This window comes from Lucilia sericata, unplaced genomic scaffold (genome assembly GCF_015586225.1).
Source record: "Lucilia sericata isolate MDLA Ls3-8-SP2 unplaced genomic scaffold, ASM1558622v1 Contig001956F_arrow, whole genome shotgun sequence".
Lineage (NCBI taxonomy): Eukaryota > Metazoa > Arthropoda > Insecta > Diptera > Calliphoridae > Lucilia > Lucilia sericata.
The window spans coordinates 8798-80571 of NW_023995830.1; the positions used below are offsets into that span (position 1 = coordinate 8798).

The 71774-nt window shown below is 31.2% G+C and overlaps 1 protein-coding gene across 1 annotated transcript; it reads right to left on the reverse strand.

Annotated features, from left to right (window-relative positions):
- Positions 1-18679: 18679 nt before the first annotated feature.
- On the reverse strand, positions 18680-58937 carry LOC119613066 (glutamate receptor 3.3-like; the record flags this gene model as incomplete). The annotated part of the gene is made up of 2 exons (XM_037969003.1): positions 18680-19210; positions 58749-58937. Coding segments are annotated over 2 exons (647 nt in total), but the record flags the coding sequence as incomplete, so codon positions are not given.
- Between the last annotated feature and the right edge of the window lie 12837 nt (positions 58938-71774).

Genomic DNA, 71774 nt, shown 5'->3' on the forward strand with positions numbered 1-71774 from the left:
ATTTTGCTTTTATTTATTGATAAGTGCATTTCATCGGTGGTTAAGTGTATACGTACAGAGAAAAAATTATTTATTAAAATTTGAATATTAAATTAAAAAAAATCTAAGAAAAATTAAGTATAAAAAAATTGGAAAGAATTTAATTTGAAAGAAAGTTAATTGGAAAAAAAGATTAATTTCAAGAAGAAAAAAAATACAACAAAAAAGAAAAGTGAAATAGCCGAAAAGAATTGTGCTAAACAGAAAGAGGTTGAGCAACACCCTACGAATATCCACATCTTTGTCCAAAGAGGTTTCTCATCATCACGGTCCGACGAAATTGTAAGTAAAACCATTAAATTTGTGGTTTAAATTTTTAGCTATCTAAATTTACACAAAACCCAGTGAAATCATATTGTCCAAATCTAAAGTCTGTCGGTACGTGCAGTCCCAGTGTAGGGTGTTCTTTGTTAAATTTGATTTTTTCCCGCGTGTTTTTCATTTTCTCTTTTTCAGTCTCTTATGCATGATTTCTTTATGTACATATGTATGCTTTAATTTACTTTCTCCTTTTCAGCTCTTCCCCTTAAATATAAATATATTTGTTAAAATATATTTCCCTATAAGTACTTTCCTTGTAGTTACTCATTGTTTGCAATTTTGATCTTTTTTACACTCTCTTTGTTTGCACCAAAAATATAAAATTCTCTTAATATTTGCAAAAACCACCCTATTTGTATAAGGATACCCAGCGGTAAATGAAACAAAGTACTTAGTTAATATTCGATGACATCAGTATGACGTTCTAAGCGAGCAATCTAAGTACTTAGAGTGCAATATATGCGTAATCCAACATATCATGCACTTTAATTATAACATAGATTACGATTTAAGCAGAGAGTTATCTGCCTTTTTCATGTTTTTTTTTTTTTTGTTTTTATTTCTTTATAAAAAACTTAACTAAAGTACCGTTTTATTTTTCTTTTGTATACTACATACATGAAAAGAAGAATATTTTTGTTTCAGTTTAAAGTTGATCTTTTGTAAGTGACGTTGTGTTTCGTTAAAAAATTATTTTATTGTAAAAATTTAAAATAATTGTGGTGATCTAAATGGCAGAAACGGACTTAAAAATTGGGGTAAATTTACTTCATATATTCTTGTTTTAATACTGACAATTTCCTCTTGATTATTTACAGGATCTCTAAAGGAAGATGACCGAAAGTTTCAAAAGAAAATTAAGATTCATTTCATTTATCTTCGTTAAAATTGTTTAATTATATTTTTATTGAATTAACTATAATACATGTTTATTATTTGATGATAATTTTTAAATAAACTTGCATAATTTTAAAAGAAATATAAAAAGTATATATTTTTTCTATAACAAATGCAAATAGGATTGTAATCTACATACATTACATTCTTATTTGCAGGCGTTTATAGGCGTCTTATTAACTTCGCTTAGAACTCCACACATTATGTAAGTGAAATTTTAATTTGTCTTAATGACATTGTGGCTTACATTCTAAGATAGAGCACATCGATGAGGCATCCTAGGACACTTTTATGTTAAATCTAAGTGGAAGAATAAGTGAAAGCATCACCACTGACTGCCACGAAATATCACTTAGATAAGCGAGTACATAATGTGTATTTTTACCGCTGGGATACTCTTATCAAAGTATTTCCCCTTACGCACAAAATACTCTTTGTCCATTTCTCCTTCTTGTGTCGCACTCTGTATTTACATCACATCTCCTACTAATTAAACTCTTGCAATGAGTTGCATTTCTCTTTTTAGCAGGTCTTTACTCTGTATTTGCAACGTTTGGTGTATTAGTGCTGATCTCTTGCGTACATGCTAAAACAAGAGAATAAAACATATTGTTATTTGTATTTTTTTTCCATTTTTTCCAAATTTTTAATTGGAAGGAGAGACGCATTGTTGTAATACGGGTAATTGCATAGCTGCGTCTATGCTATAATTTGGTCAAAATTTGTTTTAAAGGAAAAAAATATTTTTTTTATGAATTATAATTTATATTTTTTAGGGTGAGTTGTTTCTAATACACAAACATCTACAGTTATTTGAGATCGAAGATTTTAAATTTCAAATATTGTAAAGCGGGTTTTAAGAATATTTGATAATACTTACCATTTGGTACTCAACTATTATTTCTTTTCATTCCTATTCAAGAATCTACCTATTGTATATTTTTGTTTTCGATTTGTTTATCGTAAAGATTTATATACAATAAATATCATATATTATTTGTTAACCTTTTTTTCTTCTTTCATAAGTTACCAAAATTTCATAATTTTTTAATTGCAGAAATTTCAAAAAGTTTTTCATGTTTAATGAGGAAACAGACCTATTATTATATACAACTTCCAGTGTAATTCGTACCTTTCCCATTAATAAAAGGGTCAATGAACTTTTGGTAACTTATATACTTTAAACAGCTGATTGATTTCAATAGTACATTGCTTATTTTCTTCAGAGAATTAAATGTATGCATTCATATTTTCCCAATTTTTCTTAATTACTCGTATGATTAATAGTTTTTAACGTTTTCTTTGATTATTTGGTTACTGATCTCTATTTGATTCGAAACTTATTCAGAGTTTTCAGTACCTTTGGAATTCGTTACAGCATTTTAGGTTATTTGAGGAACGATTTTATATAATTTCCTGCTACTTATCATTAAAATTTATTTAATTTGAATTCTACAGTCAAATTCGATTCAATTTAGACGATTTCATTTTTCCCTCTGAAAGTCAACTTGATATTCGAATCCGTTGTTCTAAAGTTTACAACTTTTTTCCTTATCTTTTTTTTTTCGTTTCAACATTTCGAAAAAAGCAAGTAAAATCAGGATGTCGTTAGATAATTTCATCCGTTTGGCAGACAGTATTGTCGAGTTTGAAGCTGACCTGAACGATAATCGATATCCAGTGAATTCCCTTCATGCACTTGAAGTCCATAGATATGAACTCAAGTCGAGTTGGATACATGTGAAGGCAGCCTATGACAAGTTCGTTGCAGAAGTAGAAAAGGAAGAGGATACTGAAGATCCAGTGGATCTCGAATCCTTTAAACAGAAATACAAAAGTACTTATACTACTTACTGCAACTGCTTGATAAGACTGTCTGAACTTTCCGATGCGCTTCGTCATTCTTCACCTCCAGTCGTCGTTCCTTCGGTGTCCGACCCTATCGCTGCTTCAGGTTCCTCCCAGGCTACTCCAATGCCGACAATTGGTCATAGTATCCATCTTCCGCCCATTGAAATTGAAACCTTCGGTGGCGATTACGCTTCGTGGCCTACGTTTCGCGATCTGTTTTCCGCTGTCATTTCAAACTCCAGCGCTAGTAATGTGGAAAAGCTGTTCTACCTTACACAGAAAACTAAAGGGGAGGCTCGGGAAATTGTTAAGAAAAGCCCACTAACCCACCAAGGTTTCGATTTAGCATGGAGAGATTTATGCTTACGGTATGAGAATCGTAGGATCCTTGTAAATGGTCAGTTAAGGGTTCTTTTCAATTTACAGATCATTTCTTCCGAGTCAGGTAAAGCCTTAAAACAGATTCAGCGCGATATCAACTCCAGCATTTCTGCTCTGAAACTCTATGATATCGACGTAAAAGGATGGGATCCGATATTTGTTTTCATTTGTACAAGTCGCCTTCCTGAAATTACATTGACCTTGTGGGAGCAACAACTTAAAGATAAAACGGCTATACCCCAGTGGTCCGAATTAGATTCTTTCCTAACCAATCGACACAGAACTTTAGAATCCGTGTCCGAAATTCGAAATTCCGCCAGTTCCAAGGGAAATGATTCTAAGCCCAAATTTCATTCTAATTCGGCTACGGGGAAAAAGTTGAATAGTTTCCAAACTAAAGTTTCTGCTCCAAAATGTCAACTATGACCTAAGGACTTTCATCCTATACGTAAATGCCCAAAATTCTTAGCTATGAATCACAATCAAAGATTGAGCGAGATCAAAAAGGAAGGTCTTTGCTTGAATTGCTTTTCCAAGACACATAGCATCCGAAACTGTACTAGCAAACACAAATGTTTTACATGTAACAAAAACCACAATTCTCTACTTCATAAAGATTCAGAAAGTATTCCTATTCCTAGTTCGAGCTCTAATAAGACATCTAATTTGAATCCCAATTCTATTCCTTTTATTCAAACAAGCTTTAGTAATATACAGTCCACAAATGTAACAAATTCCGATGTAATTCAAGCTTGTTTCGCTACTAACTGCAAGGGTGTTTTGTTAGGTACAGCTATGGTGCGTATTTGTCATTTGGGTCAGAGATTTACCGCTCGTGCGTTAATAGATTCGGGGTCCGAAGGGACATTTATCTCCGAACGGTTATGTAACCAATTGGAGCTTCCTTTTGAGCGCACCGAAGCGCAGATCTCGGGTTTGAATAACTCGATTTCCGCGAATGTCCAACGCCAATGCCACCTTGTCCTCGGTACTGATCTGGATAGGTACATCGAGATCCCGGTAACAGCTCTCGTAGTTCCTCAACTTTCATCAAATCTTCCTTCTCAAACCATCCCTCGTGAAACACTTTCCCATCTTCCAGATATTCGACTTGCCGATCCGAAATTTAATTCTAGCTCCAAGATAGACATCTTAATTGGGGGTGATATTTTCCCGTTAATTATTGGTTCGGGTATTCGGCATAAAGTTTGTGATTCTCTAATTGCTCAAGAAACAGCTTTCGGTTGGATCCTCACCGGCCCTGTGTCCCAAAACCTTCGTCCAAAATTCGATATCGTTTCTCATTTCTGTGAAATTTCACTAGATAAGGAAATTTCACTTTTTGGGAGGTGGAGAATCTTCCAAAGAAGAACTTTATGTCTCCATCAGACCGTGCGTGTGAGGATCTATTTGTTCGTACTACTACAAGAAACTCTGAAGGTAGATACGTAGTAGCGTTACCTTTCAAAGACAGTGTTTCAAGTTGTCCAAATATAGGTAATTCTAGGTCTAGTGCAATGGCACAATTTCTCCGAAACGAGGCAAAGTTGAATCGAACTCCGGACCTAAAAGTAGAATATGATAATGTTGTTCGAGAGTACGAAATACTGGGTCACATGACTAAAGTTTGCTCTCCAATTACTCCTGAAAGTACTCCAAATCCAAAATTTTACTATCTACCACATCATGCTGTAATTAAGCCTGATAGTGTAACTACGAAGGTCCGAGGTGTTTCCAATGCCTCCTCTCCTTCATCCAATGGACTTAGCTTAAATTCTTTGTTACATGTTGGTCCAATTTTGCAAAATGACCTAACGGTTCTAATCCTTAAATGGAGGTTCTACAAATATGTCTTTAATGCCGATATCCAAAAGATGTATAGACAGATTTCGGTCGATCCTAAGTACACTCCATATCAGCGAATCGTATTCCGCGATAACCCGAACAGTCCAATCTGTGACTACGAATTAAAAACGGTCACGTTCGGGGTTAATTGTGCGCCATATTTGGCCATTCGTACTCTCCTGCAATTAGCTGACGACGTACAAGGACTTTATCCGATAGCTAGTTCTATTCTGAGAAACTCAATGTATGTCGATGATGTTTTGGCCGGTGCTCATTCTGAGAACGATTCCATAAGAGCAAGAAATGAGCTAATTCAAGCACTTAAATCAGCTGGTTTCGATCTAAGAAAATGGACTTCCAATTCCCAGAGCATATTAGCAGATATTCCTTCTGACTTCCTTCTCCATGAAATCTTCTTAAAATTTGAAGATTATAGCTCGGCAAAAACTTTAGGCATTCGGTGGAATGCTTGCCTAGATGAGTTTTTCTTTATTGCGAGCCAATTCCAGGAGTCATCCAATTTTACGAAGAGAGAAATTTTGTCGAAAATTGCGAAACTTTTCGGTCCCGCTGGCTGGCTAGCTCCGTGTATTGTCCAAGCGAAGATCATCATGCAAAAAATTTGGATTGATGGCACTGGTTGGTATGAAACCCTAGCTCCAGATACCCTTAATCAGTGGAAAGCATTCGAAGACAATTATCCCACAATCAATGCCATACGGATTCCTCGATGGATTGATTATGTTCCGAAAGCTGAAGTCCAGTTCCATGGATTTTGTGATGCCTCGGAAAAGGCATAGGCTGCTGCATTATATGTTCGAGTGTCGACTCCTAACTCTAGTAGTACCTACTTAATATCGTCCAAAACAAAAGTAGCTCCCATTAACTCTGTCTATTCCGAGACTTGAACTTTGCGGAGCCCTTTTGCTTGCTGAAATGATAGACAGTCTGTTGCCCAGTTTGGATGTGGATAGGTACGATATATTCTGTTGGACGGATTCCACAATTGTGCTTTCTTGGCTAGCTAAAGCACCGTGTAACTGGCTTATCTTTGTCGCGAACAGAGTTTCCAAGATAACACAAATTGTTCCCTTTTCCAAATGGGGTTATGTGGCTTCTGAAGCAAATCCGGCGGATTTAGCAAGTAGAGGTCTTTGTCCACAAGAGGTAAATCAAAATGATCTTTGGTGATTTGGCCCATCTTGGCTTAAAGAGCCTACATCTAAATGGCCAAACTTCAAAATGTCTAATCTTCCAGCTACCGATCTTGAGGTCAAACCTATTCGTGTCCATTTCTCCTATTTCTCCAACTTCGAAGATTTGCTAGAAAGATTTTCCTCCTTTTCCAAGGCAATGCGCGTAATGGTATATGTCTACCGATTCTTTTATCGAACTCATCCGAGATTCCGTTACAACTTCTATCGAGAAACAACATTACTTTCTAGCTCCGAAATAGTTTCCGTTCGCGATCGACTCATTTCCGTTTGTCAAAAATTCGCCTATCCTAGTGAGTACAAAGCTCTCTCATCCGGAGAAGAGATTTCTAAATCCAGCAAGCTTCTGTACATTAATCCTTTTCTCGATCCAGAAGGCTTAATACGATCCTGTGGCAGACTTGAGTTATCCCCAGACCTATCCTATAACGAAAAGTATCCGATTATTATTCCGTGCAACTCCCAATACGCAAGACTCTTAGTCCGATTTATCCATGATATCAGCATGTATGGTGGAAATCAGCTAGTTCTACGTCACCTACGTATGCAATACTGGATTCCAAAAGCCAAAAATCTCATCAAGACGACCATAAATCACTGCAAGCCATATTTACTTTACAAGAAAAGATGTCAGAAACAGATTATGGCCGCCCTACCTACAGAACGTAGCGAAATTTCGCGGCCATTTACCCGTACTGGCTTGGACTTTGCCGGTCCTTTTGATGTGAAAAGTTATTCCGGTCGTGGTTGTAGAATGACTACTAAAGCGATCCACTTAGAGGCGACATCTGCATTCCTAGCAGCTTTTAGTCGATTCGTTTCGCGTTGTGGATGTCCTTTGCACTTGTATTCTGACAATGGTGCTAACTTCGTTGGTGCTTCTAAAAACCTAGCCAAGGAATTTCTCCAAACGTGTTACCAAAGAGTGCAAGCAAACTATGCTCATCAGAACATCATGGCATTTCATTCCAGCTGGCGCTCCTCACATGGGTGGTTTATGGGAGGCTGGTGTAAAAAGCTTTAAAGCCCATTTCCGCAAAACTACTGGATGTTTAAAATATACACATGGGGAACTCTCGACACTTCTATCCAAGATTGAATCCTGTCTGAACTCTAGACCAATTTCTCCGATGTCCACTGATCCTACGGATCTTTGTGCATTAACTCCTGGCCATTTCCTTATTGGGACTCCCATCCTGGCTCCTGTTGATCCCCAGATGAATGACTCCGCGATTTCCATAGTAAACAGGTGGCAGAGGTTAAAGCTAATCCATCAGAAGTTCTGTCTCCGATGGAAAAACGAATATCTAAAGGAACTCCAAAAGCGAGTAAAATGGCAAAGGCCAGAACCTAATCTCCAAGAAGGCTCACTGGTCGTTATAAAAGATGAGAATCTCCCACCGAACTCGTGGCGACTAGGTCGAGTTACGAAAGTATATCAAGGTTCGGATCATCGTGTACGGGTCGCTGATATATTGACACAACGCGGCGTCATAACTCGTCCCGTCGTAAAGCTCATACTTCTGTTTGCACAGTCTTAACCTTTTCGGTTTTTCATTTCGTTTTAAATTCACTTTTCTTTCTAACTAACTTCTTTTACAGGTCAAAATGCCAAAAATACAATCCAGCTCATCGTCTAAAATATTTCCATGTAGAATCTGTAAACGTCCGCACCCCCTACGAACATGCCGAAAATTCCTGGCAATGAATATGAGCGATCGGCTCCATGCAGTCCGAAAACATAAATACTGCTCCAACTGCCTAGCACATGACCATTCCCAAGGCAGATGTCTTTCCAGGCACGGATGCAAACATTGCCACAAACTTCATCATACTTTGCTGCATGTCAATCCGCGATTGGCCAAAGACCTATTGTCCACTCGTTCGAGATCACGATCTCCTTCTCCTCCACGGGCTTCTTCCTCCAGGGCAAGCAAAACCTCGTCCTCCAGGACTCCTAAAGAGTCATCGCTGCCGTCTACCTCTAAAGCTGCTTCCCTCACCTCGAATCTTCGTCAGAACACTCTGGTCCTTTTGCCGACTGTCGTTGTGAAAGTTGGATCCACAACTTCACATGCACGGAGTCTTCTAGACTCGGGGTCGACAGTTAGCCGAGTTGCAAAGAAATTTGTCGACAAGCTGAACTTGACTGCATACTCTTTGCATGATGAGACCGTTTGCCCGATCATATTGAAGTCCCGTTTCGATTCGTCCTCAAAAATTGAAGGAAATTTTCGCGTAGATAATCGAATTACAATTCATACTCCCTCCGAATCTCTTCCTGAATCGTACAAGAAAAATTTCCGTGACTTATTCCTTGCTGATTCAAAGTTTTATGAGTCGGCACCTATCGACATAATTATAGGCGCCGACTTGTATCCAAAGGTTATTCGGGAGGGTGTATTTTCCCGAACAGGTTTTCCAACTGCCCAAAGCTCCATGTTTGGTTGGACTATCTATGGGCCATGTTCGTTGTAAATAATTAAAAACACTTTTGAGAAGAAATGCACTTTAGAAAAGCAAGATGCAAAACGTACTCATAGAACTTAATTGAATTGTTCCTTAAAATATAAGAAAAAATATATTCCTTGAATTACTACTTGAATTAAATATCATAAATTAAGTTTATTAATCCAATTATTTGATTTATCATTCCAGAAGCAGTATCTTGACAACATCAATTTGACTTTCCGTTTTTTTAGGGTTCTTCATTTCTTTATAATTGCATATCCTGCAAGGCGGGCGGCAATGTTAATGCCAAAAACCTTAACTAACTTTTTGGGTTCTCCCTAATAGTTTTATTACATATAAAAGCTAATTGTTTTATGATAGCTAGTTATTGCAATGACTATCTATATCTTTTTCATTTTTTTCGCCTAAACCCAAATGTCAAATTGGTGAAGTGTCTAAGCTGCTGTTTCCGGTTTTACAAAACTAAATTTTCTTTCTTATATCACTAGCAGCCGACTGAAAAGGTATTCCTTACATCCATTTATCCCAATAAAGAATTTCCTATTATTATCCAAAATCCTAATACTTGGTTTTGTTTATTTCTTTTTTTTTCTGCATTTGCCATTTTGTTGTTTATATTGAGTAAACAAATTATATTAAGAATTTGTTTATTTGGCTCTGATTCCCACTCCTTGATTCCCCACGTCAACAGGTAAAACGAAACAATAGATATCAGAAGTGCGATTGCAAAAAAAGCAGTCATGAAGTTCAAAGAACTAAATATGTAAGTTGGAATTACCGACAGCAGTAATAAGGCAGAGTTACAAAAGAGGCTGATAGATGAATTCAAGCGTCGTGACATCGGTATTTACGAATACTAGTACAAAGAAGAAACTGAGATATTTACTTTACAACATGGACTTAAGCACAACGTTTCTTCTAGAGCCACAGATGAGAAACTTATAGAAACGTCTAAGGTTATAAACATCGGAGTGAATGGCATAGACAGAAAAGTGGCCGATTTAGAAACAAATATTGACAAAAAGTTTTCCGATTTAGAAATAAACATTGATTAAAAGGTGTCCGATTAAAGAACACAGATTAATAATCTGCAATGTCAAGAAGGAGCTGCACGAATTATTCCAGAAATCTCTAGAAGAATAAAGGCGCCTAGTTTTGATGGCACTACACCATTTATTGTGGGCAGCTATAGAGCTGATTCTGGCCTTAATAGAAAGTGCTGCTGTTGTTCTTGAGTGAGTAACAGAAACAATTATTATAACATAATGGAAGCACTACAACGTAAGTACGGTTTGAACATAAAAAGGAAATAAACCGATTGGAATTACGTGGTATAGTGCAGAAGGCTAATGAGACACTACAAATCTTTGCATACAGCTTACTTGTCACAGGAGCATCGCAATATATTGTAATACCTGATTAAGTAAAGAAAAAAATTGAAAGACTATACGGGCTAAGTCTACGCACCGCTCCTGGAGAGTGGCAGCCTCTCCATGGTTAACTCTTTCACGAATACGGGACACCGGTGTCCCACAATTATTTTCAATATTTCTCGATTTAGAGCGCACAGTGGGGCAGAATCGAAATTTTTTGGAAATAAATCTGGCATTTCTAAACGACTGATCCGATCGGGATAAAATTTGGCGTGAGCGTAGCCAAGGAGTATTCGAGTTTAAGTTTTGAAGATGAACCACGCAGACGCCCCAGGGACGGCGCTGTGGCTCAAAGTAGGGTACCTACGACATGTAAAATTTTTAAACTCGTGCCATTTTTTGTTTTTCATTCAAATACAAAGATTAGACAACATAATTTCCAATAATATACAAAAAATTTCAGATCAATATCATTTACAGTTCCAAAAATATACGTTTTTTAATTTAAAAATTCAAAAAATTTTAGATTTTTGCCGTTTTTTTGCCAAAAATGTGTCTTAACTCTTTTATTAATAAAATAAAATTTTCTTTAAGAACATATAACAATTTTATAGTTTTCTAAAAGGTATCTTTACGCAGAACGCTTTGGCGTAAAAACTTGTCCTATTTTTTGAAAATGTTGCCACTGCGTCCTTCCGAATATGATCTATTTTTTATCAGAAAACTGAAAGCAGTTTTGGAAACCTCAATATGTTTTATATTTACTCCAAAAGTATTTTCCCAGCCCTGAAAGAAATGTGGACCCTATGGGCAAAAATGTAAAAAATCCCATTTTTGGGATTTTCATTCCTATTTTTGGGAATTGCGGGATGCCCTTTGACCTTTTCAATTTTTTTTTTGCATTTTCTTATTTGAAATGACAAATTTAACAAGCGTTGAAAATTTCATTGAGTTTTGTTCATAAATAAAGATTTTGTCTTATATTACATATTTGTTAAATTTCTAAAACTATGATTTATATCAAAATTTTAATAGGGTCGTAGATAGCTACAACAATTTAGTCCATATTTATCCCTTAATATCATTTTTTAGTTAGATATGGAAATTCTCGACCCTTTACAAAAATTTCAAGCCAATATCTCAATTACATTCAAAAATATGTTCATTTAAACCTGTGTCCTTTAATTTCATCTTTTTCATATTTTAGTATTAAGTATGACAGGACATACATTTGGTGTTGAATAAAATATTTGGACAATTTTTAAAAATTATTTAGTTAATTATTTTATTAAAGATTATAATATTGTATAGACAATAAAAAATTATAATTTTATTATGAGCCACGCACAACAACACCTAAATCACCCCACACAAACCACCTTTCCCGCCCACCGAAATATAAAACACAATTTAATACAATATCATCAGTTAGTATAATAGCTTTTTTTATTTGAACTGTTTATCTTAAACATAATACAATTAATTCTTACAACCTACTTATATAGTTAATTCCTAACACTACTTATTTTCTATAAAATAATCTGTCATATCGGTATACATATCCAGAAGGTAATATAAGTCCTTTAAATCTTCCTTGTTTTGAGATGATAGAGTTTCATAACAAATCCATCTTTTTCGCATAGTTGAAAGAACAGGATCAGAAGATAAAAGTAAACTATTAAAAATATCTTCATTCTGTGATTGCCTGGAGCATTTTCTTGAGCTGAATAGTTGAACATGCTTAAAATCTCGATTCCTCGCTTCCTGGGCTTCTTCTGTTAACTCTCCAAGTGGAAGAATATTCGATTCAATTATTATTTGACCATGACACAATACTTTGTGTACTGTTGGTGTTAGTTCCCTCCATGGATACAGAGATACAAGTAATTTAGAAATTTCAGATGTATATTCCCCAAATCGATTTCCATTAATTTTATGTTTACTATTCAGTGCCATTAAAATAGTGTTAACTCTTCGAAGCAACTCCTTGTCGATTCCAGTTATTTTTGAAGTAATTTCAAAATCACGAAAAAACCTTCTCGCCGTATTACCGTCATTTGTACTACCGCAACTTGGAAGTGGTTTGTCGATGTTTAATCCCATCTGAAATTTAAATTCTTCTTGGATTCTGCTTTTTTCCGCAGCTCTCAGTTCTTTCAATTCTTCATTATTTTTTGTTGATTTAGTAAGATTCTCTGGCACACTTCTATATTTGAGGTCGTATGCTATATGTAAAAAGTAATCCAAAAATCGTATTCTGGCATGAAGTATTGAAATTCCGAAAGACAGGACTTCTTCATTAATACTTCTGCTTTTGTTTATATTTGAGAATTGCGACTTTTTCTCATTACATATTGAGCATCTCCAGAAGGAAGAAGTTTCTGTTATGGCATTGCTGACCTTTCCATCAATCATTGTTAAGCTTAGCTGAAATGATACGTTAATAGAGAATTCATTTATTTTTATGCAAATGGGCTCCAGTGCATTTATTTCATCTTTTAAATATTCCACTGAATCTTTTGTTGTTTTCTTTGACTCCTTTATATATTCAAAACCAATGGGTCTACAAAAATTTTTTGAATTCGGAGCTGTATTGATCCATATATCTTCAAATGAATTTCCGATGCTTGACGATGATGGATTAAGGGAATATGAACGAATTCGTAATGGCACTAATGATGACATAAATACACTTTTGTAGTCTGCTAATGTCCGACTTCCACAAGCTTGTTTGTATTCTGGAAGTGCTGATAAACCGTCACATCCCCACTTACACATTAAGACAACATCACAGTTATGAATTTTCCTTAGTTGGTCTTCTGAAAAGTCTGACACAATTCTTGATGCTGTGTTTTCGAGCAAAGATGATATATCAATACAAGCTTCCACATCATTAACAGCAATAGGTGATGGTAGGATAGTTTGTTTTTTTTTTTTCCTGGATCGCCTTGTATGATGGTAATATATTGTGTCCTTTTTCATGCAGAGCTTTCCTTAATATTTGGTACTTATTTCGACTGAGACCCAGTTCCAACATAAGCGCTATTGCTTCCTCTTCAGTAAAATTTGATTGTGATGTTGGAGTTGGTATACTTTCCATAATTCGCTTAAGTCGTTTTGGTGATGCATTAGGAAGAATAGTTGCAATATGTACGGCATCCATAGGTTGGTTTTCCTTTTTCAGCATTTCGTTAAATGTATCAGCAATTTCCTCATTTGAGATTGAAAAAAGTTTTTGTGTGACCCTCTTTTTTTTACCTTGAACATAAGTCTTCGTATGACTTGCAAGGCGTTCCTGTTGATGTGTTGTAAGTTGAGATTTCCGTAGTAGTTTCCATCCAACTACAAAATTTTAATCGAAATTTCTTTTGATTTCCATCCACAGACTTACTTTTTACATCAAAAAGTTTTAAAAAGTTTTCAATTTTTGATATGCCTGTTTTGTCTACTTTTCTACTATATGTAGTTTTTATATAATTTGAAATGTCTTCAATTCTTTCTGGCCCTTTTGAAGATACACTCCATAAAACGGAACACATCTCTTCGTACTTTAATGTAATCTTCATTGTAGATTTATCAAATATGGTACTTAAAATCTGAGAAGTTTACTTATATACCAATTCTTGTCATTTCCGATACAGGTATTTCAAAGTAAAAAATTACGAATTGTCTACCTATTAACTTTTAGGACTATATTACTATAACCTGTAATTCAGTCATTGATATTTCTTATTAGTGAATGAATCGAAATTATCATTACGTGTATATTTTTACCTACATGATCATAAACGAAACAGGATGAAATGATCTGTCGAAAAAATTTAGGTAAAAAATAGTTATAAATTTCTGAAAATTTAAGCATAATAGGACCTTTCAATTATAAGGATAAGCAAACAAATAGAAAATAGGTAAATATAAGATTTAAATATGTTCTGTCATATTTAATACTAAAATGTGAAATTAAAGGATACAGGTTTAAATGAACATATTTTTGAATGTAATTGAGATATTGGCTTGAAAATTTTTGTAAAGAATCGAGAATTTCCATATCTAACTAAAAAAAGATATTAAGGGATAAATATGGACTAAATTGTTGTAGCTATCTGCGACCCTATTAAAATTTTGATATAAATCATAGTTTTAGAAATTAAACAAATATGTAATATATGACAAAATCTTTATTTGTGAACAAAACTCAATGAAATTTTCAACGCTTGTTAAATTTGTCATTACAAATAAGAAAAATTGAAAATTGAAAAGGTCAAAGGGCATCCCGCAATTCCCAAAAATAGGAATGAAAATCCCAAAAATGGGATTTTTTACTTTTTTGCCCATAGGGTCCACATTTCTTTCAGGGCTGGGAAAATACTTTTGGAGTAAATATAAAACATATTGAGGTTTCCAAAACTGCTTTCAGTTTTCTGATCCCAGCTTTGGGATTTTAGAACATGTCGCCCAAAGTTGAAGTTTTGATAAAAAATAGGTCATATCCGGAAGGACGCAGTGGCAACATTTTCAAAAAATAGGACAAGTTTTTTACGCCAAAGCGTTCTGCGTAAAGATACCTTTTAGAAAACTATAAAATTGTTATATGTTCGTAAAGAAAATTTTATTTTATTAATAAAAGAATTAAGACACATTTTTGGCAAAAGAAACGGCAAAAATCTAAAATTTTTTGAATTTTTAAATTAAAAAACGTATCTTTTTGGATCTGTAAATGATATTGATCTGAAATTTTTGTATATTATTGGAAATTTTGTTGTCTAACTAACAAGAAAAAATTGAGTCTATTTGGTCCAAAATTACGCCCGGTATTCAAAAAAAGGCGGACCAAGGTATGGTAAATTTTGTATTACTAAATTTTTAAATGCCTATAACTCGGATATTATAAGAGATAAGTAGTATGTCCAAGCATGTTTTTTCAAGATCTCGTCGAAATCTTAAAATGTCTTCAATTCTTTCTGGCCCTTTTGAAGATACACTCCATAAAACGGAACACAACTCTTCGTACTTTAATGTAATCCTCATTGTAGATTTATTAAATATGGTACTTAAAATCTAAGAAGTTTACTTATATACCAATTCTTGTCATTTCCGATACAGGTATTCCAAAGTAAAAAATTACGAATTGTCTACCTATTAACATTTAGGACTATATTACTATAACCTGTAATTCAGTCATTGATATTTCTTATTAGTGAATGAATCGAAATTATCATTACCTGTATATTTTTACCTACATGATCATAAACGAAACAGAGCGAAATGATCTGTCGAAAAAATTTAGGTAAAAAATAGTTATAAATTTTTTAAAATTTAAGCATAATAGGACCTTTCAATTATAAGGATAAGCAAACAAATAGAAAATAGGTAAATATAAGATTTAAATATGTTCTGTCATACTTAATACTAAAATATGAAAAAGATGAAATTAAAGGACACAGGTTTAAATGAACATATTTTTGAATGTAATTGAGATATTGGCTTTAAATTTTTTGTAAAGAATCGAGAATTTCCATATCTAACTAAAAAATGATATTAAGGGATAAATATGGACTAAATTGTTGTAGCTATCTGCGACCCTATTAAAATTTTGATATAAATCATAGTTTTAGAAATTAAACAAATATATAATATATGACAAAATCTTTATTTATGAACAAAACTCAATGAAATTTTCAACGCTTGTTAAATTTGTCATTTCAAATAAGAAAATGCAAAAAAAAGGGCATCCCGCAATTCCCAAAAATAGGAATGAAAATCCCAAAAATGGGATTTTTTACTTTTTTGCCCATAGGGTCCACATTTCTTTCAGGGCTGGGAAAATACTTTTTGAGTAAATAGAAAACATATTGAGGTTTCCAAAACTGCTTTCAGTTTTCTGATCCCAGCTTTGGGATTTTAGAACATGTCGCCCCAAGTTGAAGTTTTGATAAAAAATAGGTCATATTCGGAAGGATGCAGTGGCAACATTTTCAAAAAATAGGACAAGTTTTTTACGCCAAAGCGTTCTGCGTAAAGATACCTTTTAGAAAACTATAAAATTGTTATATGTTCGTAAAGAAAATTTTATTTTATTAATAAAAGAGTTAAGACACATTTTTGGCAAAAAACGACAAAAATCTAAAATTTTTTGAATTTTTAAATTAAAAAACGTATATTTTTGGATCTGTAAATGATATTGATCTGAAATTTTTTGTATATTATTGGAAATTTTGTTGTCTAGCTAACAAGAGTCCATTTGGTCCAAAATTACGCCCGGTATTAAAAAAAAGGCGGACCAAGGTATGGTAAATTTTGTATCACTAAATTTTTAAATGCCTATAACTCGGATATTATAAGAGATAAGTAGTATGTCCAAGCATGTTTTTTCAAGATCTCGTCGAATGCTTTCACAAAATAAAAAAATCTTTGTATTTGGGTGAAAAACAAAAAAATGGCACGAGTTTAAAAATTTTACATGTCGTAGGTACCCTACTTTGAGCCGCCACAGCGCCGTCCCTGGGGCATCTGCAGGGTTCATCTTCAAAACTTAAACTCGAATACTCCTTGGCTACGCTCACGCCAAATTTTATACCGATCGGATCAGCCGTTTAGAAATGCCAGATTTATTTCCAAAAAATTTCCATTCTGCCCAACTGTGCACTGTGGAGCGTAACTTTGATTTTACAGCTACAGTAAACGGTTATTTCCAAAGAAAATCAAGTTATTTTTTAGAATTTGGTGTCACTACATGCTATAAAGGATAATATCCTGCGATATCCTTCGAAAACACTTTTTCCATTTTTCATAAAAAATGTTCAATATACGTCAAAATAAAGCTGAAGAGATATCCATAAAAAGTCCAGCGGTATATTTTTATGCGTGAAAGAGTTAAGTAAATGCCAAACATATGCGTATATAATGTATTTGTTGTTGTCGATATCGTTTACCAGCTAGTCATTGGTGCAGACTTTATGATTAAACATGATATTAAATTACTTATGGAACCAAATGTAATGATTTGGCGAAATGTTGAAACACCTTTTGATGTCGGATATGTTAGCAAGGCACAATGAATAAAGTTAGTTGCTCTTGAACATCAAAAATTGCCTCCATTGTCAGAAGTTTTAGTGTGGGACTGTCTGGAGGTAGATTGTAAGGACAACAGTGTAAGGGTATTGGAACGAGCAGAAATAATAGGTGATCTTATAACAGATAAAGCCCTCGCCAAACCCTGTACATACAAAATAGTTCACGTAAGAGTACTTAACTTGTCTAGCTATGATAAAGCCACCAAGCCAAATTCCGGACTAGGTGAATGTTCTTCAGCAGAGAAAATGCACTTTGGACTCTGTAATGCTCTAGCAACATTCGAGCGTTTAATGGACTTCATAAGAAGTCATGCTTGGTGTACCATGACGACGTAATTGTCATGGGTAAGACTTTCGATGAACACCTGAAGAACCTAAAAGAAGTTTAGGTTCGACTTCAAATTAATGTAAAGAAGTGTGCATTATTTCAGAAGGGATTTGAATATTTGGGGAAGCTGATGGAATATCAACAGATGAGGATAAAATAATTGCTGTAAAGGACTGGCCTCGCCCGAAAATTCTCTACATTTGTACATACTACAAACGATTTGTTTGTAGTATGTACAAACGTAGGCTGCAAGCCTACATTAGTTGCCTTGAAAACATAGAAAACATGAGAATACCTATTTCCACAAATATCAATTAATATAAAAGTACTGAGGGACCTCGATTTTCCGTGATGGTCAGGACCGGTTGTTGCATGCTGTATAATCGATTTTCCCGGTTAATTGAGTGCCAATTTTGGATAGTTTTTTAATAGATATTTTTATTAATTAATAAATGAATATGTACATATTTATATAAAAACGAAATAATTCAAGGATTTTATATTCATACATGATTCGAAATACAAAAAAATAATTTTGTCAGAAAACCGTAAACAGTAGATAATGATTTCATGTTATGCAATTTCTAAAAAAAAATCATGTAATGTGGTTTGTCTCTTATTTTCCAATTTTGTATTTTCATTTTAAGGGAATTCCTCTTTTCGATTTATTCTAATTGTTCATGTTTGTTAAAAAAGACTAGAATTTTGCTTATAATCACGGATAATAGAGGTATATACGGTGTAACGATGCAGAAAAATTTAAGTCAATCGAGGAAAAAAAAAATTATTTTTCCATCCCGGATAATTGATGCTGCCGGATAATCGAATCACGGATAATCAAGGTCCTACTGTACCTGGTGGCTTTAGCTCAGCCGAATATATCACTCTAATTTGTTTGTCTCATAGGTTTTTATTTGCTTTTTACGTGAGAAAATATTACAATGAAAATGTAAAATTATTATTTTAAAGTTGTTTTTATTGTTTGCTTAGTTCTTCTTTTATTAATGCTGTTGATTGTTGTTGTTGCTTCTGTAGTTGCAATAATATCATTACGTGTCACTGACTTAAACAAATGGCATTGTGAACAACGCCGTTTTAGAGCTGGTCTCTGACGTCTATCCATACAACGCAGGGCATAATGAAACTCATCAAACATTTCAATCCATAGTGAACGCTGATGTTGCACAGGCTGCGTGATATATTGGTGGGACTGATAATGGTATTCCTGATGTGAAGTGACTTTAATATTATGCTCTACATCAACGTATTGTTGAGATTTTTGTAGATCATCATCGGGTGGTCGAGACAGAAATTCGGCCAGCTCTTTTTGTTGAAATTTGTAATGTTGCCAAAACTCAAACATTGCAACGCAAATAGCAAATCCAATGCCAACAATTAAAACTACAAAAACTCCACCTGTATAAACAAAATGCAATTACATATGTATGTACATATATTATTATATTATACATAAGGAGAATTTCAATGCAAGTGACCCAACTCAAAAATTCGATTTTGATGAAATTTGCACCAAGGTCTATTGGATAGTAGGCCAGACACAAATTTTCAGCTCTATCGGTCAGGAACTGCCGGACTTAGAAGGGGTCAAAGTTGGACATTTTGGTCATACAGGGTTTTATTCAAATGAGTGTTGAGGGTTTTATTCAAATGAGTGTTGAGGGTTTTATTCAAATGAGTGTTTTCACCTATTGGTCCTAGCAAAAAGGAGTTCAGATATTCAGATATTTCTTCATTGTTTCCAAAAAAAAATTTATTTTTTTTCTAAATGAGCCCTTTTTTATACCCTCCACAAATAACTTTGTCATTCCGTGTGTAACACCAAGAATTATTCATCTGAGACCAATCAAAGTATATACATATATTCATGATTCCTATGAAATTCTGAGTCGATTTAGCTATGTCCGTCTGTCTGTGTAAAACACTCTCACGTTAAAACGAAGCAATGGAAATTCACGAAATTCACCCAAAACATTTATTATTATCCGGTACAGTTTAGTTCAGAGATATGAGTAAAAATTTTACACAACCTCTAAAAAATCTTGCTTTTTCAACTACATATTTTGAATTTTTTACAAAAACTATTGCAGATAAATGAATAAATTTTGGCAGATATATGGTTTTATATACAAGGATCAACTATGTGGAAAATAGGACCATAATTTCTTATAGGACCCATAAAGTATGTTTAAAAGTGAGTTATCAAGTTGTATTATTTTACAAAAAAAGCAAACTGAGATTGAACTTAGAATCTTAACCACTTACAACTTGTTTCATTGTTTGTTAACTGATAATTTTTACATAAAAATAAAAATATTTGTTGCTAACGCGCGATAAAAATAATGCGCACGTTGAGAAAAAGTAACTGTTTAATTTTTTATACAATTCAGCAAGATCAGTTTTGGTAAAAGGTATCTAGTAACTGATTTTTTTGCACACACAGAAAAAAATACTATTTTTGTATGAAAATCTTAAGTTATTGAAAAATTAACTAAGGCAGTGGTGTTGTGGGATGAACAATGGAATGAGAAGCGGAATGTAATTGGTTCAAATCTTGGTCGAGTCATAATTTTTGTCATAAATAAATACACTTTTTAAGAAATTAAAAATTAATTGTAGATCATTTATAAGTACTTTGATTTCTTAAAGGAAATATTTCGCATCTTATCAAAATTCGATTATTATAGCCTCTACTACCATCAGCAGAGCAGGTTTGTTATACTGTATGTAACAGAAATATCAGACCACAAATTAAATAAAGTACATAAATATATTCGCTGCAAAGTATACCTAATTGAAATTAATTTAGATAATATAAATTTTCATTAAAATAACGTTTCAGTCCTCTTACAATTTGTACCTCAGGAACCCGATTAAATTGTCATTTGTAAAAAGTTGCAACAGGTAATATAAAAATCGAAAAAAAATAAATATATTAATTTTAAGTGATTATTGGTGAATAAATAGTGTTTAAATTTATAGAATAAACTAGCTGCGCGTACCCGGCGTTGCCCGGGTTTCTTCTAAAATAAAGAGAATATTATTCTGTCTGTAATGACTATACTTTTTTTAATAGAGTTCAAAATTTAGCTTATAACGATAAAATAGTTATTATATTTTTCTGCATTTTGTTTAATACTTAAAGTCATTTTCTGGACAAAAATGATCCTTAAAAATTTACAAATTGAAAATAAGCTTTAATTAGGAAATTTTGACTAATTTGTAGAAACATTAAGGAAAGTTTTTTTGAGAAATTATTTTTTTTTTTTATTTTTATTTATTTATTTATTTATTCAAAAACAATGGCCGTAAGCCGATAGGGCCTAATTGGCTAGTCTACAATTAAATATACTTATAATACAAAAATATAATTGGTACATTATTTAGTAGAAAAATTTTCTTATCTTTAATAGTTAGACTTGAAGTTTTGCACACACTGATTAGGATTCTATAAATTGGTGAAAATAAAGATAATATTATTAGCCTAAAAATGACAGTAAAACATAATAGAAGCGAAATGCAATAAGGTTATATAAAAGATTTTTTTTGCAACAAATGAGTTATACCAATTAAATATTTTATAAAAACTTAGGGGAAATGGCTGTACAATATATGTACATTTACATAGTGGAATATCATTAAAAATAGGCTCAGGGTTAGTTATGAATTCGACAAAAAAATATTTTTAAATGCATATAATGAATGTGAAAATTTACGTTCCTGGTAAGGAATAACTCGTCATAACTCTCGTCATAAATAATGAAACATGTGCTGGACATATTAAAGAATGTGTTCTATTTGAAATAGCAAAGTTAAATTTATTCTGCAAATAGTCAGGTTTACCATATTTTATAGTTTTAAAAAAGAAAATCATTTTTCTCAACTGAACATATCGAAAGAAACTACAACCAAGTAAATCAACGTAATATTGAGAAACATGATCACTAATCCGAAGTCCATAAATATAACGTACTACACTATTAAAGGATCTTTTTAATCTGTCAATGTTGGAGTTTGAAGTACATGAGTAAACTTCAATACCATAAATTAATAACGGTAAACACAATGATAAAGCAACACGACGTTTTATTGAAGAGGGCAAGTAAAAACCAATATTATATAACTTTCTCAATGTCCAAGATATTCGTGAAATTACTGAATTTATATGAAAACTAAATGTTAGCTTATCATCCAAAATAATACCAAGTGTTTTATAATGAGGAACAATTTCTAATACTTCGTTATTCAGTACCCCGTTTCTGTAACTTTTAGTGAGAAGTTCTCACATCGAGAAGTGTGAAACAAAAAATTCCATCGTTTCTCGATTTGGAAGTAAAAAGTGTTTCTGTAACTTAAAGTGAGAAGAGGCAACACGAATTACGTTTTTATTGGATATTTCCAATAAAACAGCTGTCAAAAACATAAAAATAAAAAGAAGAAAACAAAAATTGCCAGACAAATTTATAAACAATGATTAAATTAACAAAAAATATAGGAATTAAATAAAATGTGTTCAAAAAATTATCCCAATAAATTCTCCCCTAGCCAATTCTAAGTTTATTCCCACATACTTTTTCTGCTTTTGCTTCTGTATATCGAAAATTCCTCCAACTTTCTAAAAATTAGTGGACAATATTAATTTTAATGTTAATTAATTATAAAAATATCATTACTTTTTCATTATTTTATAGAATTTATGTTTAAATTAAACTTTTTTTCCTTAAAATTTTACTTTCCGCACCGTTTTAAAATGTGAGTTTTTTTGACAGTTCATGTGAGAAACTTCTCACAAAATTTTCTTACAGAAACACTTTTACTCACAAATTTCCAATAACTTACGTCAAAAAACTTAAATGACAGATAGTTCTCACAAAAAGAAATTACAGAAACACTTGCATGTGAGAAATGATATTTTGTTCCAATTCACATTGTTTTTTCTTCAATTTCACTGTTTCATGCGAGAAATTTCTCGATGCGAGAGTTACAGAAACGAGGCACAGAATAATGTTTAAAGAAATAGATTGTTTAGAAAATACCATTACCTTGCATTTCATAGCATTTAGTTGTAAGAAGTTACGTTTTGACCAATCAACTAAAAGATCAAGTTCAGAATTAATATGCGCCTCAGAATTTTGTAGAGATAATAAGTCAAACGTTGATAAAAGCTGTATATCATCAGCATAGGTATAACATTTCAAGAAATATAATTCATGATAAATGTCATTTATATATAACAAAAATAATAATGGCCCTAACATTGACCCTTGTGGCACACCTCGGTAAATTGGAATCCTACTAGAAACTTCATGTTCTATTTGAACAAATTGACTGCGACCATGTAAGAAAGAGTAAATGAGTTTACAGGCACTTGAACTATAACCAAATGTATGTGAGAGCTTATGAATCAACAATGAATGATTAATCGAGTCGAATGCCTTACAATAATCCAAAAAAATTAAAATACTAACCAAATCCTTGTCGAAGTTTTCCCTAATAGTTTCCGTGATTTCTAGAAGTGTGCCAGTAGTACTAAATCCTTTCCTAAAACCTGATTGATGTGGATGAATCAAACTACAACTATTTAGATGATGTAACATTTGTTCCCTAATAATTAGTTCCAAAACTTTTGAACAGACTGACAAAATACTGATAGGACGATAATCCGAACAATTCCTAGGAATCTTAACATTCGGAATCGGTACAATCCTACCAACCTTCCAAATTTTAGGAACTACCGATGTTGTCAACACCCTGTTAATAATAAATGTTAAATGTTTTAAAATAGGCAGTATTATGAATTTAAGAAATTTAATATGAATTTGATCATTGTTTCTCAAAAATACATCCATTTATACAAAAGTATGTTCAAACATATTATTTTTATTCATTAGCTTTTATACATTCACACTAAAGTTTTGACTAAATTTAGACACCATTTATTAAGTCCGAAGAAATAAAGGTCAAATATCGTTAGATGTACAAAGCAGATACCCAAATAATTTTACTTATTAAAATATCCACGTCTTCCTCTAATTAAACAAAATTTCAGAATTTGTAAATGGAGGGTTTTTTTATATACTCCACCACCATCAGTGGTGATAGATGGTATATATAACTTTGTCATTCCTTGTGTAACACCAAGAAATATTCATCTGAGACCCAACTAAGAATATTTATTCTTGATCCTTATGAAATTCTGAGTCGATTTATGTCCGTTTGTCCGTCTGTCTGTCTGTGTAAAACACGCTCACGCTAAAACGAAAGAATAAAAATTCCAAAAATCACATAAACACACATATTTCATTGACAAATAAGGCTTTTGTGATAAAATTCGAGCTGAATATATTTTGTGTACACACAAATAATTCTACCAAATTTATTTTCGGATCGGTCCATTATTAGTCATAGCTCCCATATAAGGCCCACTTCCGGAAATCACTTAAACGCACATATTTAATTGTCAAATAAAGGTATCTTGAATAAATTCGACACAAATATGTTTCGTCTATATAGGAATAACTCCACGAAATTTCTTTTCGGATAAGACCTTAATTGGTCATTGCTCCCATATAATAAAAAGTAGCTTGCTGGTGGAGGGTATTTAAGATTCGGCATAGCCGAATATAGCACTCTAACTTGTTAACTTCTGAGGTTAAACGCCAAATATATATATATATATATATATATATATATATATATATATCTATATATATTTGTCGTAGGATAGGATCGGCTTATCTATTATAGGTTGTGAAGATGCAATGTGTCGTACTGTTCATTATAACAGATTTCATGAAAATCGGATCAGTAGATTTTTGTATGCCTGAACGTAAATTTGGTTTAATAATTGTTTTACAAAAAGTTGGTGTAAAATGGGCGTGACGTCCGATCCTGATCCTGAAATCAGACCTATCAGTATACCAAATTTCATGTTAATCGGTTCAGTAGTTTTCTGTTAAAAAACTCTATATGATATTGATTGAATGCTACGCACATTTTAATGTTCACTTTTTGAATAACAGCTATTAAACCAAATTTCTAGGCTATATATAAAAAACATGAACCTATTTTCAAGAAATTTGGCAACATACAGTGTATTTTCGGAATCAACTTTTGGATCTGGATTTTATGCTTCATGAAATTTTCCATGACAATAGTTCTATCGTGGAAGGTTGGGTTAGTTTGAGCAAGATCCGAATAAATACACCTATAGCGCTAATTTCGGGCCTGTTGTGATCTTAATGAAATGTACTTTTTGTTACATTTATAATGCTAAAGATCATGATATAGTACATATAAAAATTATTACTTTGTTAAATTTTTAATCAAAAATTTATTTTTATATGAAAACTCTAAAATGTTTGTAACTAACTTTACGATTAGGTAAAATTAAAATCTGTATTCAATTTAATTTATTATCAAAAATCGATTTTCATCTAAAGCGTTTCCCACCGGAAAACTGTTTTTATTTTAAAAACTGTAATTTGCTGTATATTCTCAGAAAATAACTAAAAACTTAAAAATTCACTTTAAATAACTATCAATTTGAGAAAACAATAAAGATACGTAATCACTCACATTTTCCATACAAATCGAGTTTTATATCAAAAATATAAAATTTAAATTTATGGTTAATCGAGACAACAATAAAAATCTATGATCAGGTAAATATGCCATCAAAAAATTATCTTTATATAAATTTGGTTGCAATTTTTTAAATGCAGCACAAATCTAAAAAAACCATGAAGATGTGAATTTGACTATTAGAGTGTCCCGAAAGACAGCACTTTTGCAAATCTTCTATAGGTAGACCTCTCAAACGATGCATAGAAGGCATTGTTCATATAAAATTTGGATAAATTGATCTTTCGATATCTTTTTATACTTTTAGAAAATTATGCACGAAAAATTCTGCACAACTTTTTCTGTATGTAGCGCCGTATTTATTCCAAGCTTTTCAAATTAAATAATGATTTTGAATAACTCCAGCACATATTTTCCAATTACAAATTCTGAAATTAAAGCCTTTTGCCTCTATACACCAGGGCCACTACAATTCAAAGTAGAGTGTGACCGAAAAATAAAACAACTAATTTGAAAGTGTCCTTAGTTGCCTACCAGTGATTGAGAATGATGATTTCAGTTTAATTTCTCAAAAAAAGTTTCCTAAATGTTTCTACAAATTAGTCAAAATTTCCTAATTAAAGCTCATTTTCAATTTGTAAATTTTTAAGGGTCATTTTTGTCCAGAAAATGACTTTAAGTATTAAACAAAATGCAGAAAAATATAATGACTATTTTATCGTTATAAGCTAAATTTTGACATCTATTAAAAAAAGTATAGTCATTACAGACAGAATAATATTCTCTTTATTTTAGAAGAAACCCGGGCAACGCCGGGTACTCGCAGCTAGTAGCCTATAGTTCTTTCCAAGCTTATACCTATCTGTATGCAAAATTTCAAGCTAATCGGTTTAGTAGTTTTTGCATATTGTGATTGCAAAATTGGTGTTATAATAGTTTCACAAAAAGTGGGCGTATAAGGGGCATGGCATCCTATCAAGATCTTATATAGCCTATTGTTTCTTTTGGGGTTAGACCTATAAAATATATAGAGATATACTTTTAAGTTACTTCCGGATGATAGTTAGAAGAGTGCATCTATTTTGCTTAAACAAAAAACCACGACTGTTGAATTTTTTTCATCTGGAAGTATACGTGTTAGTGACTTCTGAATGAGAGTGGGGTGAGAACACACATTTTACAATAACAAAATACATTGTTTCCTAATTTGTATCTTCTTGATTTGTATGTTTATGTCACTTCTGGAAGACAGTTTGAACAGTGTTCACATTAATGTTGTATTTTATTCATCTGGAAGTGTGGATTGTAATCACTTCTGTACGATTGTCATTGGAGGGTATCCAATGAAAAATCTTTTTCAGATCACAATTGGATCCTCTTCGATATTATACTACAAAACTCGACGGAAAAAATGGTCTATAGGAACCCAAGAAGAACCGATTGGTTCAAGTATAAAGGGATCCTTAGACATAAGCTCAGGAAAATTCCCGTGGTTGATGATTCAATCACTGGGCTTGAAAAGATGGAAGAAAACTTTAGCAAAATCTTAGGTAAGGCTTTCGAAGTCTCCTGCCCAATCACAAAGGCAAAGAAAAGCTTCCCTCCATGGTGGAATTCGGAGCTATCTAAGCTACGTAAGGAAACACGTAGGGCCTTTAACACATGCTACAACAATAAATCGTGGCAGCCATTCCGCGACAAACTAAAAGTTTATAAGAAAGCTATAGCACTCGCAAAAAGAACCTCATGGAGAAGTTTCTGCGAATCTATAGATAACACAAAGGATTCTGCTAGACTTAGCAAAATTCTTGCTAAAGGCCAATCTAATCCAACCTATATTAAGAGGAAGGACGACACTTGGTCAGAATCCTCGGCAAAATCTCTTGACATCCTACTGAATACTCACTTCCCTGGCTGCAAAGATGCTGTCAAGGAAATCTTCACTGACAGTAGAACTCTAACGGGAATCAATAAAAATATCATCTCTTATGATAGAATCTCATGGGCGATTGATAGTTTTTTCCCTTTCAAATAACCAGGGCCTGATGACATTTTGCCAAAGATGTTACAAAGTGCAAAAGAATATATCATCCCCTGGCTTCATAGAATATACACGCTCAGCCTCTCTCTCAACCATGTTCCGGTAAACTGGAGAAAGGTTAAGGTCGTTTTTATTCCCAAAGCTGGCAAAATGAGTCATGAAAATGCGAAGGACTTTCGTCCAATTAGTCTTTCATCTTTTCAACTCAAAACGCTGGAAAGACTCATCGACTCACATATTAGGCAACGGCTAGAGAACTCATCACGGCTTTCAACCAGTCAACATGCCTACCTTAAAGGACGATCTACTGAGACAGCTCTACATGAGGTTGTAAGAGTTATAGAAAGATCCCTCGAATTCAAACAATACACTATGGGAGCCTTCTTAGACATAGAAGGTGCCTTCAATAACGTAAATACTTCTGCAATTCAACAAGCTCTCGCTAATCTGGATGTTGAAGAATATATCAGCAACTGGTTGGTAACTATGTTGAAATCTAGAATAATTACTGCAAGTCTTGGTAATAGCGTTAAGTCCAAACAAGTTGAACGAGGCACACCTCAGGGCGGTGTAATCTCTCCACTACTTTGGCTTATCGTTGTTAATACGATTCTTACGGAACTGGACAACAGAGGGATAAAGGTCGTTGCTTATGCGGACGACGTTGTGATACTGGTATCAGGAATGTTCCCAGACGTGATTAGCGATATTATGTCTGGTGCTCTGGTGCTACTCAGTAACTGGGCCACAGACAGTGGTGTAGGAGTAAATCCAAGCAAGACAGAACTGGTACTATTCACAACAAAGAGCAAGATTCCAAGCTTCAACCTGCCACGGTTAAAAAACCGCGAAATCCCCTTATCAAACAATGCCAAATATCTAGGAACTATTCTAGACTCCAAATTATCATGGAAACTCAACATCCAGCACAGAGTCAAGAAGGCAACGGTCGCCTACTATACCTGTCGTAAGATGTTTGGAATAAAATGGGGACTTAGTCCCAACATAGTTAAATGGATGTACACAGCTATAGTACGTCCTATTCTTACATACGGATCTCTTGTATGGTGGACTTCAACTAAGAAGAAGTTTGTTGTGGATCAACTATACAAAGTTCAGAGATCAGCATGCATTGGGATAACAGGTGCTATAAGAACTAGTCCTTCAGAAGCTCTGAACACTATATTGCACATCCTACCCATAGATCTGCACATAATGACCATATCTGCTTGTAGCGCAGTAAGGCTTAACTCATCCGGAAGTTGGAGATCAAGAACATATGGACACGCTAAGATTTTAAGCTTGTTACCTCCAATCTTGAACCAACCATCCGACTATATTACCCCACACACGGACTTTGATAGAGTCTTCAAAGTCAGAGTTCCTTCCAGGAGCGAGTGGTGTAGAGGTAATCTACTGAGCGATTATACCACCAGAATCTTTACAGATGGTTCTAAAATGAACTGCGGCGTTGGTTCTGGTGTCTTCTGTGAAGAAGCTGGGGTAAGTATATCCCACCGTCTTCCCAACAACTGTAGTGTCTTTCAGGCTGAAATTTTTGCGATAATGTCAGCCTGTAGGGTATTACATGACCTCAATATTCGCGGCAACATAGGAATCTTTGTCGATAGTCAAGCGGCACTTCTCTCACTAAACTCTTATACTACTACTTCCTTATTAGTTAGACAATGCAAGAAGGATCTGTCAATGCTGGGTCGGGTCCCTGCGCATAGGGACTACTACGGTAATGAACAGGCAGATGAGCTTGCAAAAACGGGATCTGCTCTTGATATCTCCGACGCCGTTCCAGTAGCAACTCCGTTAAGTTATATCAAGAGCAATATCCTCAGATTCTTTCTTCAAAAAGCTGAAAATAGGTGGAATAACCTAGACACATGTAAAGGGGCCAAGCTATTGTGGCCCTCCTTCAATGAGAAACGCACAAGACACCTTATAAACCGAAGTAGGCGGGACATATCGAGGCTGATAGCAGTAATAACAGGACACTGGGTAATAGGCAGACACGCAAGTCGACTTGGGCTCCCTTTCAATGATCACTGTCGCAGTTGCAAAGACAGGGAAAAGGAAGAAACGGTCTTCCATCTCCTCTGTGAATGCCCTGCTCTGGCCGTAAAGAGAAACCGCTTCCTTGGCAATTACTTCATATCTAACCTTGGCGAGATATCTGTCTTTAGGCTTAATGATATCCTCAGATTTCTCACAGCTACGGGCTGGATCTAATACTACAAATTCAACATCTGACGAGTGGAGTGGTCCGGTCAAAACGGAGTCTCTTTGATTCTACTTGACAGTTCGCGTGTAGTGAACTACCACGTAAACCAACCAACCAACCAACTAACAAAAACAAAATACATTGATTTCTAGTTTTCGCCGTCTGGAAGTATACTTTTAGGTTACTTCCTGATGATAGTAAGAAGAGTACAAAAACAAAAAAATATAAACACTCCATTTTTAGCGTGAACGCGAAAAAAAAAAATAAAAAAAAATAATGCAGAAATTTTGCAAAGTTCAGTGATGTTTTGTGTTTTGTCCAGTCATGTTCAGTTTTAATTATTCATTGTAAAACTTAAATGAGTTATTGAAAATTATTCATAGAAAAATAGTGTAATTAATATATTGTGAATGTTAAGTAATAAAACACAATATGACAGTGTTGTGTTAAAAGTCAACTGTTAATAAATATATAAAAAGGTTTTGTTAATTTGTGAAGTTTATTTAATATATACCAAAAAGTAATTATCTTCAAGGATTATATAAATAAAATTAAAAAGAAAGTTGTCATATTTTACATTAAAATACTATTTTAGGAACAAGTTAACAACTCTAAACGGCTTCCATTTCCATTATTTTTAAACGAAGCCTAATATGTTTAATTAAAAATTATTTTATATTAAATTTCGTCTCTCTCTTAATTGGTTTAGGAGTTATAAGCATTTAAAGACTTTTTCAAGTTGTACCTTTCGGCTTTCATTTGATGAATATTGCATTTTTAACCTATTTAGATTTATTTGAGTTAAATCTTAACTTTCAATATTTTTTAAACTATTTGCGCGTTTAGGTCCTGTTTCTAGATTACGTATGATCACTTTGAGCTAAAATTTTATTTGTATTTCAGTATCGTAACAAAAAACGCTAGCTGGAATCATTATATTATAACACTACTGTTATACCTACTTTATTTTTTGACTTGGGTCACTTGACACGAAATTGCCCATATAAGATATTTAATATTAAAATCAAATATTTTTAAAACCACTTTTTTAAATACAATTTTATTAATTTTCATATAGCTTTGGATTTAATTATTCTAATTATAGGCCTTTACTAATATTCTTAAGTTTTTGAAAGTGTATAACTCCTTAATTAGAAGAGAGCAAACAAAAAATAGTATTGCAGTAGTAGTGTCAAAAGCAATATCCCGTTTAGGGTCGTTAAGGTGTTTCTATCGTTAGTGACTGTAAATAATTTTGAAAATAATCCATGACTTAGTAATTTCAGATCTTTATAGACGGTTTAATTCCAAGTTATTTAAAAAATGTTCATGAAAGGTAATGTTTAATTAATTTTTAATTATTTTATTTTTTTTTTAGAAAGCAGTAGCTAATATTGTACCCCCTATTTAAATACTTCTAACCGAATTAAAATATAAACAAGTTAGAGTGCTATATTCGGCTATGCCGAATCTTAAATACCCTCCACCAGCAAGCTACTTTTTATTAAAACCCATTTAACTATCTAATCTTTTGAAAACTTGGCAAAATTTTTGTTTCCGTATTGAGGGTATTAACATTTATGCATATGTCAAACTAATTTTAATTAGGTACAGAAATATTTATATTAATAGGGCAGTTCAAAAACATTTTAACAGAATGATTTATCTGTACTCAGAACATACTCATTTTGAATTTCATTTTTTATGAGAACTAAGACAACTTATGGACCGATCCGGAAAAAAATTCCGTAGAATATATATATATAAATACAAAATACTCATTTGTGTCGAATTTTATCCCGATAACTTTGATTTTCAATGTGCATTTGAGTAATTTTCGGAAATGGTCCTTACATGGGAGTTGTGACCGATTATCGACCGACAAGATAAGTTATTCGATGCAGAATTCTAATATGTATAGGAGCTATGACCTTACAGAAATCAAGATATCTTTATTTGATAATGAAATATGTGCGTTTAAGTGATTTTCTTGAAGTGGACCTTATATAGAAGATATTACCATATATGGACCAATCCGGAAAAAATTTGGTAGAATGATTTATATGCTCACAAAACATATTCAAGTTTATTCCGATAGCTTTATTATTCAAAGAAATATATGCGTTTAAGTGATTTTCGTAAGTGGACCCTCTATGGGAGCCTATCCTGAAAAAATTTCGTAGAGTGATTCATATAAAGACAAAACATATTTGTGTGGAATTTTACCAAGGTAACTTTATTTGACAATGAAATATGTGCCTTTAAGTGATTTTTAGAAGTGGGACTTATATCGGAGCTATGACCAATAATGGACCGATCCAGGAAAAAAGTGGTAGAATGATTTATATGTACACAAAACATATTTGTGTCGAATTTTACTCTTATAGCTTTAAAATTTAATGAAATATATGCGTTTAAGTGATTTTCGGAAGTGGACCTTATATTGGAGCTATGACCAATTAGAATGTTAGAATGATTTGTATGTAAATAGAACATATTTGTGTCGAATTTTATCCCGATAGCTTTATAATTCAATGAAATATATGCGTTTAAGTGATTTTCGGAAGTGGACCTTATATGGGAGCTATGACCAATTATGGGCCTATCCGAAAAAAATTTCGTAGGGTAATTCATATTTCGACTACACATATTTGTGTCGAATTTTATCAAGATACCTTTATTTGACAGTGAAATATGAGCTTTTAAATGATTTTCGGAAGTGGGCCTTATATGGGAGCTATGACCAATAATGGACCGATCCGTAAAAAATTTGGTAGAATGATTGGTATGTATATGAAACATATTTAACTCGAATTTTATCACAATAGCTTTATTCATCAATGAAATATGTGCGTTGGGAGCTATGACCAATTTTGGACCGACTGAGATCTACGTTAATGGTATGATTTCTGTTCATATTATATTTGCATGTACAAAATTTTGTGTTGATACCGATATATTTGAGGGAGTTATTAGCGATAAACTAATTTCCGGGAATATATACGTTTGTATGGGGGCTATGGGAAATATTGGATCGATTGTAAAGATTTTGAACACAATTGATCACTGCCCCGAAAAAATAATGTGTGACAAAATTCATCGAAATATCTTTGGTAGTTTCTGAGAAAACTTCAAAACAATTAGAAAAAAAAAAACGTAATTTTTTTCGAGGTAGTCTGAAATTTTTACTCATAACTTTTTACGTTGTGAACTGATTTTCCTGATTTTCAATACCGAACTGCTTAGAATAACAATAAATGTTTTGGGTGAATTTGGTTTGCTTAGTTTTAACGTGCGCGTGTTTTACACAGACAGACAGCCGGACATAGCTAAATCGATTCAGAATTTCATAAGGATCCAGAATATATATACTTTGTTGGGTCTTAGAAGAATATTTCTTGGTGTTACACACGGAACGACAAACTTATATATACCCTCTATCACCACTGATGGTGGTGGAGGGTATAAAAAGGGATCTGGTAATGTATATATGTCTTAATTCATCACGCGGTTCCATTAAAAATGTCGATTATTTGCAGAAAATGTAAAAAATGGATCTGAACGTTTAAATTTCGGTGGTAAATGTATTGATCATAAGAGAATCCTATTTTTATTGCTTCCTAAAGTATAAAATGTAATTTCAATAAATACAAAAGTATGTTATTCAATATTAATTATAACATTATTTTTGTTTATTTCGTTGAAGGATTAATGCGTTCCAAAATATAACTCTTACAATTTGATGAATTGATCATACCATTTATGAAGAACTACAAAAATATTTTAGAGTCCAACGTTTTAGAATTTTTGTAAGTATACCAGTCAACAGTTGGAATATTAATACAGATTTCCTGAAAATTATCTTATTATAAGGTAATAATTCTAAATTTTTGATACATATGTACATTAGACCGACACACTCTGTATGGAAAGCAAAAACGTATTTTTGTTACCCCTCTCAAAATTTACCTTACTTCGTTTTATGATGATTCCCAAAATATTTTAAGTCTAGCGATGACCGTTCGTGAGCTGACCCAAATTAAATTTTTGTTTGTTTTGAAAGCAAATATTCAATACGGGGTATTGTTTAAAAGGTATTTTAAAGCCGCGTCCAATGATGTAATAATCATAAATAACTGTCTGCTTATAATTGTCATATCCCAAAATATTTAAAATTGTTAGGTTTTTCACTAAGAAAAATAAAATGTATGCACAATTTTGCAAATTAGACTTGGCTCAAAAACCTTTCAAATGATACCACATACTGTATATATTGTTTAAGAAATGCTGTATAATTTAAAAAAAAATAACTAAAAAGGGACTTTTTTGTAACCGGTTCAGCTCACGAACGGCCATCGTTAGACTAGAAATATTTTGGGAACCATTATAAAACATAACAAAGATTTTTTGAAGCTGGGTAAAATATTGAATTTTTTCTTTAAAACTGTCCAGCTCACGAATGGACAACACTTAACCGAAGATATTTTGGGTAACATCATATTACATGACAGGGAATATTTTGAGGTGGGTAACTCAAGCACCATTTTTTGTGAGTCGGTCTAATGTACATATATTACCTTTTTTAGTTTAGTTGTTAAATCTATTATTTTTTCTACTATTTTAATTTCAATTATTTCATTAAAAACTATAAAATTTCATTTTATTCAGATTTGTTTTTATAGATTTTATTTTGGTGAGTATACAAATAGAAGAAGAGAAAACTCATCTTCCAGAAGAAGAGAATACTCATCTTCTAGAAGAAGAGAAAACTCATCTACTAGAAGATAAGATAGGAACACTTCTAGATGATACTAAGTAGTCACTTCAAGAAGTGACTTCCTAGTTACATCTAGAAGAGTCTTTGGCAATACCTTACTTCCAAGAGTCATCTAGAAGTTTCTTCTGCGGGTCTTCCAGAAGTATCTTCCAAGTTACTCTTAGACGTTCCCCAGCTCGGCATCAGTTCTTCCCGACTGGTGACAAGAATTCTTATACTTCCGCAACATCGCTGGCGAGCTTTTAGCACGTTTGGAAGTTTCATACGGGTAACTTCCGCAAATGTTTGTAGGGATATAAATATAATTTAATCCTTTAAAGTATTTTTCCATGCATTACCCAATCAGAAATCGCTCTTTCATCAATTTGGAAAATAATAACCGAGTGCTTTTACATAAGGCTAGGGTAAATACGTAACAAGTTAAGAGTAAAAATTTCAGTCAACCTCGCTGTTCACTATTTCTTTTGTATTTTTACAAAAACTAATGCAGATCGACGATGAATTTTTTCTTACATATACATACATAGATTTTGGTACTAGTAATAATAATGTTTAAAATCGTAAAAATCTGATCAGTTTTACAAATTAAATTATATAAAAATGTTTGAAGTAAATTTTTTTCCATTTTCATACACATACAAATTATGTTAAACATTATGTAACAGTCTGTTAAGTGTTAGTCCCGTTTTACATGGTATATTTTAAGGCGTAAAGAAAATGAAGGATATGTTATGGTATATTTAAATCCATCGTTAAAATTTGATTATTTATATCAGAGTTTAAATATTAGTAATTGCTTTTATATTTTTATTTTTGAATTTGCAGTAAATATGTATTTTCCTCATGTTTAAAAATATGCATATTTAAAATATGGTTCTGTTCAAAATATTTGTAGTATTTTTGCAAAAAATATTTACCCATACAAGCTATTGCATATTGCAGCTTACAGACAAATATAAAATTTTTTCATATGCAATATATTTCACAGCAACTCGCTAACATATTTAAAATACCCACACATGTATATTTTATACAAAATATACATACAAGCCATGCAGGTACAAAATATTCAAGCCATGCAGGCAAAAATGTACGAACTTGAAATGTGCGCAAGCAGAGAAGATACCCAGGAAAAGCTTACATTGAAAAGTAATGAGTTAAAAAGCTAATAAAACCTCTTTTCACTACTTGTTTATTAGCATTTTAAGTTATTATTTTAACACGGTGATGTCATTAGAGGCAAGTACTTCTACGCACGCTTACAAATAGGGAGTTAAAGAAGTACTTGCAATTTCTCTTACAAAACAGTTGTTGAGTAAGTTGTTTTGTTTTTTAATAATAACAAGTTAGAGTGCTATATTCGGCTATGCCGAATCTATATATATAATCATTTAATTACGAATTAAGTGATTTTCAGAAGTATACCTTATATCGGAGCTAAGACAACCTATGAACCGATCCGGAAAAAATTTCGTAGAATGATTTATATATACAAAATACACATTTATGTCAAATTTTATCCCGATAACATTGATTGTCAATGTGCATTTGAGTAATTTTCGGAAAGGGTCCTTGTATGGGAGTTGTGACCAATTATCGACCGATAAGGAAAAAATTTCGTATAATATACCAAAAAAAAAAATCAAGTCGAATTTTACTACAATATATTTATAAATTAACGAAATATGTGCGTTCAGGTGATTTTCGGAAGTGGACTTTATATGTATAGGAGCTATGACCTTACACAAAACATATTTGTGTCGAATTTTATCAAGATATCTTTATTTGATAATGAAATATGTGCATTTAAGTGATAGCTTTATTATTCAAAGAAATATATGCGTTTAACTGATTTTCGTAAGTGGACCCTCTGTGGGAGCCTATCCGGAAAAAATTTAGTTCAGTGATTCATATAAAGACAAAACATATTTTTATCAAGATTGCTTTATTTGACAATGAAATATGTGCTTTAAGTTCGGAAGTGGGCCTTATATGGGAGCTATGACCAATAATGGACCGATCCGTAAAAATTGGTAGACTGATTTGAATATACACAACACATATTCTTGTCGAATTTTATCCCAATAGCTTTAGAATTCATTAAAATATATGCGCTTAAGTGATTTTCGGAAGTGGACCTTATATGGGAGATATGTCCAATTATGGGCCTATCCGAAAAAAAATTAGGAGAGTAATTCATATTTAGACCAAATATATTTATGTCGAACTTTATCACGATAGCTTTATTTGACAATAAGATATGTATTTTTAAGTGATTTTCGGAAGTGGGCCTTATATGGGAGCTATGACTAATTATGGACGGATTCGGAAAAAATTTCGTAGATTGATTTATACATATACAAAATATATTCATGTTAAATTTTATCTTGATAGCTTTATTTATCAGTGAAATATGCGCGTTTGAGTGATTTTCGGAAGAGGGCCTTATATGGGAGCTATGACTAATTATGGACCGATTCGGAAAAAATTTCGTAGATTGATTTATACATATACAAAATATATTCATGTTAAATTTTATCTTGATAGCTTTATTTATCAGTGAAATGGACCGAATGATTTATATTTAGACTAAACATATTTGTGTCGAATTTTATCAACATAGCTTTATTTGACAATGAAATATGAGCTTTTAAATGATTTTCGGAAGTGGGCCCTATATGGGAGCTATGACTAATTATGGACCGATTCGGAAAAAATTTCGTAGATTGATTTATACATATACAAAATATATTCATGTTAAATTTTATCTTGATAGCTTTATTTATCAGTGAAATATGCGCGTTTGAGTGATTTTCGGAAGAGGGCCTTATATGGGAGCTATGACCAATTGTGGACCGATACTAATCTACGTTGGTAGTATAATATTTGTTGATATTTTATTTATAAGTGCAAAATTGAGTTGATACCGATATATTTGAGGAAATTATTAACGATAAATCCATTTCCGGAAATATGTACCTTTATATGGGGGCTACGGGAAATTGTTTTCATTTTCAACATAATTGATCCCTGGGTAAAAAAATAAGGTGTGACAAAATTCATCGAATTATCTGTTGTAGTTTCTGAGAAAACGACTTAAGAATTACGAAAAAAACGTAATTTTTTTCGAGGTAGTCTGAAATTTTTACTCGTAACTTTCAATGTTGTGAACCGATTTTGCTGATTTTCAATATCAAACTGCTTAAGACAACAATGAATAGTTTTTGTTGAATTTTTTTCATTTCTTTTGCTTAGTTTTAACGTGAGCGTGTTTTAGGCAGACAGACAGACGGACAGACAGACAGCGGAAGTATAAGAATTCTTGTCACCAGTCGGGAAGAACTGATGCCGAGCTGAGGAACGTCTAAGACTAACTTGGAAGATACTTCTGGAAGACCCGCAGAAGAAACTTCTAGATGACTCTTGGAAAGACTCTTCTAGATGTAACTAGGAAGTCACTTCTTGAAGTGACTACTTAGTATCATCTAGAAGTGTTCCTATCTTATCTTCTAGAAGATGAGTTTTCTCTTTTTCTAGAAGATGAGTTTTCTCTTCTTCTAGAAGATGAGTTTTCTCTTCTTCTATTTGTATACTCACCAAAATAAAATCTGTAAAAGTAAATCTAAATAAAATGAAATTTTATAGTTTTTATTGAAATAAAAATAGTAGAAAAAATAATAGATTTAACAACTAATCTAAAAAAGGTAATATATGTACATTAGACCGACTCACAAAAAATGGTGCTTGAGTTATCCACCTCAAAATATTCGCTGTTATGTAATATGATGTTACCCAAAATATTTTCGGTTAAGTGTTGTCCATTCGTGAGCTGGACAGTTTTAAAGAAAATATCGTATGGGAACACGATTCTTCATGTTAAATTAAATATTTTAACCCAGCTTCAAAAAATCTTTGTTATGTTTTATAATGGTTCCCAAAATATTTCTAGTCTCTCGATGGCCGTTCGTGAGCTGAACCGGTTACAAAAAAGTCCCTTTTTAGTTATTATACCCTTCACCTTCGTGAGAAGGGTAAATATAAGTTTGTCATTCCGTTTGTAATTTCCAAAATATAATTTTCCGACCCTATAAAGTATATATATTCTGAATCCTTATAGATAGCGGAGTCGATTAAGCCATGTCCGTCTGTCTGTCTGTCTGAAATCAGTTTTCTGAAGACCCCAGATATCTTCGGGATCCATTTAAAATCAGCAAAATCCGTCCATAAACAACGGAGATATAAGCAAAAATCCTAGACAACCTCCTAAAATTTCACTGCTTATTCATTGCGTTGTGAATTTTGTTTTTGTTTTTTCGTATGTTTGAATGGCTGTGTGTTTCATTGCCATGTGTATGTTGTTTTTGTTTATTGGTGTATTCAGTTTCGTATGTTTGATGTCTGTTAGTTGCATTGCGGTGTGTATTTTGTTTTTTTGTGTATTTCGTTTCGTATGTTTGGATGTCTTTGACTTTTCTGCCTTGTGTATTTTGTTTTTTGTGTGTTTATTTCGCTTAGCGTTGTTGTTGTTTATTTTGTTTTGCTATTGCTATAATAATGATATAGTCGGGAAAATGAAATAAATTTAAATTTTATAAAATTGATATTTTTTAAATACACTATGGTGAAGGGTATATAAGATTCCGCACAGCCGAATATAGCACTCTTACTTGTTTTTTTTTTAAATTATTTCTGAAACAATATATGCAGTATGTGGTATCATTTGAAAGGTTTTTTGAATCTAAGTCTAATTTGCAAAATTGTGCATACATTTTATTTTTCTTAGTGAAAAACCTAACAATTTTAAATATTTTGGGATATGACAATTATAAGCAGACGGTTATTTATGATTGATACATCATTGGACGCTGCTTTAAAATACCTTTTAAACGATACCCCGTATTGGATATTTTGTTTCAAAACAAACAAAAATTAAAAAAAAAAAAAAAATTACAAAATACCTTTTTTTAATTTGATCCAGCTCACGAACGGTCATCGCTAGACTTAAAATATTTTGGGAATCATCATAAAACAAAGCAAGGTAAATTTTGAGAGGGGTAACAAAAACATGTTTTTGCTTTCCATACAGAGTGAGTCGGTCTAATGTACATACATACATATGTATCAAAAATTTAGAATTATTAAAACGTTGGACTCTAAAATATTTTTGTAGTTCTTCATCAATTTTATGACCAATCCAACAAATTGCAAGAGTTATATTTTGGAACGCATTAATCCTTCAACGATATAAACAAAAATAATGTTATAATTAATATTGAATATACATACTTTTGTATTTATTGAAATTACATGTTATACTTTAGGAAGCAATAAAATAGGATTCTCTTATGATCAATACATTTACAACCGAAATTTAAACGTTCAGATCCATTTTTTACATTTTCTGCAAATAATCGACATTTTTAATGGAACCGCGTGATGAAATAAGACATATATAACTTACCAGATCCCTTTTTTATATTTTAATTCGGATAGAAGTTTTAATAGGGGGTACAATATGAGCTACTGCTTTCTAAAAAAAATAAAATAATTAAAAATTAATTATTTATTTATTGTTTTGAATCAATCACTTTCAAAAACTTAAGAATATTAGTAAAGGCCTATATTTAGAATAATTAAATCCAAAGCTATATGAAAATTAATAAAATTGTATTAAAAAAAGTGGTTTTAAAAATATTTGATTTTAATATTAAATATCTTATATGGGCAATTTCGTGTCAAGTGACCCAAGTCAAAAAATAAAGTAGGTATAACAGTAGTATTAATTTGAATATAATGATCCCAGCTAGCGTTTAAATACTTAAGTAAAATTTTAATATATTGTTTTTGTTACGATAATGAAATACAAATAAAATTTTAGCTCAAAGTGATCATACGTAATCTAGAAACAGGACCTAAACGCGCAAATAGTTTAAAAAATTTTAAAAGTTAAGATTTAATTCAAATAAATCTAAATAGGTTAAAAATGCAATATTCATCAAATGAAAGCCGAAACATACAATTTGAAAAAGTCTTTAAATGCTTATAACTCCTAAACCAATTAAGAGAGACGAAATTTAATATAAAAACATTTTTAATTAGACTTCGTTTAAAAATAATGGAAATGGAAGCCGTTTAGAGTTGTTAACTTATTCCTAAAATAGTATTTTAATGTAAAATATGACAACTTACTTTTTAATTTTATTTATATAATCCTTGAAGATAATTAATTTTTGGTATATATTTAATAAACTTCACAAATTAACAAAACCTTTTTATATATTTATTAACAGTTGACTTTTAACACAACACTGTCATATTGTGTTTTATTACTTAACATTCACAATATATTAATTACACTATTTTTCTATGAATAATTTTCAATAACTCATTTAAGTTTTACAATGAATAATTAAAACTGAACATGACTGGAAAAACACAAAACATCACTGAACTTTGCAAAATTTCTGCATTATTTATTTTTATTTTTTTTTTCGCGTTCACGCTAAAAATGGAGTATTTATATTTTTTTGTTTTTGTACTCTTCTTACTATCATCCGGAAGTAACCTAAAAGTATACTTCCAGACGGCGAAAACTAGAAATCAATGTATTTTGTTTTTGTAAAATGTGTGCTCTCGTCTGACAATCGTACAGAAGTGATTACAATCCACACTTCCAGATGAATAAAATACAACATTAATGTGAACACTGTTCAAACTGTCTTCCAGAAGTGACATAAACATACAAATCAAGAAGATACAAATTAGGAAACAATGTATTTTGTTATTGTAAAATGTGTGTTCTCACCCAACTCTCATTCAGAAGTCACTAAAACGAATACTTCCAGATGGAAAAAATTCAACAGTCATGGTTTTTTGTTTAAGCAAAATGGATGCACTCTTCTAACTATCATCCGGAAGTAACTTAAAAGTATATTTCTAGAAGACAAAAATTCGAAATCAATGTATTTTGTTTTTGTAAAATGTGCGTTCTCGTCTGACAATCGTTCAGAAGAGTTTCTGACGTGGCGTCGGGGGTGATGCGCAATAGTTTTGTCTTCTAAATGTTTGAAGGGTACCTTTTGAACGATTCCCTTCAAACATTTAAAAGACAAAACTATTGCGCATCACCCCAGACGCCATGTCAGAAACACTTCTGGGCGATTGTCAGACGAGAACGCACATTTTACAAAAACAAAATACATTGATTTCGAATTTTCGTCTTCTAGAAATATACTTTTAAGTTACTTCCGGATGATAATTGAAAGAGTCCATCCATTTTGCTTAAACAAAAAACCATGTCTGTTGAATTTTTTTTATCTGGAAGTATACGTTTTAGTGACTTCTGAATGAGAGTGGGGTGAGAACACACATTTTACAATAACAAAATACATAGTTTCCTAATTTGTATCTTCTTAATTTGTATGTTTATGTCACTTCTGGAAGACAGTTTGAAGAGTGTTCACATTAATGTTGTATTTTATTCATCTGGAAGTGTGGATTGTAGTCACTTCTGTACGATTGTCAGACGAGAGCACACATTTTACAAAAACAAAATACATAGGTTACTTCCGGATGATAGTAAGAAGAGTACAAAAACAAAAAAAAAATATAAATACTCCATTTTTTAGCGTGAACGTTAAAAAGTTCAGTGACGTTTTGTGTTTTGTTCAGTCATGTTCAGTTTTAATTAATCATTGTAAAACTTAAATGAGTTATTGAATTTAATGTTCATAGAAAAATAGTGTAATTAATATATTGTGAATCTTAAGTAATAAAAAACAATATGACAGTGTTGTGTTAAAAGTCAACTGTTAATAAACATTTAAGAAGGTTTTCTTAATTTTCGAAGTTTATTAAATATATACCAATAAGTATAAGGAAGGAATATATAAATAAAATTAAAAAGTAAGTTGTCATATTTTACATTAAAATACTATTTTAGGAACAAGTTAACAACTCTAAACGGCTTCCATTTCCATTATTTTTAAAGAAATTCTAATATGTTTAATTAAAAATGTTTTTATATTAAATTTCGACTCTCTCTTAATTGGTTTAGGAGTTATTAGCATTTAAAGACTTTTTCAAGTTGTACGATTCGGCTTTCATTTGATGAACATTGCATTTGAACCTATTTAGATTTATTTGAGTTAAATCTTAACTTTCAATATTTTTTAAACTATTTGCGCGTTTAGGTCTGGAATCATTATATTGAAATTAATACTACTGTTTTATACATAAATTATTTTTTGACTTGGGTCACTCGACACGAAATTGCCCATATAAGATATTTAATATTGAAATCATATAGTTTTAAACCCACCTTTTTAAATAAATACAATTTTATTAATTTTCATATAGCTTTGGATTTAATTATTCTAATTATAGTTACTTTTTTAGTTATTAACACCAGGTCTTTCTATGACCTATCATATCATACTAATATTCTTAATATTGAGCATGCCGTTCCCAAGATATTGAACCTAAGTAGATAGTTTTTGAACGCGTATAACTCCTTAATTAGAAGAGAGCAAACAAAAAATAGTATTGCAATATTCGTGTCAAAAGCAATATCCCGTTTAGGGTCGTTAAGGTGTTTCTATCGTTAGTGACTGTAAATAATTTTAAAAATAATCCATGACTTAGTAATTTCAGATCTTTATAGACGGTTTAAATCCAAGTTATTTAAAAAATTTTCATGAAAGGTAATGTTTTTATTGATTCAAACAATAAATAAATTAATTAATTAATTTTTAATTATTTTATTTTTTTAGAAAGCAGTAGCTAATATTGTACCCTCTATTAAAATACTTCTAACCGAATTAAAATATAAAAATGGGATCTGGTAAGTTATATATGTCTTAATTCATCACGCGGTTCCATTAAAAATGTCGATTATTTGCAGAAAATTTAAAAAATGGATCTGACAGTTTAAACTTTGGTGGTAAATGTATTGGACATAAGAGTATCCTATTTTTATTGATTCCTAAAGTATAACAGGTAATTTCAATAAATACAAAAGTGTGTATATTCAATATTAATTATAAAATTATTTTGGTTTATTTCGTTGAAGGATTAATGCGTTCCAAAATATAACTCTTACAATTTGATGGATTAATCATAAAATTGATGAAGAACTATAAAAATATTTTAGAGTCCAACGTTTTACAATTTTTGGAAGTATACCAGTCAGCAGTTGGACTATTAATACAGATTTCCTGAAAATTATCTTATTATAAGGTAATAATTCTAAATTTTTGATACATATGTACATTAGACCGACTCACTCTGACGGAAAGCAAAAACAAGCACCATTTTTTGTGAGTCGGTCTAATGTACATATATTACTTTTTTTAGATTAGTTGTTAAATCAATTATATTTTCTACTATTTTAATTTCAATTAATTCAGTAAAAACTATAAAATTTTATTTTATTTAGATTTATTTTTATAGATTTTATTTTGGTGAGTATACAAATAGAAGAAGAGAAAACTCATCTTCTAGAAGAAGAGAAAACTCATCTTCTAGAAGATAAGATAGGAACACTTCTAGAGGATACTAGGTAGTCACTTCAAGAAGTGACTTCCTAGTCACATCTAGAAGAGTCTTTGGCAATACCTTACTTCCAAGAGTCATCTAGAAGTTTCTTCTGCGGGTCTTCCAGAAGTATCTTCCAAGTTACTCTTAGACGTTCCCCAGCTCGGCATCAGTTCTTCCCGACTGGTGACAAGAATTCTAATACTTCCGCAACATCGCTGGCGAGCTTTTAGCACGTTTGGAAGTTTCACACGGGTAACTTCCGCAATAGAAAATGTTTGTAGGGTTGTGTTTATTTTTGTGCTTCTACTCAGTGTTTACTTTTACTAATATATTAGTCAGCATTTGCCGCAAAATACACATTTTTATCACTAGTCATACTAAAAATATTTAAACTTTTTCAGATTTAAAAAACATTGCTACTAAATATTGCCGTTCTGATTTTATGTTTAACTAGAAAAATTGCGACGTTACACTGCAATCTCTAGCAGCACTAATGAACAGTATTAATCTCTTGTTTTTGTACAAGAAAAAAATATATTTTTGTGCTATAGCAGCGCACACTCACATCTGTTAAACTAATATGGCTAGTATTGGTGATATTTTTATTTGCGCTGAGTTTTTCCTAGCAGCAATTAAATTTTGTTTTGCAACTGCTAGCTGCAAATTTATTTATTGTTTTTTTATATTTTATTTTATGAATAAACAGTTATACCAGTGTTACCACAATCTCTAATTAAGGATAATTATTTTTCGCAACATAAAAAATAGTTTGTAAAATATACATAGTGGCACCTCCCATATGAATTAAATACAGAAATTGTTTTTCTCGGAAACTATTAGAGTCAGAATCTTCTAATTTTGACGAAAAACTTTAACTTCATTGTGAACATTGGGAAAAAATGAGCAGACTTTTATTAGGGGGCTTGGAACCTCCATATGAATTAAATAAATATGTATATGTTATTGAAAATATGGCTACCCCATAAAACACAACTCAAATTAAAAGCGTTCTTTAGATGTTTTTATTATTTTGTTCTAATGAATAAACATTTTTGAGCAATGTAGTTGTAAGATAATATGCTTATACTTATAACAATTTTATAACCAAATGATAGTTTTAAATATTTTTTGTTGTAGAAATTAATAAATTTATAATCACCTTGTATAAAACAGGGTAAACACACATAATTAAAATATTTTTCGTTGAATTCTAATGAGCTTACTTTACAAATTATTCAAATCACACTGTTAAAATGTGGAAGATTATTATATATATATTTTTTTTTTTTGAAGAAATGTAGTTAATATTATTGTGTAATACATAAAGGAAAAAAAACAAACAAATATCAAGGTAGTATTTTCTGTATTATATCATACAGAAACTATGAGAATATTTAAACTATATTTTAATAATTAATATGTCAATCAGTACAGGATATTATAGGTCGAATATCATCGATATATGGATGATAATAAATATACATATTAATATCGACATACATACATATGTACATACTTACATACATACATACATACATACATACATACATACATACTTACATACTTACATACATACATACATACATACATACATACATACATACATACATACATACATACATAGATACATACATACATACATACATACATACATACATACATACATACATACATACATACATACATACATACATACATACATACATACATACATACATACATACATACATACATACATACATACATACATACATACATACATACATACATACATACATACATACATACATACATACATACATACATACATACATACATACATACATACATACATACATACATACATACTACATACATACATACATACATACATACATACATACATACATACATACATACATACATACATACATACATACATACATACATACATACATACATACATACATACATACATACATACATACATACATACATACATACATACATACATACATACATACATACATACATACATACATACATACATACATACATACATACATACATACATACATACATACATACATACATACATACATACATACATACATACATACATACATACATACATACATACATACATACATACATACATACATACATACATACATACATACATACATACATACATACATACATACATACATACATACATACTACATACATACATACATACATACATACATACTACATACATACATACATACATACATACATACATACATACATACATACATACATACATACATACATACATACATACTACATACATACATACATACATACATACATACATACTACTACATACATACATACATACATACATACATACATACATACATACATACATACATACATACATACATACATACATACATACATACATACATACATACATACATACTACATACATACATACATACATACATACATACATACATACATACATACATACATACATACATACATACATACATACATACATACATACATACATACATACATACATACATACATACATACATACATACATACAATACATACATACATACATACATACATACATACATACATACATACATACATACATACATACATACATACATACATACATACATACATACATACATACATACATACATACATACATACATACATCATACATACATACCATACATACATACATACATACATACATACATACATACATACATACATACATACCTACACATACATACATACATACATACATACATACATACATACATACATACATACATATACATACATACATACATACATACATACATACATACATACATACATACATACATACATACATACATACATACATACATACATACATACACTATCGGACAAAATAAAGTGCAAAAGTACTCATGTATATTCTTTCAGCGAAAAATCGGTTAAATGATTATTGAATATGGAATTTTTTTTCAAAATCATTTAGTTTATATACAATGCTACAAAAATAACAATAAAACTAAATTATTCTACTTAAAATTTTTCTGCATAACATCTAAAATTAAAATAAATTCACTTTTTTGTCGGACAAAATAAAGTGTAAATTTTATATATCATTATTTAAATTTTTTGTATATCAAAATTTTTTATCTATTTTGGTTCTGATTTTAATATCTGTATTTATTTAAGCCATTTTGGTAATTTTGTTCTCCATTATTATTCGCAATCGCTTTCCCTTCCCCTTGCTATCCCCATATGATAATTTTCAAAAGAAATACGTTTTTGATCACTATTTCATCGGAATTTTTTGATAAATTGTGGTCCAAAATTAATCTATTGGATTTAGGGCGGTGCTCTGAGCAACTTATTTCAATTTTCAGTGATTTTTCCTACAGTAATGTTATTTTTTAACTTTATCAAGTGCTTAAGCTTATTATCTTGCCGAAATATAAAGTTGCCCAAGTCCATTTCGAAGGCACTGATCTTAAGATTTCACTGCAATATGCTCATATAGTGTTCATTGGAGCTTTTTGAATAAATTTCACCTAGGTTCCCCACACCTAACGTTAAAAATTGGACACTTACGAAGAGTCAACTGACCCATACCTTCAATCTTTCACCAACATATTTAAAAGCTTACAATTTTTTTCCGATTTTAGTATTTAATTTCATATTTTTTAGATCAAATTTACGTAGTTGGTCAGATGAGTCCCAATTTCTACCGAAAATTTTGAAATGTCGACAATGAGTGTGAATTAAGCCCTTCAATATACAAAATTTAAAAAACAATACCCCAGGTTTCAAATATTATGGTGGAGGGCTATCGGTATTGTTACATTATTCAACTTTAAGAGCGAGAATCTTAGTAAAAATGGAGTAACTAATAACAAATGAGCAATTCACGAGCTTATTTAATAAAAAATTGGAAATAAATGCCGTAAAAATGGGTTTGGGAGACTTAATGCCTCAACCGATTCATGACTTCAAACACACGACTAAGGTTAAAAACATTATTGTAAAAAAAAAAAACACTGAAAAATTTGAATGACCTGCTCAGAGCATCGCCCTAAATCTAATAGATTAATATTTGACCACAATTGATCACAAAATTCCGCTGAAATAGCGAACAAAAACGGATTTCTTTTGAAAATAATAGTATGGGAGAAAGCAAGGGAAAGTGAAAGCGATTGCGAATAATAATGGTAAAATAATTACAAAAATGACTTGAGTAGATCCAGATATTCAAATCAGAACCAAAATAGATAAAAAATTTTGATATACATAAAATTAAAATAATGATATATAAAATTTACACTTTATTTTGTCCGACAAAAAAGTGAATTTACTTTAATTTTAAATGTTATACAGAAAAATTTTAGGTGGAATAAATTTGTTTTATAGTTATTTTTGTAGCATTGTATATAAACTAAATGAATTTAAAAAAAAGTTCCATATTCAATAATCATTTAACAGATTTTTCGATAAAATAATGTAGCATGAGCACTTTTGCACTTTATTTTGTCCGATAGTGTACATACATACATACATACATACATGCATGCGTACAAATGTGAAGTGTAATACTGAATTTAAGCTCATGAAATGTCATAAAACTGTCAGTGTACTTACATATATATATACCTACATATGTTTATTTACAAATTGCAGCATCAATATTGCCAAAAAAATAATAAATAAAACTACAACTGGCAGTAGCAAAACTAAAATAAAGTTACATTGCTGCTAGGAAAAACTAAACGCAAACAAAAATAATATCAATACTCGCCATAGTTTAACAAATTTGAGTGTGCGCTGCTAAAGCAAAAAAATATATTTGTGTTGGCCTGCAATTATGTCTGCCTGCTACTAGAAATTGCAAACACGAGTTGCAATTTTTATGTTAATACGAATATATAAGACTGCAATTTTTAGTAGCAAAGTGATACAAAAATGATAAACTTTCATATTTATTTTATAGTCATATACAAGAGAGGTGGTGCTAGTGCTTTATATTTAAACGCTGCTTCTACTAATACATTCTCACCAGTTAGGTTTTTGACAGGGGACTTAGGTCTTTGACAATCCCTTTCGCCTATATGCTACTATATGGTCGCGACTATGAGGTTGTAATATTTTTACTACAAAAGTCAAATATTATTTAATATAGGAATTGAAAGATTATAAAATGTGAGGAATGTATGCAAAAATAACCAAATATTTACATATTAATTAGAAATGTATATTAAATTAATATGTATATTAAATTAATGTTTAATTTTTATGTTGAGTATTAAAATGTATTTATTTGTATTGATTGTAAATGTTAGAAAAGTAAAAATTAGAAAAATTTACATATGTATATAATTGGAAGATGCAAGAACAAGTTTTTACATGAAATGACAAATTCATTTATATTCTTGTGGATATTACATGTAAAATTTGTATTTATCAGTGTTGATTGTATCAGGAGAACAAAAAAAGGTGTAAGTTGCATTAAAAAGTGTATGCTTTAAAAACGATCTAGATTTTCACAGGAAATACGTATGCACATACAGTGTCTCACATAAGTATTCGAATTTAGGTGTACTTTGAAAAGATATATTATCTAGAGAGTCCTAAGGTTTAATATCACACTCTTTAAAATTTGAAAAAATTTCATTTACTTAAATAAATTTAACTTTTTTTAAAAAAAGTCCATAAAATTACATCACAAAAGTATTCGAATTTTCCCTGTATTTCATATTTGGCCATATTATGCAAAGCTCAAAACTTAGAATCGAATGTTTTTTTGCTTAAAATTGTTTTAAGGGGTTTCTATCAACCGAAATAATGTATTTTTGGTCCACATTTGTACCATCTTTTCATATAATATCATTAAAATGGCGAATTTTTACCATATTTGCAATTTTTTCCTTCTTTTCCAGAGATAAAACCAAAATTTAATTTTCGGATTTAATAGACCTCTTAAGGTATCTAAAAATAATTTTTGTTAAAGGATCTGTACTTAAGCCCTCGAAGATGCATTTTTGGGATCGTTCTTCTGTATCTAATTGAATTATCTGGGTCTTAAGTCCCTTTTCGTAGCACTAGGGTCGATATTTTCCGACAAAGTTGGCTAGTATATATTCTTGTAGATATTAGCACTAATATATTTTCAATTTCCAAGACATTGTATCGGTATACAACTTCAAAATATGCCTTAACAAAACGTCATCCTATACAGTGGATTTCAGGTTTTACTACTCATAACTTCCACGCTTTTGTTTCCCATTACTATGTAAGTGCAAAATTTTGGGTTTATTTTGATCATCGTAAATAATATTTAATCAGATATCAATATTTTTGAGTTAGGCCATAATGATATGGTGACATGCAACCTGGAAGCCATTGGTTATAAAAATAATGATTATACTATATTGAAAGGTGTTTCTTCAAGTATTATAGTATTATAAAAATGGACTTAAGTTCCAATAAACTGAACTAGCGAAAGAAGAATGATCTCAATAATATATCTTGGAACGTTTAAATACAGATTCTTGTAACAAAAAATATTAGTTTTAGATACCCCAAGTGGTCTATTAAATACCAATATCAAATTTTGGTTTTATCTTTGGAAAAAAGGAGAAAAAATTACAAATATTGCCAATAATCGCCATTTTAATGATATAACATGAAAATATGGTACAAATCCACCAACATTGTGGACCAAATGAGGCAAAAATATATCTTTTCGGTTGATAGTAACCCCTTAAAACAATTTTAAGCATAAAAACCATTCGATTATAAAATATGTGTTTCGTATAATATGATCAAATATGAAATACAGGAAAAATTCGTATACTTTTGTGAGATAATTTTGTGGACTTTTTTTAAAAAAAGCTAAATTAGTTTAAGTAAATGTAAATTTTTCAATATTTAAAAAGCGTGATTTTAAACCTAAGGACTGTCTAGACAATATAACAAATAAATTTATTTATTTTGCATACAAAAAGTATTATTAAATTTGATTTCTTTTCATAGTATACCTAAATTCGAATACTGAGAGACACTGTACATACATATGTATGTGTGTATATTTCATATGTAAAATGTAAGTTGTAAAAGTTGTATGTACATATAGTTTGTAACAGGATAATCTATATATACAGTAGCGAGCACAAAAATTGCAACGCGGGGTCATATGATCTTTGATTTTGTCTGATTCGAAACAACGGTAATCAATCCATCTCTTCTTTTTGCTGTTTATTCTCTTAACTCAGAGCTTCCAAATAAGCGACATTTTATTTCAATTTCTATTACGCAAAGTGAAATATTTTATATTTGCTGGAAAAAGTGAACTTTTTTCGCGAGCACAAAAAATGCAATGCAATGAAATAACAGTAAATTTATGATTTTTATTGCGTTTTGAATGAAAGTTTCTTGAAGAAATTAAACAATACGAATATTATAATAGTAGTAATTATTATCTAATCAAAAAATAACTATTATTAAAGCTCTATAGGATAAGAATTCATGCTTGAAATTGGTTTGTTTTTTGAGTGAAAAATTTGACGTAAATCGATCTGTATTACGATTTCACCTGAGAGAAAGCGTATAAAGGTAACAGATAGTGGTCATTTTTGGAAAACTACCACTTTTAGAGACCGTCACATGATTAAATTGTTCAAAATCGCCTCACGAAAGATGTCAGTGGACGTTGCTGGTTTCACAAAGGAGCATATGGGTGACTCTATTGGAGTTCAAATTGCCCGCAGAAGGTTTAACAAAGTGTAATTTGCTTGGAAAATGATTCACAAAGAAATCCCAGATTAGTAGAGTCAATAAAAAGTACCGCTTTGAGTTTGAGAAATGTGTTAAGCATTGGTCAGGTGGTACTGTAAATGCTTGACATATAATCAGTGATTTCATTGCGAAAATCTCGCTTCTTGAACCACTCCAAAATGGATTTTTCGACATATGTGACTATTAGACGAATATATTGTCTTTGTCTAGGCCATCTAGTAAGAAATTTATGGTATCGGAGCCAAATAAATTTTATTTGCTCACGTCGTCACATAAGATCTTAACCCGCTGTTCACTTGACCAATGCTGATACGTTTCGCAAAATAACGGGGCTTGTTTTTCTTGACTCTACTGATGAATGGTTCCTTAGTAAAATGTTTTCCAAGCAAATTACACTTTATTAAAACGTCCGCGAGCAATGTGAACTCCAATAGAGTCACCCATATGCTCCTTTGTGAAACTAGCAACGTCCACTATCTTCTTTCGTGAGACGATTTTAAACAATTTAATCACCTGACGGTCTTTAAAAGTGGAAGTTTTCCATAGACAACCACTATCTGTTCCCTTTCCATGCTTTTTCTGAAGTGAAATCGTGATTCATATCGATTTACGCCAAATTTTTCACTCAAAAGAACGAACCAATTTCAAGCATGGATTCTTATTCTCTAGAGCTTTAATAATAGTTCTTTTTGATTAGATAATAATTACTACTATTATAATATTCGTATTGTTTAATTTCTTCAAGAAACTTTCATTCAAAACGCAATAAAAATCATAAATTTACTGTTATTTTATTGCGTTGCATTTTTTGTGCTCGCGAAAAAAGTTCACTTTTTTCAGCAAATATAAAATATTTCACTTTGCGTAATAGAAATTGAAACAAAATTTCGCTTGTTTGGAAGCCCAGAGTTAAGAGAATAAACAGCAAAAAGAAGAGATGGATTCATTACCGTTATTTCGAAACAGACGAAATCGAAGATCATATCGTCACGCGTTGCATATTTTGTGCTCGCTACTGTATATATAAAAATGAATGTGTGTTTGTTTGTATGTTTGTATGTTTGAACGTTATAGACTACTAAACGGCTGAACCAATTTTCTTGAAATTTTCACAGCGTATTCCTGCATGTCTGGAATAGGTAATAGGCTACTTTTTATTTCGAAATATCAAGTGGGCGATGAGCCACGCCCACATTAAGAAAATATAAAATCCGTATATTTGAGATAATATAACAGTTACAGTCCTCAAATTTTGTCGGAGCCACTTTAGTGTCAATATGATCATTTAGGACAAAAAGTAGGCGGACTAGCATTAGGGGGCGTGGTACCTCCCATATAAATTAAATACAAAAATTCGTTTATCTGGGAAACTAATAGAACTAAATTCTTAAAATTTAGCACGAAGAACTTTAACATCCATGTAAACATTTTGGGTAATAAATTGGCGGACTACCCATGAGGGGAGCGGCACCTCCCATATTAATTAAAAACAAAAATTCGTTTATCTGGGAAACTAATAGAACTAAATTCTTAAAATTTTGCACGAAGAACTTTAATATTTATCTGAACATTTTTAAGGAAAAAAGAGCGGACTTTGAATCGGGGGGGGGGGGGGGGGGGGTTGGTTGCTTGTTGCAACCCCACTTGAATTAAATTCGTATATCTGAGAAACTATTAGAGAATCTTCAAATTTTACATGAAGAACTCTGGCATTCATGTGAACATTTAGAGAATAACGGGCGGACTTTCAATGGGGGGCTTGGCACCACATATATGAATTAAATACAAATTTTTCATCTATATATATAAAAATGAATGTGTGTTTGTTTGTATGTTTATATGTTTGTATGTTTGAACGTTAAAGACTACTAAACGGCTGAACCGATTTTATTCATGCGTATGTATGTCTGGAATAGGTAATAGGTTACTTTTTATTTTGAAATTCCAAGTGGACGAGGAGCCACGCCTATATTAAGAAAATATTAAATCCGTATATTTTAAATAATATAACAGTTAGAGTCCTCAAATTTTGTCGGAGCAACTTTAGTGTCAATATAATTATTTAGGACAAAAAGTAGGCGGACTCTCATTAGGGGGCGTGGCACCTCCCATTTAAATTAAATACAAAAATACGTTTATCTTGGAAACTATTACAGTTAGAATCTTCAAATTTTGCACGAAAAACTTTAACATCCATCTAAACATTTTGGGTAATAAATTAGAGGACTACCCATGAGGGGAGCGGCACCTCCCATATTAATTAAGACAAAAATTCGTTTATCTGGGAAACTATGTATGTATGTATGTATGTATGTATGTATGTATGTATGTATGTATGTATGTATGTATGTATGTATGTATGTATGTATGTATGTATGTATGTATGTATGTATGTATGTATGTATGTATGTATGTATGTATGTATGTATGTATGTATGTATGTATGTATGTATGTATGTATGTATGTATGTATGTATGTATGTATGTATGTATGTATGTATGTATGTATGTATGTATGTATGTATGTATGTATGTATGTATGTATGTATGTATGTATGTATGTATGTATGTATGTATGTATGTATGTATGTATGTATGTATGTATGTATGTATGTATGTATGTATGTATGTATGTATGTATGTATGTATGTATGTATGTATGTATGTATGTATGTATGTATGTATGTATGTATGTATGTATGTATGTATGTATGTATGTATGTATGTATGTATGTATGTATGTATGTATGTATGTATGTATGTATGTATGTATGTATGTATGGAAGACTGTAAAATATTATTGAATTATTTTGAGGGTAAGAGCCCGCGCGTTGCCGCCAAAGTTTGTAAATGCGTTTATATGGAAAAATGTCACTTTTTTGAGTTTTTTCACAAAATGAGGCTTTAAGTATTAATTATTGCAATTTTATAGCAAAATCGTAATGTCTACAAAATTGTCTTCCCAAAAAGATGGAAAAACTCAAAATTGGTTAAAAAAGTTTTGAGTTATTAAAATTTACCCCGAGAATTTTGTGATTCTGAAGACATATAAAAGTAAATATAAGAAAATTTTTGTTAGTTTTGAAAAATTTTACAAAAAAATATTATGTTTATCTTTATAAGGTTCATAAATGTGCTAGTACGAATTTTTGTTCAAATTGGATAACGCTTACTCGGTTTAGTCTGTGGTCAAAAAAGGGCCATTATTTTAACAGCACCTCCAAAACTCCATTTTCAAACTTTAAAAAATTTTGTTAAATGGATTACTAAATGTTAAAGATTTCTATACTGGATATTATAAAGGATATATATAAGAATTAAACACAGAAAGAATGAGCTTAATACCTCTCATAGTTTTACCGTACCTGCGATGTGAATTTGAAGGATTTCGGGAAAAAGACAATTTTTGCCAATAATTAAGTAAAAATTATATTATTACCAATTGTTGCTTAATTTTGATCAAATAAATTGCGATTATTATTTCCGAGTCCATGGAAAGTTAGTTCTGATCAAATTTCCGAAACTAAAAATCATTAACCCTCTAAACACCGGGGTCAAAATTAAAGTGTTTTTGTAGTGTTTAAAAAATCGGTCTTGAATTGACCCCAAGTATGACAGAGGGTTAATTTTTGAAGAAGTTTGATTCCTAGATTTCTGGATATATTTTCGTGTAATTGGTCAAAATGAATTCATAATAAAATACACAATATTTCGCTATTTTTAATGAAGAATATTAAATATACAAAAACTTGATTTTGACCCCGGTTTTTAGAGGGTTAATGATTTTTAATTTCGGAAATTTTATCAAAAAAACCTTTTCATGGACTCGGAAATAATAATCGCAATTTAATTGATCAAAATTAAGCAACAATTGATAATAATATAATTTTTACTTAATTAATGGCAAAAGCTGTCTTTTTCCCGAAATCCTTTAATTTCACATCGCAGGTACGATAAAACTATGTGTTTAATTCTTATATATATCCTTTGTAATATCCAGTATAGAAAACTTTAATTTTTAAAAATACATTTAACAAAATTTTTTAAAGTTTGAAAATGGAGTTTTGGAGATGCTGCTAAAATAATGGCCCTTTTTCGACCACAGACTAAACCAAGTAAGCGTTATCCAATTTGAACAAAAATTCGTACTAGCATATTTATGATCTTATAAAGATAAACAAAATATTTGTTTGTAAAATTTTTCAAAACTAAAACAAATTTTCTTATATTTACTTTTATATGTCTTCAGAATCACAAAATTCTCGGGGGAAATTTTAATAACTCAACCATTTTTTAACCAATTTTGAGTTTTTTCATCTTTTTGGAAAGACAATTTTGTAGACATTACGATTTTGCTATAAAATTGCAATAATTAATACTTAAAGCCTCATTTTGTGGAAAAACTCCAAAAAGTGACATTTTTCCCATATAAACGCATTTGCAACAAACTTTGGCGGCTCAAAATAATTGAATAATATTTTACAGTCTTTCATTTGACGTTAAAATACAACATAATTTCACTATTAGAAGTTGATCTGAGCGAAAAGCCTATTTTCGACCCACACCAATTAACATATATGGGACACTCTATAATCTATTATCACATACTCACAATGATCTTATAATAATACATTCTTATAAGATTATTAATTTATTGTTATAAATTATTAATAAATTTACATATTCCATTGCCAACCTTTTGAATTTACATGAGAGAGCCTAAATAATAATGAGCAAAACAAGTTAGAGTGCTATATTCGGCTATGCCGAATCTTAAATACCCTCCACCAGCAAGCTGCTTTTTATTAAAACCCATATAACTATCTAATTTTTAGATAACTTGACAAAATTATTGCTTCCATAGTGAGGGTACTAACGCTTATGCATATGTGGAACTAATTTTGATTAGGTTTATAAAATTTTATATTAATAGGCCAGTTGCAAACGTTTTAATATAATGATTTCTCTATACACAAACATCCTCATGTCGAATTTTATCTGGATATAATCATTTAATAATGAATTAAGTGGTATTAAGTGATTTTCAGAAGTAAAATTCCGTATAACGATTTATATATACAAAATACACATGTATGTCGAATTTTATCCCGATGACTTTGATTGTCAATGTGGGTTTAAGTAATTTTCGGAAATGATAATTATATGGGAGTTGTGACCAATTATGGACCGATCAGGAAAAATTTCGTATAATGATTTATATGCAAAAAAAAATTCAAGTCGAATATTATTCCAATAGTCTTATTAAGTAATGAAATATGTGCGTTTAAGTGATTTTCGGAATCGGACTTTATATAGGAGCTATGACCAATTACGGGCCTCTCCAGAAAAATTTCGTAGAGTGATTCATATGTATGCACACAAAAAATATTTGTGTCGAATTTTATGAAGATAGCATTATTTGACAATGAAATATGTCAGTTTGAATGATTTTCGGAAGAGGGCCTTATACGGGAGCTATGACCAATAATGGACCGATCCGGGGAAAAAGTGGTAGAATGATTTATATGTACACAAAGCATATTCAAGTTGAATTTTATACCGATAGCTATGAAATATATGCGTTTAAGCGATTTTCGAAAGTGGACCTTATATGCGAGCTATGACCAATTATGGTCTTATCCGAAAAAAATTTCGTAGAGTGATTCATATATAAACGAAACATATTTGTGCCGAATTTTATCAAGATACCTTAATTTGACAATTAAATATGTGCGTTTAGGTGACGTTTGGAAATGGGCCTTATATGGGAGCTATGAATGATAATGGACCGATCCGAAAATAAATTTGGTAGAATGATTGACAAAAGCTTTATTTATCAATGAAATAGGTGCGTTTAGGTGACTTTTGTAAGTGGATCTTATATGGGAACTATGACCAATTGTGGACCGACTGAGATCTTAGTAGGTAATATGATTTCTATTCATATTTTGTATGTAAAAAATTTAGTGCTGATACCGATATATTTGAGGGAGTTATTAGCGATAAACTTTTATCCGGGAATATACACCTTTGTATGGGGGCTATGGGAAATATTGGATCAATTGTTATGAGTTTGAACATACATGATCCCTGGCACAAAAAATAATGTGTGACAAAATTCATCTAAATATCTTAGGTACGTTATTTTGTTCGAGGTAGTCTGAAATTTTTACTCATAACTTCTTATGTCGTGAACAGATTTTACTATTTTCAATACCAAACTGTACCAGATATTAGAGAATATTTTGGGTGAATTTCGTGAATTTATATTGCTTTGTTTTAACATGAACGTGTATTACACAGACGGACGGACAGATGGACATAGCTAAATCGACTCAGAATTTCATAAGGATCAAGAATATATGTACTTTGTTGGGTCTCGGATGAATATTTCTTGGTGTTACACACGGAATGACAAAGTTATATATTCCCTCTATCAGCACTGATGATGGTAGAAGGAATAATAATACAACAAAAACGTCCATTTTGAAAAAAATAGGGGAAAATTAAGTGCCAAATATTGAAAAAAATCTTATTCTTAAGTTAAAAAATTATTTTTTTGATATTTATCCCACTCGCATCCCATTATGGGATTATAAACCCCTAAAGGAAATCGTATAAGTTTTATTTAGCAAAAAAGGGCCAATTAAAAAAAATATAAAAAAATTTAAAAACAAATGAAGCTTTCTGAACTCCTGTGGACAATTTTTGCTAAGACCAGTAGGTGCAAAATTACACTCATTTGAGTAAAGCCCTGTATGACCAAAATGTCCAATTTGACAACCTCTAAGTCCGGCAGTTCTTGACCGATACAGCTGAAAATTTGTTTCTAGCTTACTATACAATAGTACTAACCTTGGTACAAATTTCATCCAAATCGGCAGGCATCGATTTTAAAAGTTGGGTCACTTGACACGAAATTGCCATTAAGTATGTAAGTATATTGCTATCATACCAATATTGTCAAGGCCTAAAGCATTAGCTTTAGATTTTTTATTATTGCGATTTCTTATGCAAGTTTCACCAGTATTTTTCCACCATTTGTCATACAGCATTTGAATATCGCCTTTTTCTTGTAATTCCAAAATAGCTAGAGAAATTTTATCACGCCAAGGTGAACCCTTTGGAGTAGCAATACCATAACCTAGAAGTAATAAATATTTGAGTTTTTGTAATGAATAAATTTCGGGAATTGAAATACCGAAAACCGAGATTTTTAACAATAAAATACTTTATAATATATAAATTTCTATTTAATAAATAGGAGATTTTAATAGCTTTTCATTAAAAATAAGCAGGAACATAAAATTTTAAACATTTCGTCCTCTTTTTAAATTACATTTCAGTAGTTTTCTTTATAGTCATCACTGTTATATTTTATTAGTTTCAAATATCTCTGTTGATCAATTTCATATAAAAGATTAGCTTACCCAGTGTGCTTTGCTACACAAAAACCATATTCCCATATAAATTTTTTTAGTTGTTTTATATTCCCAGATATACGACTTTGAGTATTTAATTTATATGGAAGGAGCCACGCCCAGTATTTCTAGTCGACTTATTCTTAAACCAAATGTTCATATTGATTCTAAAGCTACAACAGTTCAGGTCTCCTACCTGTTGTAGTTTCCATAGGTGTCAAATTATTCCTGCAACATTTGATGATTCTATCTCTCATAGTTTCCTAGATATACGAAATTTTGTATTTTATTCTTATGCGCCCCCTAATGCTTATCCGCCAATTTATTACACTAATGTTCACATGGATGTCCAAGTTGTTCTTGCAAAAGTGGCTTACTAAAGTGGCTCTCATAAAATTTGAGGACTCTAACTTATATACACACATTTTCTCATAAATACTAATTCAATATTTTCTGTATATAGGAAGTGCCACGCCCACTATACTTAGTCCGCCCATTTTGCCTACAATTGTTCATATCTATGTCAAAATTGTCCATACAAAATTTGTGGACTCTAGCTGTAGTAGTTTCTGTTAGTTTGTTGTAAAAGTAGCCTATAATTCCTTCCAGGCATACACAAAGACACTGTGAAAATTCCAAGAAAATCGGTCTAGCAGTTTAGCCGTCTATAGACTTTAACATCCGTTGTCCATAAACATTTTTAGTACTATAGCTGTTGCAGTTTCTGAGATATGCGACTTTTAATACTTATTTTGTGTGTGGGCGTGGGTTCTCGCCTACATGAAATTTCAAAGTAAAAAGTGGCCCATAACCTCTTCCCGACAAACAATAGTACACTGTGAAAATTTCAAGAAAATCGGTGCAGCCGATTAGAAGTCTATAAACTTCAAATATACAAACATACAAACACACATTCATTTTTTATATATATAGACTAGCTATACCCAGTGTGCTTTGCTACCCTAAAAGCAAAAAAAAAAACCCACTTACACATGGGAGATGCCACTCAAATTATTGCAAGTTCGCCAATTTTTCCGAATTTAATTCATATGGGAGGGGCCAATCCCCCCATTGAAAGTCCGCCAATTTTTCTCTAAATGTTCACATGAATGTCAAAGTTATTCATGTAAATTTTGAAGATTCTAGCTTTTACAGTATCTCAGATATAAAAATTTTTCTATATAATTCATATGGGGGTTCAAAGCCACCCCCTGATGAAAGTCCGCTTTTTCCCCCAAAATGTTCAGATGAATATGAAAGTCCTTTTTGCAAAATTTTAGTAATGTAGTTCTATTAGTTTCTTAGATAAAATATTTTGTTGTATTTAATTCATATGGGAGGTGCCGCTCCCCCCATTGGTAGTCCGCCAATTTATTAGCCAAAATATTTACAAGGATGCTAAAATTCTTCGTGCAAAATTTGAAGCTTTTAACTCTAATAGTTTCCAAGATAAACGAATTTGTGTATTTAATTAATATGGGAGGTGCCACGCCCCCTGCTGCTAGTCCGCCCACTTTTTATCCTAACTAATCATATTGAGACTTATGTGGCTCCGACCAAATTTGAGGGCTCTAACTGTTACATTTTCCTAGATATACTGATTTAATATTTTCTTAATATGGAAGGTGCCACGCCCACTATAGTCATTCCGCCCATTTTGTCCAAAAATATTCTTATGGATGTCAAAGTTGTCCGTGCAAAATTTGAGAACTCTAATTGTACCAGTTTCCAAGATATATGACTTTTAATAGTAATTTAATAAGTAGGCGTGGCACCTCGCCTACTTGAAATTTTAAAATAAAAAGTAGCCTATAGTTCCTTCCAGATATACAGGTACTGTTAAAATTTCAAGAAAATCGGTCCAGCCGTATATAGACTTCAAACAAACAAACAAACAAACCCACAAACAAATAAACACACAATCATTTTTATACCCTTCACCTTCGTCAGAAGGGTATATATAAGTTTGTCATTCCGTTTGTAATTTCCAAAATATAATTTTCCGACCCTATAAAGCATATATATTCTGAATCCTTATAGATAGCGGAGTCGATTAAGCCATGTCCGTCTGTCTGTCTGTTCGTCTGTCTGTTGAAATCAGTTTTCTGAAGACCCCAGATATCTTTGGGATCCAACTCTTCAATAAATCTATCAGACATGCTTTCGAGAAGTTTCCTATTTAAAATCAGCAAAATCCGTCCATAAACAACGGAGATATAAACAAAAATCGGAGACAACCTCTGAAAATTTCATAAAAAATAAGCAACAACAACACTGCTTATTCATTGCTTTGTGTATTTTGTTTTTGTTTTTTTGATTATTTCGTTTCGTATGTTTGAATGGCTGTGTGTTTCATTGCCATGTGTATGTTGTTTTTATTTCTTGGTATATTCAGTTTCGTATGTTTGGATGTCTGTTGGTTTCATTGCGTTGTGTATTTTGTTTTTGTTTTTTTTGTGTACTTCGTTTCGTATGTTTGCATGTCTGCTGGTTTTACTGCCTTGTGTATTTAGTGTGTTTATTTCGTTTAGCGTTGTTGTTTATTTTGTTTAGCTATTACTATAATAATGATATTGTCGTGAAAATTAAATAAATTTCAATTTTATAAAATTGATATTTTTTAAAAACACTATGGTGAAGGGTATATAAGATTCGGCACAGCCGAATATAGCACTCTTACTTGTTATATATATAAAAGAAGATTACTTTATACATATTCCACTTTTTGATATAAGCACTTTTCACATACAGTGTCTCTCATAATTATTCGAATTTGGGTAAACTATAAAAAGAAACCAAATTTAATAATATATTTTGTGTGCAAAATAAATAAATTAATTTGTTATATTGTCTAGATAGTCCTTATGTTTGATATCACGCTTTTTAAAACTTGAAAAATTTGTATTGACTTAAATTAATTGTGCTTTTTTAAAAAAAGTCCATGAAATTGCCTCACAAAAGTATACGAATTTTTCCTGTATTTCATATTTGTTCATATTATACGCAACACAAATTTTAGAATCGAATGGTTTTTATGCGTAATATTGTTTTAAGGGGTTACTATCCACGGAAAGGATATATTTTTGGCCCATTTGGTCCACAATTTTGGGGAATTTGTACCCTTTTTTCATGTAATATCATTAAAATAGCGATTTTTGGCCATAATTGTAAATTTTTCTCCTTTTTTTCAGAGATAAAACAAAAATTTGATATTGGTACTTAAAAGACCCCTTGGGGTATCTAAAAATAATATCTTTTGTTACAAGAATCTGTATTTAAACGTTCCAAGATAAATTATTCGGATCATTCTTCTTTCGCTAATTCAATATATTGGAACTTAAGTCCATTTTTATAATACTAGGATCAACTATTTTCGGGGAAAGTTTTCTGGTATATATTCTTTTAGATATCAGCTTTTATACATTTTAAGTTTTCAATGTGTTGTGGAAGTGTACAACTCCAAAACATGCCTCGAAGAAACACCATTCAAAACAGTAAAATAATTATTTTTATATACCAATGGCCTCCAAGCTGCATGGCACGATATCATTATGATCTAACTCAAAAATGTTGATATGTGTTTAAATATTATTTACTATGATCAAATTAAAACCAAAATTTTGGACTTACAGTGTTATTGTAACGGGCAACATAAGCGTAAAAGTTACGAGTAGTAAAAACTGAAATCTACTATATAGGATGACGTTTTGTTAAGGCATGTTTTGGGGTTGTATACCGCTATAATATATTGAAAATTTAAAATATATTAGTGCCAATATGTACATGAATATACACTAGACAACTTTGTCGGAAAATATCGTCCCTAGAGGTACGAAAAGGGACTTATGATCCAGATAATTCAATTAGAAACTGCAAAACGATAGCAAAAATACATCTTGGAACGTTTAAGTACAGATCCTTATAACAAAAAATATTATTTTTAGATACCCTATGGGTTCTATTAAATTCCAATATTAAATTTTGGTTTTATCTCTGGAAAAAGGGTGAAAACATTACAAATATAGCCAAAAATCGCCATTTTAATGATATTACATGAAAAGAGGGTACAAATCCCCCAAAATTGTGGACCAAATGGGTCAAAAATATATCCATGCGGTTGATAGTAACCCCTTAAACCCATATTAAGCATAAAACCATGCGATTCTAAAATGTGTGTATCGTATAATATGATCAAATATGAAATACAGGAAAAATTCGCATACTTTTGTGAAGTAGTTTCATGGACTTTTTTTAAAAAAAGCACAACTAATTTAAGTAAATGTAAAGTTTTCAAGTTTTAAGGGGCGTGATATCAAAACTAAGGACTATCTAGACAATATAACAAATTAATTTATTTATTTCCCACACAAAATATATTATTAAATTTGGTTTCTTTTCATAGTTTACCTAAATTCGAATACTTATGAGAGACACTGTACATACATATGTACATTGCTGTGCAAAATAATAGGCTGTTAAAAAGGATATATATTTGTTTTGATATATCTCTTGTAAAAATGATAATTTTAAAAATGTTTTGGTACCATCGTTTTTGGTATTGTTAGTACTGACAAGTAAGAGTGCTATATTCGGCTGAGCTGAATCTTAAATACCATCCACCAGCTACTTTTATATTAATAACCTTTTAGTTAATCAAATATTTGTGGAAATAGGGTTTGTCATCTTTTCTAATAGAACGAGCAAAGATTTAAATATTTTATTTTTTTTTCTTGTATATCTTTATTTGCAATCTATTTTACAATAATAAGCAAATTTGTTAAATTTAAAAATAACATGAATAATTGTTTCCCATTGGAAAAAAATTTAAGTTATATATGGGCAATTCCATGAAAAGGTAAACCACGACTGAAAAAATAAAACCCCTATAACTTTTGCATTTTTGAAGATAATTCAAAAAAATGGTACATGATCTTTTGTAACACCAAAGACGAAGACTGTTGAAAATTTTTGAAATCGTTCTATTTTTACACCTCGCCCCCATACAAACGGACCCGCAAATATCACTTTTTAGCTTATAATTCTGTTAATTGTAATACTATTCCTTCCAAAATCGGCAGATCTATAATGTATATAAGCCTAAACCATTATGACGAAGTTATTAACTTCTGTTTTTTAATTTTATCTATAAATTGCTTAAACATGTATATAGGACGGCCATGTCCGACTGCACTTTCCTTTTTATTTGTTGAGGTGTGTGTGTGCATATATTTCCAAAATATATATTTTATAACCTAAAAAAAATTCAGGAGAAAATCTGTCACATACAATATTCATAAATGTTCATTATAAAATTATATTAATTTTTTTTATTTAAAAATTATGGATATTATTTTTTGCGCCAGTGATCAGTATGTTCAAACTCATAACAATTGATCTAATATTTCCCATAGCCCCCATACAAAGGTGTATATTCCCGGAAATTTGTTTATTGTTAATAACTCCCTCAAATATATCGGTATCAGCACAAAAGTTTACATATAAATATAATATGAATAGAAAACATACTACCAACGTAGATCTCAGTCGGTCCACAACCGGTCATAGCTCTCATATAACGTCCACTTCCAAAAATCACCTAAACGCACATATTTCATTGATAAATAAAGCTTTTGTGATAAAATTCGAGCTGAATATGTTTTGTGTACATCATTCTACCAAATTTCTTTTCGGATCGGTCCATTATTAGTCATAGCTCCCATATAAAACCCACTTCCGGAAATCACTTAGATGTACATATTTAATCGTCAAAAAAAGGTATCCTTGACACAAATATGTTTCGTCTATATATGAATCACTCTACGACCATAAAAGCTTTCGGTATAAAATTCAACTTGAATATGTTTTGTGTACATATAAATCATTCTACCAATTTATCCCGGATCGGTCCATTATTGGTCATAGGTCCATATAAGGACCTCATCCGAAAATCATTTAAACTCACATATTTCATTGTCAAATAAAGCTACCTTCATAAAATTCGAAACAGATATGTTTTGTGTATATACATACATATGAATCACTCTACGAAATTTTTCTGGAGAAGCCCGTAATTGATCATAGATCGTATATAAAGTGCACTTCCGAAAATCACTTAAACGCACATATTTGATTAATTAATAAATCTATTGGAATAATATTCGACTTGAATATTTTTTTTTAATATAAATCATTATACGAAATTTTTTCTTGATCGATCCATAATTGGTCACAACTCCCATATAAGGATCATTTTTGAAAATTACTTAAACGCACATCAAAGTCATCGGGATAAAATTCGACATAAATGTGTATTTTGTATATATAAATCGTTATACGGAATTTTACTTCTGAAAATCACTTAATACCACTTAATTCATTATTAAATGATTATATCCATATAAAATTCGACATGAGGATGTTTGTGTATAGAGAAATCATTATATTAAAACGTTTGCAACTGGCCTATTAATATAAAATTTTATAAACCTAAAAAAAATTAGTTCCACATATGCATAAACGTTAGTACCCTCACTACGGAAACAACAATTTTGTCAAGTTATCTAAAAATTTGATAGTTAAATGGGTTTTAATAATGGGTTTTGCACTTTTTTCTGAGAGAATTCTGGCAACACTACCCGGGGTAGTTATGTTATTCTCACTAATACATATGGAATATGATTACTCTGAGTAAAACCCTGCCAACAAATTCTATCCAAATTGTGACCAGTGTAGCCACAACAAAATTTTTTTCTAACCAAAATTCGAATAAAAAATAACCAAATTAAGAAAAAAGTAAACAAAATTATTTTTATTTGTTTCATGTTTACATTTGGACATTAAAATAACAAATTCATTTTCTGAAGTGGAACTTGTAACTATGTTAAATTTCGTCGCTAAACTGGTATTATGAAGACAGTTATGAGCGTTAAAGTAATTTTCTGTAGGGGATCTTATATGAGACGTATGGTCAATTCTGGACCAATTCTCATAAAATCTGACAGAGATATTTTAGTTCCTTTAAAACTTGATTATGTTGAATTTTGTTCCTATATTGCAGTACATTATGAGCTTTAAAGTCATTTTCTGAGGAGACTTTTTATGAGGGATAGAGTCAATTATATACTGAACCTCCTCCTTTTTCATATTGAATTTCATCGCTATACATGCTTTTTTAAGCAATATAGTAATTTTCTGAATAGGGCATAATATGGGGGCTAGGTAAAATTGTTGACCGATATTTCGCAAGCAAACTGGGTCAACTAAAAATATTTTGGCAAAATATTTCAGTTTTACATTCATAACTTCAGCAATATTTGTAAACGTAATCTATCCAAATTATCCGACAAATTGACCAAAATTTAGAATTTAAGACGGTAAAATAAAAACAAGTATACAACATCATCTAAAAATGTAAATAAAGAACTAAAAGTCATGGTGAAATATTTAGTAGAAGTCAAAGGTCATGACTATCAAATCTTTGCATATATCGCGATTATTGTTCGTCGTACGAGATTAGATGTTATTACAACTTTTGTAGCCAATACAATTTAATTTTCCTTAGCTGTGTTACTTAAAATATCAGTTGATTAATACTTTAAAGATATTGTCATACTACTCTTGCATCAATTAGTAGAAAATACTTTATTAATTCTTATTAAATCATTTATCTTAGAATTTCGGCAAATTACCATAGTATCTGTTTATGCAAAATTTCAAATAGGTATAGAAGTTGCAATTATACTTTAAATTAAATTTGGAGGACATAATCTACTAAGTATCCACCAAATTCCATAAAAATCGAAATGCGAAATACAGCCTACTTCGTTTTTTCATATAAGTACCGCGAGTTCTTTACATAAAAAGTTCCAATAGAAATATTAACGGAAGGACGGACGAGTTTGAATCGACCCAAAAAGCGATTTTAAGTTCATGGATGCACCAAAAGGAGAGAGAGGATCCATTATTCACGGTGTTAGATTGGCTAGTGTAAATGAAATAATATTACGGTGTTGTTATGATTTAAATCAACTCATTTAATATGTGGAAAATGCATAGGTACTTTTGCTAAATCCTAAACCAATCAAGATATCGAAAAATACCTTTGTGCACATACGTATAACCATTAGATGTACAAATTGCCGTAATAAAAAAATTTCGAATAATAAAAAAATTCCACATATTACCAAAATTCAAAACAGGGACGATATGTATATTTACATAGTTGATTTAAAATTAGAGATAAAAGAAGGTTTTTTTAATTTTATTTTTAGAATAAAAGCAAACAGTATTTAGTTCAATTGTTTGCAAAAAATAACCAAAACGAAAAAATAATTCACATGTACACATGCAAAATAAAAATAACCAATTTTGGATAATAATAACCAAAATGGCAACACTGATTGTGACCATAACGTAACACCTTAAACTTTAAGGCTTAAAGTTTAAATTTTAAACTTTAAAACAATCTAATTTGATATGAGTGAATGAAAAGTGACCCCCTTCGGAAGAATCTGTTCCACCTATTTAATACTTACTTGATGAGTGGTTTTCGTTTCAGTTATGTGTCACTTTTTTATAACATAAAAGAGCGTAAAATTAAAAATATTTCCAGTTTTGTCATAACAATAGGGAAACTGGAAATTATTGTAATTTTACACTCTTTTATGTCATGAAAGCCACTTTATAATATATTTATATCCTTTATATCTCTTTTTTTATACTCAATAATCTCTCACTTAAGTTTATTATATATTAAACTTATGTTTTTTATATATTAAATTTTAAATAAACACAATTTAATACAAATTTTCACAATGTTTCTCTATTCACACAACTGATCACTATTAACTTAATATATTTACTGAAATGTTCAAACACTTCTTCTTCTTGAGCAAGAATAATTCTGCATTGAATTATATTGATAGTGTATTTATACATATCTAATATTATAAATATTCCTTTTGGTATATTAATTCGAACTAAAATTTAACAAAACTAGGATAAAAATTATAAAGTAATGTATTTTGTTTTTGTAAATATTTTTATTTAGCACTGACAAACATAATGTTGAGCCTAAATAGTGACTAGTTAGTTCATGTATCCAAAATTAAACTCAAATTTGCTGGCAGGGAAACACAAAGTAAGCTCAAAATAAAAACAAGTAAGAAAGTATAGTCGGGCGTGGCCGACCATATGATACCCTACACCAGTTATGAATATTAAATGTGATTTATTTTTCATAATAAAGCATTTATCTTCAATATTCCCTTGTTCCGATATATGTAATCAATTTATGGATGAAAAACTAATTTTCTGAAAGAGGCTTTATATGGGGCTAGGGGCAAATATGGAAATATGGAGATATTTAAATAATATTTTATTGTGCTGAATTTCATCGCGATATTTGTGTTTATAAGTTAATTTGGGATATTCAAGTAATTTTCTGAAGACGACTTTGTATGGGAGCTAGGGTCAAATGGGGCCCGATCTTTATGAAATTTGGCAGGGTCATCAAGATTTTTATAAAACTTAGTTGTGCCATATTTTATCGATATATCTGTATATTTAACATAATTATGAGCTCAGAAGCCCTTTTCGGGGGGTTCTGTTCTATGGGGGCTAGGTGAAATAATGGACCGATTTTAACCATTTTCAATAGGCACGTCAAATAAAACGTGCGTGCCAAATTTCATCCAATTATCTTGAAAATTGCGACCTGTACCTTGCGCACAAGGTTTACATGGACAGCCAGCCAGACGGACGGACGGACGGACATAGCTTAATCGACTCAGAAAACGAGTCGTTGTACCCTACACAACTAAAGTTGTTATACCCTACACCAAATTGAATAACAATTTAATTCAGTTGCTTGGCAGCATTCAACAAAGCTGGTTTATGTCGCTTAAAGCAGTGTTGGCAACTTAGTTCTTGCGGTGCTTTTTGATGTGCCAAACGCGGCCAATTTTTCTCATGGTGCCTTTTTGGCACTATGACAGTGCTTTATTGGATCAGTTTAATAGTTCATACTAAGGGACTAAATTTTACTTAAAAAACTGTTTTAAATTTTAGAAACCTAACATAACTCTTTGACGTAAATGGGACACGGTTGTTCAAATTTTTTTGCATTTATTTTAAGTTTACAGCAACATTAACTAGCTATTTTTGAACAAACTAGGTTCTAATTGAATGGATAGGAAAAATATTCTTCAAAAACATAGAATAAATTGTGGAAAATATTCAAAATTCGTTAAAATAAACTATGTATATATATTACTCACTCAGATTAGTAAAATTTAACATTTTTCAAGAACTTGAAAAATATTAATATGTATTTGCTTGTATTTTTAAACATCAGGCCAGATTTTTTTATATGAACAGTAAATTTTGACTGGTTTGAAGTGGTTCTATTTAAAGATATATACATAGATTTTGCAAAAAAAATATTTCATAAGTTTTGTACAATTTTACAATCTGGGTGTGGATGCATCGGTAGGCCAGTTGGTAGTGTGCTGTGATAGGCTATATCAGTTTGAACTTTTAAACAAATTAAGGGATTTTTAATTTGAATAACATAGAACGCAAAACTATTGGAAATCAAAGGAAGGACATACAAATGTGGAATACTGCTTGCAAGTGCCGTTCATTTAAATATTTTGAAGTTTTTATACCCACCATCAAAAAAGATGGGGGTATATTGATTTTGTCATTCCGTTTGTAACACATCCAAATATTGATCATAGACCCACAAAAGTATATATATTATGGGTCCTCATTAAATTCTACGACGATCTAGCCATGTCTGTCCGTCCGTCTGTCTGTCTGTTGAAAGCACGAGAGGGTACGAATGGAAAGAGATAGAGGGTTGAAATTTCACATAAATATTTCTTACAATACCTTACCTTTGTTTGGTATTGAAAATGGGCAATATCGGTCCACGTTTTCGGATAGCCCACATACAAGTGGCTCTTCGAAAGCAGCTTTAACAGCCATAACTTGTTTAAAAATACGAATATAGCGATGAAATTGACATAAGTAAGTTTCTTGTGATCCAAAATCACTAAAATTTTATGAGGATCGGTCCATAATTGACCCTACCCCCCATATAAGGTCCCTTCAGAAAATGACTTTAACGCTCATTACTGACTTAAACATACCAGTATATAGATGAAATCCGACATAAGTAAGTTTCATACGAGTCAAAATCTATCTAAAAAATTTTATGTTGATTCGGTCCATAATGACCCTACCCCCCATATAAGGTCCCCTTCAGAAAATGAAGCTCATTAATGGCTTAAAAATACGAGTGTAGCGATGAAATTCTACACAAATAAATTTAATACGAACCAAATTCTGTCTACCAAATTTTATGAGGATCGACCTATAATTGACCCTACCCCCCTATATAAGGTCCCCTTCAGGAAAATTACTTTAACGCTTATAACTGGCCTAAAAATACGAGTATATAGATGAAATCGACATAAGTACGTTTCATTCGAGTCAACCGAGGTTTGATGTGGGTATATAAGATTCGGCGTAGCCGAATATAACACTCTTACTTGTTTCTTTTCAGTTCTTTTATGTTTGTATAATAAGGAAGAAAAATTGACACCAATCCCTACTGATTCTACCTTTTAATGGTTGTATCATGAGGAATTTGAAAAATTAAACCAGATTCAGACAGTGTAGGTTAATATGTTTCTCATCTAAATTGAAATTTAATTTTTATTTATCTAATATTCGTCAAAACATTAGTTTTAGTTTTTACGTTTATATCTAAAAATTTAACTAACCGAAAATAATCGACATATTATAAATTTGATAAATCTATATGAAGGACTTTAGTATGAAGCATTTTTGTAGAACTTAGTTCAAACAAAAAGAAGAAGTTTGGAGTATGCCAGTCTTGTAGTAAATGAGCAATGTGTGCAATTTTTATTAAAATAAACTTTATTTTACTAAAAAAGCAACCGTAGTGCGTTTTTTCAATTCGAAAATAACGTTTTTCTACCCCTTTTTAATTTTTTCAACGCTGGCTTGAAGTTATGATCAGCGTTGGCGTTTTGGGCTTTTCCTACCAAATTTGGTTGGATTTGTTTTAATTTGGCAGGATGGTAGTTTAAATCGATTTTTGGTAGGTTTGTCAAAACACATACTTTTAAAGAATATTAACAATTTAATTATACATTTATTTACTGTATTAAAATATTAAAATTTTTGTATATCGGAATAACGCCTTAAACAGGTCTTAAGGATTGAAAACAACAGATTTCTAGAGCCATTAATTTATTAAACAATTTATGTTAATTTGTCACAAATTACACCGTAATTTGGGAGCTAAGGCAAAATTTTGTCTGAAATTCTGAAACAAAGAAATATGTAGTTTATGACGAATTGTATCTAAATATTCACCTGAAATGCAAAGAGGCACAATAACCAAAATATTGAAAAATTTTTGATTGAAAGTGGTCCATTCCATCAAAATGTATATTGTCGCAAATTTTTAGAACTCTATTGTCAAAAACAGGTCCATATTAATATTATTTTGGGCTATTTATGTGACA